The 60,948-nt window shown below is 36.9% G+C and overlaps 2 protein-coding genes across 2 annotated transcripts; one reads left to right on the forward strand and one right to left on the reverse strand.

Moving 5' to 3' along the window:
- The first annotated feature begins 1,382 nt into the window (after positions 1 to 1,382).
- mcph1 (microcephalin 1) lies at positions 1,383 to 54,788 on the forward strand. The gene is made up of 15 exons (XM_088934102.1): positions 1,383 to 1,446; positions 2,444 to 2,520; positions 3,029 to 3,120; positions 4,218 to 4,336; positions 5,678 to 5,750; positions 6,488 to 6,602; positions 6,696 to 6,830; positions 7,226 to 7,315; positions 7,831 to 8,544; positions 10,704 to 10,816; positions 17,240 to 17,277; positions 18,145 to 18,307; positions 21,634 to 21,711; positions 54,057 to 54,294; positions 54,736 to 54,788. Exons 2-15 carry the CDS (start codon positions 2,484 to 2,486, stop codon positions 54,786 to 54,788), a joined length of 2,058 nt encoding a protein of 685 aa, XP_088790228.1. The 5' UTR covers positions 1,383 to 1,446; positions 2,444 to 2,483.
- angpt2a (angiopoietin 2a) lies at positions 22,954 to 41,588 on the reverse strand. Its single transcript, XM_088933926.1, has 9 exons — positions 41,019 to 41,588; positions 32,881 to 33,036; positions 31,346 to 31,467; positions 30,082 to 30,314; positions 29,644 to 29,771; positions 27,585 to 27,686; positions 27,030 to 27,196; positions 25,506 to 25,636; positions 22,954 to 24,434 (listed from the first exon to the last, which is right to left on the reverse strand). The coding sequence occupies exons 1-9, from the start codon at positions 41,292 to 41,294 to the stop codon at positions 24,274 to 24,276; spliced, it is 1,476 nt and encodes a 491-aa protein (XP_088790052.1). The 5' UTR covers positions 41,295 to 41,588; the 3' UTR covers positions 22,954 to 24,273.
- Positions 54,789 to 60,948: the final 6,160 nt, after the last annotated feature.

A 60,948-nucleotide genomic window follows, 5' to 3' on the forward strand; every position in this document is an offset into this window, starting at 1 on the left:
ACTAGTTCTGTGCTTTTGACTAACCTCATTGATATACTATCTATTGCTTGAGATGGCTATATGCACACGCTTCTGATTTAGAAATGTTAACACTCGTGACAAACTGTATATGATTACATAATTAAAAACGTGTCCTTTAAGATGTACAGTTAAGTGATCTCACAATATTACAATTATGGAAATTACGGTTTATTGCATTGAACTAATTTTGAAAATGGCATTACTGCTGCAGCTAAAATTAAATTTGTTCTGCAACTCTGAATGAAGAATGTACATGAGAGGGAAAAAACACAGGAGCACAATTAACAAGGCAGACTAAGTGCGTACTGTGTTCTGACCATAGGATTTTAAATTGCTTCCTAAATATGAGTGGAGCCACTTCATCCAGTACTGAAGTAAAGATCTCGGTTTAGGTGAGACATAGCAGCCATTCTGCACATAACAGATTGGGTAGAGAGTGAGAAACTAGTTCACCAATTGAAATAAAGGGGATCTTGACTTAGGCCAGATTGTGGACACGCAGAATATAATAATATAACAAACACCCCTACTGCTTATTAACAGTGCACTGGGATCTGGGATTTTTCAGGTTTAATGTTTCATCCAAACGACAGCACCCTTACAGAACAGTAATTTCTGTCACTGTACTGGGGCATTGGTTTAACAGTTCTGGTCCAGAGGAAAAATGGTCAAGCAATACCACTAATAGCAGTAGCCATTTATAGCATCTTGTAGCTGCTATTAAAGGTTTCACATTCCAGTATCAACCGGGTCCAGTCTGAGCTACTGAGATCTGATGAGATTAAACTAGAATATTATAACAGTTCTGTCATTTTAGTACAGTAAACCTTCCTGTACCACTGAAAACATCTAAATTAGATTCATGAAAATATTACTTGTTGATGTAATCAAGATCTTATTGAACATTAACAATAACCGAACCACAGAAAGAAGTTGAAAAAGGCACTTAAACAAAAATTTTATTTACTAGATTCCCCAGTTACACACCTTTTCAAATGATGTTTCTGTGTTCATCTGAATAATATTGCTCCCTAACCTGTTAACAGTATTCACCAGGATTCCAAGCAGACTTCTTTGGAAAAGTCATTGCTGAAGGCTGTAATTCATAACTTCTCATTTTGATGCAAATGTAATCCCTCACCTCATTGCAGGCTAAATTGAAGGCAGTCATCTGTTTCGCCTGACATCCTGTTTTCAGGCATTCTCAGCATGGTCTTAATAAAAGAAAAAAAATTGAATTAATGGAAGATTTTTGTTTCTCTCCTGCCTTCATCGCCAGCTGTTTGATGCATTTAGATAGCTCAAAAGCCGGTTCCATGCTTAAGTTCTTTAATATTTCATTTTTGTTCTTGTCTTTTGCAGATCAAATGTTAGCATCACCAGGAAACATCAGCATGCCTTTGTTGTGAAAGGACCAGCTGAACAGTTAGGCTTTTGTTTTCTTACACATATGCCATCTTCTGACATAGTGCCACTTAAAAATCAAAAGCCATTTTTTCAAACTGGAGCACATATCCCTTGGATCTGCCCCTTTTACCTGGGCTGCTAGGTTGGATTTTCAGTTGCACAAGCAGCTGGTGTTATTTAGCATTGAATTTTGTCCATGTGGTGAATAGATACAACTGAATAACACGAAGGTCAAATCAACAAATACTGCTAAGAGCGACTATTGACGTACCTCCCCTTTATTTATATTTTCATTTTTATTTTTGTTTATTCATTATACCTCCATTTTAACATCTTTTGTAAGGGACATTGAAACACAGAAGACACCCATAGTGAGTTAGTTTGATTAAAGGTTTTCTAAACTTGAAGTTTTCCAGACAGAGTAGGTAGGCAATCAGTGTAGTATTGTAATTCCTCATACTGTACCTGCATGTACAAATCTGATGTACCCGGAGGCTGTGGATGTCTTGCAGACTGTGAGACCTGATATGAATGTTGAGGGCATCTGATCTGATGCCCTGCGGGATGTGTAGAAACGTTACAAGATACTTAGTGCGGGTATTATACGAGTATTTTTAGACCTGTAGTTCCCTTCTGAAGATTTAAACTGAAGAGTACAAATGCGCTTAAAATGGTGTTTATTGCAGCAGAGTACAGGTTAGGAATGGTCAAGAGACATAATTGCCTCGAGTTTGACCCCTGCCTTCCATGAGAGCAGAGTTACACATGATGTTCAAGTCTGGTACATGCCACTGTACCTTTCAGTTAGAGGACACACCAGGCTCTTGTAGACTAAACACTGCGATTGTTTTTTCTTCATCGTTTTTTTTTCCTTTCTGAGAGCCACTGTCTTAAACTGGCTGATGGTGTTTATACACCCTCAGTTACATCTGTTGTTTTTTGTTTTTAGAAATATTACCTGTACAGCAATTTGTCTTTACATAGCAGTCTGACAATAACAAAAATCATTTTGCAGGTTTTAAAACTGTTTTTGAGAGTCTTGCCTTCACTGAACAATGACTGGAAACCACAATGGTGCTGCTATCCTCAAAGGTACAGTTTTAATTTGATGCTGCCTGCACCCTGGAATGTGTCAGAAACATTTACATTTCTGAAACTGGAGGGTTTATAAGTATTAGCATTTTAGATTTGATGGACATTTTCAACGAGTAGAGAAAAACATTTATAATTAGGCTGTTGAAATGCTCCACAGTGTAAAAAAAAAAGGTTAAGCATGTTTAATTTAATTTATTTTAGAAATTAAATGTGAACTTGTCATATGTTCATGGGTCACTTGAGTATGTATGCAACAGTACAGCAAACAAACTACATTATTTATTCATTAACCAGATTTAATAGCCAAACATATTTAGTGTTTATAGCTCCACACAGAGTAATCTTTCAGCTCAAACAGCTTAGCTTGTTAGTGCAATAAGCTTACTGACTATGACGTTCACTTTAAAAATGTTAATTTAGAGTAGTTTTAGCAGGAAGCATTTTTGACATTTTATTTATTTCATGCAGTGTGCCTGCCTGACAGTGCTTAATGCTATTTTTTTAGATGTTGTTGCCTTTGTTGACGTATGGTCGTCCAGTAAGAATGAAAATTATTCCAAAACGTTTGCTCTGCAGTTAATGGATATGGGAGCAGTGGTAAGTGATTTTTTTGCTTTAGTTAAAGGATTTTTACAGTATTTTTGTTACCATTTTTAAAGTAAGAAAAAATAAGGATTCAAGTCAATATTAATTTGATTTAAACTTTAGTTCAATATTTATAATAATGGAAACATTAAAATTCACACACCAGTTATGTCCCAGTGTACCTTAAAGGAAGGCTCATTTTGATATTTATATATTAGATACCCTTAAAGTAGTGGAGCAAAACACTTTTAGTCTGAAGGAGTTATTGTTCCTGTCAATTTCTTTATTTCACTGAACCCTTAATTGAACTAACACGTTGCTTGATTGAAAAACTCGCTCAAAAAGACGATCTCCACCTGAAAAAGGTCACTTTTCTATGTGAAACCTTGGCCAACACTTGGCCAGTTCTGTCCTGCTACAGTATATAGGGATTCCCAGTCACCGTGTGCAGTGAGGTCTGTATGGCTAGACCTGCTTTCTGAAAGATGGCAAAAATGAATTCTGTTCTGAAGTCATTTAAGGGTTCAGTTGTATAAAAGCCTCTGGGCCTCCAGGGGCAGGCTAGGGAACTCCTGGTCGAAAGAATGTGCCTTAAATTGCCTGTTGAAACCTCTTATCCAGCATCTTGTCTCCTTTTGCAATAGTGTAAGAAAGCCCTGCAAAGGCATCTATCCTGATTTGCTTAAATATTATTATTATTCAGGGTTATAGGGTTATTGTGGATTTTAGGATTTTATCAAATGAATTGCATTCAACTAAAGTTTTTTGCTCACTGGCCACACGAAGAATTCATTACAGTCCCCAAGTTTAGCTTAACCATTGACTTTAATAGCTGAATGTTTTCTTAAGGTAATTAGCTTGCACATTTCATCATGCCCTATAAAAACTTTGATGTTTTTGTTTTTTAATCATATGTTTATAAAATGATGTGAAATCGCCCTGACTTATGCTTATGACCAATGTATTTTGTGAAATTAAATTTCACTTTAATTCATATTTAGATGTTTTTTTTCAATACTTTGTCACTTGAGTTTCAGAATGTCAAAATAATGTATTTCCTTGCCATGATACTATTTAAATTTCCTAACCATATTGTTTTGCTGTTACAGGTAACAAAAACCTTTAACAAACAAGTAACGCATGTAGTTTTCAAAGATGGTCATCAGAAGACATGGCAAAAAGCGAAAAAGACTGGTGTGAAGCTTGTTTCAGTTCTTTGGGTGGAGAGGTAAATCTGGCAAAATATTAATGGCACAATTATTTTTTTTTTACTAGTCTTTTACCCTGAGTTGATGTGATTTTAATTTTAATTTTTCACATAGTCAAAGAGAGAAGGTGATGTGACAGCTCCAGCTCGAGGCTAGTGTCCTGTCAGCAGCCAAAAATCACATTAATTTTGTACTAAGAATGCCAGTAATTGGCACAGAAGAACTTCAGAAAAGTTATTAAAAGAAGAAGCTAAGATCAAAAGCTTGTCTTTTGTTTTTAAATGTTGAAGCATAAAGCAAAAGAAGATCAACAAATCCACTTGCAAAGCACACATGCATATGCACAGGTTATTGGGTACCTGTGTCTTTTTGGGTTATAGTTGATCATTAATAGTAAATAATATTTTGAGTTGTAACGATACATTTACTCCCTTCAGACCTGTAAAATGAAAGTGTGCGAGTGTATGAGTGACGATTTTTCGAACTGGTTAATTTTTGTACATGGCTCTTGGGTTGTCACAATGCACCAGTCGCAATACGTCAATGCAATGAAAATAATATTTAAAAAAAATTGATGTCTTTAATCTTTTTGGTAAAAAAAAAAATCTGTAAAGTGACTAGATTAAGCATTATTTTAATTGGCTTTAAATGCCTTTGTGACCTGAGGCAGAAACTCACTCCTACAATTACAGTTTTTGAAACAGTTCTCAAGTAGATCATCATTACCCAGGTGGTGAGAAGAGAACTGGGTTAGAAGATTCAAATCTCAAACGATACCTGGATTTTCACTACTTACCCAATTTAAATGGAAGAAACACAAGGAATGTACATGCATAAAGTACTGTATATTTACACTTGTAACTTGCAAAGTCAGATATGTACCATTTCATAAGTGCTTTATAAATGTGAAATTCATTGCAGGTGATTTACAGCTTTACTAAATGCTGTGCAAAATGAAGGACATGTGACAGTTAGTAGCAGTTTCCATGCATTTCCACCTGTAAACACAAGGTGGCCCTGATTGCATAATAATATTAGGCTTCAAATGAGACGAGGTTTTTGGCCCTTTTGAGCCAGTTTTGTAGTAACTAATAGATCCAAAGATCTTATGCCACTGTTTCTTGAAAGAAGCCAGGGTTTTGCCTTCATCCTTGGATACGTAGCTTGTTCCACACACCCATAATCCTTTGACAAAAGGTTATTTTTTATATGGAAGAAATTAATGTATTTTATTGTGCTTGTGATACATTTAGGTAAATATCTAAAAAAGCCAATTATTTTTAAGTTCCGACAGGAAAAATCCTACACATTTTTACAGCTTTAAAATACTTTACATTTAATTAAAGGTCTTTTTTTTGCAGCTGTAAAGAAAGTGGTCAACGTGCTGATGAGAGTTTGTACCCTGCTGTGTGGGATGAGTTCAACAAAAGAACGGTAAGTATGCTGCATAGAAAAACACGTTAATATCCTGTAATAAATATGAGTATTATTTTAATATTCTGCATTATTTTTCTTGTAGTTCAAGCCTTTTTTGGTACACTTATAAATATGCCCAAATTAAATTATCTAATGAAAAAATTAGATAATTTTGACCCATTTTTAATTTGCCTTGTGCTGCCAAGAACTCGTGTTAGCAGTGCAGAAAGACTGGAGTTTGAAATATAAAAAGACTGTGTATTGTCATCAAGCACTTGCAGGAGTCAACAGCAAGACAAGCAGAGTGCCATAAGATATATTATCCAGGGCTTTTAAGGGAAGTATAAGACGTTTTGTGCTCTGAATTATTCTGCAGAACATTGTTGGAATTTCTAAAGTGACCTCTACATGGGGAAAAAAAGTTTTGAACAGATCTCTTTGAGCAAGACAAAATATTGAGATAAATGATGAGATTGTGCCAGAAGAACTTGCACAAATTGATTTGCATCTTAAGAACTAAATTTCTTTGCAAAATGTTTTTCTCTGCTTAAAATCTAGGTAGCACTAAATAAGAATATGCTTTTTTTCCTAACATACTTCCGTCTCTACTGCTTCACTGAAAATATATTTTTGTTATACAAATGTTCAACCAGTGTGGAAATAAGAAAACAAGTTGCATGCAAAGCTGACTATACTGTATGAGGGACATTCTTCATTTCTCAAGATTGCAATGTTTCTCTTTTTTGCTTTTGAAGCATCGATGCATGCAACCGACGGACAAAAAAGTCAGGACCCCTCAAAATGACAAGCGAATGCAGAGGAAGCTCGACAGAATGATAAAAGACCTGAATCTTCCTAAATCGCCTATTGGTAATGCACTAATCTGTCAGAAACCAGCCTAACCATGGAGTGGTTGTGCATCTTTAATAAAGCTTTTTTGTGTTTAACTTGTGTGTGTTGCAGCCACTAGTTTTCCGTCCGTGATCTTTGATGAAGAAGGCACGCTTGTGTACAACCCTACACTTGTAAAGAGGGCAGATTCCATGGCAAAACGGCTAGACGAGATGAAACAAAAAAGAGAGAACCTATCCCCCACTGGTAATTTTCACGTTTAGATGTTCAATATTGGACATCGCCATATTAGACCAAGATGATGCAATCAGTTTTTACTAAAGCTGTGAAAAGGATGCTATGTTTCCATCTTTGTTTCAGTGTTACCTATATGAGACTGATGAACCCAGTATTAAATCCTACCCGTTTCGGCTGTTTTCGTTTCTGGATTGTAATACTATTGATCAATTGTTAAATTTGTTTTACTACACTTTTCATGTGTGTGCATAATGTCTATATATAAATTTTGAATCTAAGCTTGGGGCAAGGAGTTTTGCTTGTTTGTATCTATGTGAGTGTTTTTCCACATGTTTATCATTCCTTGACTTTGTGTTTCTCCACACCCATGTTCTGCAGCACAACTAACCACAGTGTTCTCTTAGCCTCACAGATGATCGAGTCAGGCTCATCACAGTCTTCCCATAGACCATCCATTGGAAATTCTCCATCAAGTTCTTTTTTCCAAAACCTAGGTAATTATAAAAGATTAAGTGTTTTCTTTGCTACTGTTTTATTTATGCTGCACTATTGTTAGGTTGTGAGGGTTTGATGTCAAGGTGATGTATTGTAGTGGTCATTTTCCATTATCATTTATATTATTGGATAATATATTTCTATATATCCTAACATATAATTACCCATACATGCTACCGCAAACTTTTTAAACATCTGAAGCAGGATTACGTGCAAGCATTACAATAATTGTTGACATCTTGACGATTGTGTGTGAATCAGTAAGCTGGTAGCCACTTCTTTATGAAAACAAACTAACAAAGGTCATTTCAAATTCACTTAACTGAGTATTATATAGCCTGTGATGAACATAATCACATTTTACAGTGGTATATAAATGTAATCCATTTAAGTTACTTTCTGGATTCATCAGATTAAGAAAAATAATTAAAAGTTGCTTATGCAAAATGTCTAGGTTTGTAAATATGAGACTCATCGATTGATTACCTATATTCTTTTCCCTGTTTGTTTACAGAGGAAGAAAGTGCTGATCTGAACTCTTCTTTTGGTGACCTGTTTGGTGGTTCTTTAAAAAAGAATGAGAAAGAATTGCCAAAAGAGACATCCTCTTCTAATGTGCGCATTGATAAAAGTAATGATGAGTCACAGGAGAGAAATATTACTTGTTCTCCTCCAATAAAGAAGCCTAAAAGACACTCGGCCAGAGTAAAGTCACAGCAAAAAAGTACAGCCTTTTCAAACAAGGATACATGTGATGGAAAGCCCAATGAAGAAGACAAAAGGCAGAAATCGATTGAAGAAAGCAACAGTAGAGTATCTTTGAACATGGAAGAAAATGACAATGGTAGCAAATTGAACTCTGTAGTGAATTGTTCTACTGCTGTAGATGTTTGCACAAATAAGCTTACATGCAAAAAAGAAACAACAGATAATATATCTGTAGTATCACCCCAGGAATATTCTACATTTGTGAAAACCTCTGGCCCACAAAAAAAGGGATCTGTCAATTCTGTCATGAAGACTCCAAGCAAATCTTTAGGTTGCTCACCATCCAAGGATGAATTGGAGTATGAGGACTATTTCTATTCTGCTAATGTTTGGAAACATGATCCCTGCATAAGACGGTCTTCCTTAGGAAATTTGTCATCTCAGTCGATTTCTTTTCCTCAGTTTGTACTGGAGCAGCCCCCGGGGAAGAGAAAGAGATCAGACGAGGAAAATACAACAGGTACAATAAACAGCAAGAAAAGGTGTAGTCTCAGCAGTGATTAAGGTTCCAACAAAAGAGTTCTTGTGGAAACCTTCAGAATCCCACTGTGAGCAGAAAATACCCACCTTCTAACAGAGATCACTTGAGAGATTATTGAATGCCTTTGTAATGTGTCTAGTCCTCAAGAGCAACAATCTGTAAGGTTTTGTAAATCTCTTTAATTCATCAACAGCTTCAGACTTGACAGGTAGGTTAGACTGGTTGACTCAGGCTTTAATGAAACTAAATTAACCTGTTCCTGAGGTCTTGTGCTGCTGAAGATTTAAGGTGATTTATTAACCTATTAGATTGTCGCTCTCAAAGAACAGTAATGCTCACTGTTGAAGCACTGTTTGCTTCTTTGAAGTATGTCCCCACTGCCAATTACGCCAGCTGTTGTCAGTATCCACAAATTGACAGTGGTTTTCAGAACACACGCATATAAAAGTAATTAAGAATATAAACTGAAATAACAATAAGGAATTTATGGGAAAAGTGTTCTGTACAATGGAATAAGAAGATGAAAAAAGTAGTAAATGAAGATGTAAGTTAACAGTAATATTGAGCCATGTACAGCACTAATTATGTTTTGCGTGCTATATCGCTGTTTTTTGTTATATATAGATATGTTTGAATTGCCAGTTGTTTAATCATTACTCCACTCTCTCTGGTGAATTTGGGACACAGAAGTGCTCATTCAGCTCTCCCACCTCCTGAGACATCTGTAATTAGACATGCTGTGAGCTCCACAGTGCCTGATAGGAGAGTTGGTGCTGATTGGAGGAGGTACAAGTCTGTTGCCCATGTCACTGCAGTTGTATCCAATCCCATCCAGTCTGAAGGCCACTGGAGTCCCCCCTGTGTGACTAATTCCAGCCCTATGTCAGGCACTACTGTCTCGCTTGTGCACCACTGCTTGGGGAATAGTTGGTCTAATTTCTTAATTTATACTCATACAGTTAGAATAAGATAAGATCACTTTATTAGCCATATACAATTTCATGCATCAGAATTTGTCTCATAATTGCCAGGGCTATATGCTTGTGTAGCCTGCATAGCTTGGTGGAAGTTTCTTTTATAACTTCTCAGAATTAGTTATGCCATTATTACTTGAATAAATTTGTGAGTTTTTTTTATTCATCCAGTTTTTAACTTTGTAGTTCAGGAATTTTCTTTTCTAATGAACTTTCCTATTATAGTGAGCAAACCTGTTTGTGAAAAAGACAGTAATCCAGAAATACTTCTCAGGAAACTTGTATAAATTCATGCTTTTATTTTTTTTATCATAGATTAGCTGTGAAAGATTTGTAAAAACGCACATTTATTTGACAATTCCCTTTTAATCTTGATGTTTACTTTTAAATATATTGCTAATAAATTTTTTTTCTTTGTGAATGTTTATTGTCTTTTGCATCCCTCAGAAAAAAATCAAAAAAGAAATATTGATTTAAGTCTCCTGAGATTGCACATGAATCAAAAGGGAAAAATGAAAAAGTAGCAAACAGATAGTGGTACAATATTTTAGTTAAGTTTGAGGGAGTTGAGATCCCTGGTGACAGTCTCGCATTTCCAGTGAAGGAGAAATCACAGGAGGACTGCATCACAGAACAAATTCAATCATTGGAAACTTGATTTAAAAAGCTGGTTACTCCTTTGAATTGGTCCTGCTGACATTGTTGAAGGTTCTGTTTTGTAACTTCTGAACAAAAGAGTAACAGAAGACCGGCTGGAATCAAAAAAGCACTTAGTGTGTTAATTCTGACATTGGCACCACTGTCCGCTGGTTAGAGAAATGTATAGTAGTACAAATCTGGGCTTATTGCCAATTTTAAACATTAAACAGTTTCTGCTTTTTATCAAAATTTTATATATGTATATGTTTTAATGATTCTCTGGTATTGGAAGTATGCTGTTCTTATCAGTGAGATCTGCCATGTAAAAATGTATGTTTCAAGTATTATAACTCAAATGTACCAAAATACAGTTAAAACGTGCACTGGAGAGTGAGCTGAGTGTCTGCAGGATGGTGTATGCATGTATGCCACAGTTCCAGTGCACCTGTTATTTTTAGTCGTTAGGTTTTGGGGTAACATGTTTTTTTCCACTAATGCACTTTTTTTAAATGGCCTTGGTTTTAGGGTGTGGAAGTAAAAGTTCAGCTGGTGATCAAAGTGTCAACAGTTCTGAAATGTATAAGAACCAGACACACAGATGCAATGAGAAGAAATTGAAAATGGAACAAAAGATGAAGGTAACCATTTTAAGTCCTATGTTCGTTGATACAGTTGGGTGTTGCTCTTATTATCGATAGATACTGTGTTTTTTTTTCCCCCCAAGTCTTTTTTACTAACTTTTTGTGTCACAGTTAAATTTGGAGAAGTGCTCTTCAAGAATGGAATTTTTCAGTATAATTTGGTTTTACAAATGTGTAAGCCTGCCTGCAATGCCATTTGCGAGTTTGAGGTTTCATGGCTTTTCCTTCAGGTAATTCAATCTCTTGTGTATTTTTTTAGTTTGATTGTTACATGACAAATTATGTAGCTAAAATGTACTGTAGAAAGACTAAGAAAAATAACCGAATGACTCACAGCTCAGGCTTGTTTATATACATGCATGTTTTTTATCTAAATGAAACCAATGCTGACTGTAGTTTGGAATGTGTAAACATAAAATGGCATGAAAATATCTACACAGGGAATATGAATCAGAATAAAAGTGATAGCCTAACCGGAAAACATGATCTTTTACTCGCAGTAAAAATTGAAATAGGTTTCATTACATTTCCGATTCCTCTTGCCTGCCTTTTTTTCCTCTTCATAAGTGGTCAATAAATAAAAGTTAACAACCAGTAGATGTGTCCTGCCGTTTCTCATGGATATTATAAAGCTTCAAAGGAAGTGAAAAAACTTAAACGGCTCAGACTACAGACAAATAGACTGTTGCCTTGAGAGTGCACACCTGCCTTAGTTAGTGCTACATTAGTGCTGTGATTTATTGTTTTGGAAGCTGTACTCATGTGAATCACTATTATGGCAATGAATTGTATACTATTATTTAAAGTTTGAAAATCATTCTACATTTATCATAAATGTTGAACATCTCTGACCACACTTTCAATGACAATCCATTTTCTGTTAAATGCACAAGAGGTTTTGGGTTATGGCTACTCCTATGAGACAGCTTGCTCTCCCAAGTCATCACATATTGGGAAGTTGCCTATTGATATTGGGAAGTTTTATTTTAATTGTTGTATGCTGTTTAACAGATTATCTATGAAAACAAGATACAAAATGCAAATGTTAAATGTTGACTAGATGATGTTGACTGCAAAACAAGTGCAAATTGCAAAACATATTTTTGTTTAATTTTGTTGTTTGAATAATTTGTAGTTTGTCATTTTGCAGTTGTCATTTCTTGCTTCAATTAAAGCCTCAAATGGCCATATAGTGTGTGAAGTGTGATGCACATTAGCTGACTAGAAAGTGCAGTCTGTCTTCCTTTCTGTGAGCTGTAGGCGACGTTAAGCAGCTGCATTGTTCTGCTATTTAACCACTAAAGTGCACCTGGCCGTGTAGCAGAAGCTGTGCCCTCTTTGGTGTTCTGTCAGCCTGAACAGAACTTGAGCTCCTTCTTTGCCGCAATTGGCTTTCATCAGTCTCTGACCGTTGTTCAGGAAGTCACTTTCATTTTCATATCTCATAACAAAATATGCTTATTTGAAGCACATGAAAAAACAAGACCTCTGAAAAAGTGTTGCATTATCAGCCTTACAACAGCAGCTGAAAATAACCGGCACAGATACAGTATATGCATGAACAGATGTCCCAAGAGTGATAAAACAACGATTAAATCTAAAGTTTGGATTTGAAATGCGATGAATGAGAAGTGAGAGAAACTCCAGTGGCGTCAGTCAGCCATGGGATTATCAAGGATGAGTGCAAAGCCTCACATGGCGGTAGGGTGCAGTTTTATTGGAAACAGGAACGAAGAAGCAAACTAGCTTGGCTTTTAATTGTTGCTTCTTGTTAACAAAATCACAGCGAAACATGAGACATATAAATGTCTGAGGATGATGCAGATAAATATACACATACGTAGGCAGAAGTTATGCAAAACGTTCCCATGTGCAATGAAGAAAAAAGCCTTAGGTGCACTCTGAAGATTTACTGTTCAGAATTCTCAGGTTCCAAGTGTTCACAGTGTCATTATTATAATCCACTAGTTATAGTATTCAAAGTGCTTCAAATGAACTCAGACATGGGCATTATCCAGCAGTGTTTGTGTTATTTTATTGTTCATTTAATTATATATTTTTATTAAAGCATTAGGTTCTAATGTTTGGTGGCGGATGTGGTTCTGAAGAAGAACTAGTAGGTGATACAGTGCAATGGAAGCCTATTTATTTTTCTATACAATATGGCACATTGGGATTGTGGAGCTTTGTTTTTACAGTTCAGAGGTTAGGTTACATTCAGTTGGGTCAATTAACATTAACGAACCAGTACAGTTCTTGATAAAAGGCTGAGCTGGAGGATTTTATCTGATTAGCAATGGAAACATTTTCACAATTATTTCAGATTGAGCGTTATACCAATTCCATCTTTTCCTAGAAGTTCAGTCTTCTTTTTAATTTTTTTTGTAATTAAGATAATTGCTGTTCATTTCCCTTGAAAATGTAATTGCATCTATCTCCTCTCCCCCCCTGGTATGGGGGGAAACTCTGGTATGTTCTATGTCATTCTCGATCACAGCAGTCAGATTCCTTTAAACCACTTATGAGCATGTCTGTGTGCAGCACCACTTACAAAGTGGGCCCTGGAGCTGAAGTTATAACATGACAGGGCCTAACAGAAGTGGCATCATTAAGTGTGATCACATGGAAGGAGGTGATAATGAAAATAAGTTGGTTTTGCTTAAAAGACAGAAAACAAAAATCACAGCAGTTTAAGATGGTTAACATTAGAAAGTTAGTCTGTAATCAGCGTTAGATGTAAACTTTTAATGTATTCATTGGAATTAGAAAATAATAGTTAAGAACCCTTTAGCATGATATTTGTAAAAGGGAAATTAAATTATTTTTTTCTTTTGTTAATCCCTTTTCTTTTGTTTTAAAAGTCAATGCCAGTTTAATATATACTATATACTGTTTTAATTATGAAAAAGATGTTGGATCAGTGAATTCCTGTATTTCGTTGTTCAGCAAGATTAATTTTCTTATTGCCCATTTTTGTTACCATATAATACAGTAATATTACTTATGATTTTTAAAATTATGAATGTGTTAAAACAGAATGTTGTATATTGAACGAAGAAGGTATTTCTGTAAAATAATGGAATTGGGTTTAAAAAATCTTTTCCACATTTTTAGTGTTCAAACTGAGAGATAATGCAGTGATTTCAAAATGATTATTCATTTAACCACAGCATTTTTCTCTAGATTGAACCGTTATGATCTCTTTTGACATACTGTGTCCGATATTCATGAAAAACTGACATCTGGAATGCTGTTTAGACTTAGTCATCTTTACTTTCACCCAGGACATCCTGAGTTAAAATTCCATCAGGTCAAAGTGCAAAATGAAGTCATAAGTAAACGGATTTGAACTTTATTTATTAAGCAAATTACATTTTCATAGTCTTTCATGATTTGTAACTGCAACTTTCCCAGTTCCTTCTACAATTCCCACAGACTATAGTACTACTTTATATCTGGTGCATTAACAAAATATCCAACAAATTTCTTTACTCGCGTTGGTTGTAAAAACCAAACTGAAAAATTGATTTTCTGATTCATATTAAATATACTGTTACATTTGTTTTTTTATTATATTTTTGGGTATTGTATAACAAATTGTTTCTTTTATCTTTTATGACCATTTTGCTTTGGTTTACTGGGGAAATTAGATATTGTTTATGCTGAAAATAACGTTTATTCAAACCATTGTTTAGTTAAAAACTTTACCAGGTGGATCTTTTTATTTGAATTTTACTGTTACAGTTGATGAAGCATACAGATTGATTTAAAATAAACATTTTTTGGCCTTCTGACACTTAATGGTTTGTCTTTAATTTCATGTTTTTTTTTCTGATGAAAAAATGTTGTGAATATGAATCTCTCCCAGCAGAAAGAGGAAGTTTTCCAGATACTGGTCCAAGTGTGATTGAAGACTGTACTGTAAAGTAGGTTATGTGAAAAACATATATTTCCTGTGTCCACAGGGAATCAAAAAGACAGCCTCCTTGTCTGTAAGACTGGGAAAATTAAGGAAATTTAACAGTTCAGTGATAATCAAGGCATGTCATAATTTCCTTTACATTTTATACCAGTAATTCAGTTTGACTTTGCTTTACTTTGTTCATAATGGATTGAAGACATGGTAAAATCAAATGCTAACAGCAGATTAATGTGACTTTGAATTTCCTGATAAGATGATGCTTACGTGTTACCAGTGAGATCAGATCCACCAATAAGAAATTCTTGATACAAGTGCATTATTGGAAATGGCCCTGCATTGGTCTCAAATAGTGGCCTGAGTCATCTTGCTCTGCGTGACTTAGCTTCCAAGAGAGTGTGTCATACACCCAAGAATTTCCTTCATTTGTATTAAGACATTGTTGGAAGCAAATCATGCAACAGTTCACACAAATTCTCCGTTTCGGGTTCACTTAATACTTTTGTGTTTTTTTCCATGGACAGCAGTCTGTGCTTGTCTGTCCTTGCAAGCTAAGCCATTACAGCACCAAAAGAAAAGTCCTATTTTCAATGCTGCAAAAAAGTGCACCACTACATTTTTTTGCTTTTGATTATTTTTACAAAAGCTAGTCTGATTGTGAAGATTGTTTACAAATACTTTTGCAAAGCAGGCACTTTTTAGGACACGTGTCTAATAATAGGGCAGGCTTTTTTTGAAAGCATTCCTTCAAGCCCAAATTGGAAAGAGAATTCTTGGAGGTTTACCACAGTAACCCACAACTGCCTGGCAGTGTTAATTTTATTATTCTTCTTTGATTAAATTAAGATGGGTTTTTTTCCTACATTTAATGTAACAATACTAATTTTTAGCGTCTTCTTTTTGTTTTCACTGTGATGAGTGATTTGTCAGTCTATGGCTTAACAGCTAAAGAAAGACTCGTGTTGTGGCAGAGAATCGGTTCCGGTTTTCAAAGGAGACATAGATAAACATTTCACCAACTTAGAGCTTTTTAGAAAAGAAGAATTAGCAAATACTACATTTTAAGATTCTTGGTTGAAAGGCTAATTTGGGCAAAAAAGAATGCTTTTGTACGGTTTGCTGGCATCTTGGTATGAAGTTTGAGGTTTTAAGCAATGCTTTGCAGAGGCACATTTTTTCTTCCCATAAATATTTTGCACACTGAAATGTTATGGGTTTAAGGTTAAGTTTTTCGTCCAGAAAACCTGTTTAAAGCAGTCTGTAACACTGAGTTGGTGTACAGAGAACCAAAGGACTGTGATTCGCACTGATGGAGTCTGTAATGTTATTGGGATGGAGTCTCTGTTGAGGCATAAGGGTAAACTGTCCCTCCATCCATTTTATAACCTCTTTATCCACTACAGTGTAATTATTGACAGTTGCTCTATATATTTATAACAGGACATGTAACGTTTGGTTGCAGTGTGATTAACTTCATAACAATGTGTTGTTCTCAGTCACTTACGTGAGTCCTTTGCCTCAGTATCCTGTGGGGAGACAGGAGGCTCTCACTGTTTCTCAAAGAGGAAAAGCTCTGTGTGTGTCTCAGGAACAGTCTCTGAGAAATGTTGCTAATGATCATGGGTTGTGTAATTAGGGAGGTGTCCTGCACGTACCCATTTACAGTGAAATTTAAGCATTTCGGAGGATATTAGTGCTCTTAACTGTTCTACTCTTAAGACAAGCTTGCAATACTTCAGGCAGAATGCAGCTTTTCTGCTGAGACTTTATACAGTATACTCATATGCTTAATGACATAATGGTATCTCTATTTTCACCTAACATATTTTAGTTTGTACAACTTTTTAGCATTTATATAACACTTTTCAGCCGAAAGGATCTCAAAGTGTCTTTCTTTCTCTCTGCCTTTTGTTTTGGTGAATATAGTTATAGTTCAACATATAATGTAAAAAGTAAAACAAGCAGCTTTCTGGTAATGGAAGTGTGGATGTTCTGAAATATCTCAGCTGACAATCGCACCTCGGAAATAGACATCCAGTACACCATCAGGAGTTAAAGAATTTCCACAGTTCGTGAAATCCATAGTTACATTCACGGCAGGTCGGTTTGCTGTTGGGCTCACCCATAGCAAAGTCACCGGAAAATCAGCGTCTGTGGAGTAGTAATGAGGTGATCACTCCCACCAGTGTTGCACAGCTAGCTGAGGACACCTGGACACCTGGGCACCTCGAGGGCGATCAACCCAAGTGGTACTCAGCCGGGTGTGCACCAATACTTGGGTAATCCTACTGTCAGTGACTTATTGACAAAGTGTTGCCATAAATATATATATATAAATGTATCAGTGATGTTTAGGACTTAGACATTTGAAAGGGAATATAATTGCAGTGCTATTGCTGTAGTATATTCCTATGTTCATTTAATTTTTTCATTATTCTGCAGATTTATTTAACATAAGTTATGTTTTTCTGTGAACAAACTGCATTTCCTTGGTCTTTCAGGTGACAAGAACATTAGTGATGACAAGCATGCCTAGTGAGTAAGTATTGTATTATCCACTTTTGTATTGATACTATAAGAAAAACTTTTAAGATAACTCTTTACATAATGTCTGCTTAACAGGCTTCATTTTATTTTGCAGGAGTTTAGAAGTGGTTTTACTTCTTTAATTGTAGGAAAAAAAGAGATGGCTCTTTTTAGGCAACATCTCTTTTTCCTCCGATCTCTGATTTGTATAAAAATATAAAGGGATTTTACGTATATTACACTGTGGTAGTCAACTGCCTTTAGACTTGGGGAGCTGTGCTTGAGCATTGTGTCCTTGCTGTGTATTTGGTGGAGACTGGCACAGAACAAGTTGCCAGTAGGAAGTGATTGTGGTAACAGACACATTAAAGTCTTCGTTTATTATATGTGACTCGGATTGCTCATATTGAGCGTTTAAAATATATAAGTGTATAAACAGACAATGTGAGCATACACTAAAAATGTGAGCTCAATGCACTTGAGGATTCTCCTACACTGGAGCAAAAATTCAACAAAGAACTACTGACAGATTTATGTTTGAATAATCAGTGTCTGCGACGGAGCTCTATAATTTCTTGTACAGGCCTTTGTAATGTGCAAGTTCAGTTTATTAAGAAATTCTACACGGAGACAATCCGGAAGGACATATATTAAGGGAAGTATTGCTTTGACAACTAAAAAGATTTTTCATTCTCAAAAGCTGGTTGAAACTAGAAATCTGTATTAGGTCTGTTACAGCTCTCTCAGTCTCTGAAGCCAAAATGTTGACCAGAAATAAAGCTGACTGGACAAATAATATAATATATTGTGTATCAGTATGATTTAATAACCCTGCCTATGGCTGAAACTGTAACGGCTGTTGTGAATTTGTGTGTTACAGCAAGCAGAATGTAGTCATTCAAGTCGTGAACAAGCTGGGAGGCTTCTCTTTCGCGGACACTGTGTGTGAAAGCACTACTCATGTGGTGACTGGCCATCCCCGGCGTACTTTGAATGTTTTGCTTGGGATAGCCAGAGGCTGCTGGATCCTGTCTTTTGAATGGGTATGTACACTGAGAAAGGTTACTGGTTATTCAAAAGGATTTAGACTGTGGGGAAAATATCCATAGTAGCACACTGGTATTTTATGACAGGGCTGTCCTATACTGGTCCTGCGGGAACCTGTCTCTCTGCTGGTGTTCATTCCAACTCGGCACTCAACAAGCTAAACCAGTTCGTTGCTGGCTTAGCAGGGCACTAAGATGGAACTCTACAGGTTCTGCTGCATTAAAGAGACGTACTGTAGAAAACCTGCAGACAGCACCAGTCCTCCAGCACCAGGAACTGGATACCCCTGCTTTAGGACGTAGTATTTGTGAAATGTGTAACTACTTCAGTACACTGTTACGTCACTTTAATAAAATCACATCAAATAAGTTAATTTTATTTCACTTTATGAATTCGGCATTTAAAACTAGATTTACAGTGGTTAGAGAAAGCTTGCATTTTGTGGTACAGGTGAGATTATTCAGTGCACAGGGAATCACAGAGGCCATTGACTTTAAAGTTTTGCTTCCTACAGATTAAATATAGAATTATTTTTTTTTAAATGAGATTGATTTAGATAACCGAACGAGTAAACACTTGAGGCTGATATAATCTTTTTTTTTAACAGTAATTTCAGGGCAAAGTACATTGGTTTCCTGATTTAAGAGACTGTGCAGTTTACAAAAAACGTAAATACAGTGTACTTTACTTCAAAGGGCTTTTTTACTGCACAGCTTGTAAGATTAAAAAGAATAAAAGACCATGGAAAATTCTGAGCAAAATTGTCTTTAATTACTATCTTACAAGGACAACTTGGTTTGTGGTAGGTCGTGCTTAATGAGTCTTTAAGATTATAATGTTTGCCAACTGCATTTGTATTCTGATGTAATCGTTTTCCAGCATTATCAGAAATGTGTCCTCCAGCAGGCTCTCTAAGTCTTCCATACTGTGCGTTGTCTCTCGTGTTCAGCAAAAGGCATAAGTAAAGCTAATGCCTCCCTTGAAATGCCACAAGGTAGATAGTTTTCGTCTTAAACTAAGCTGACAGCTTTGCTAGGATGTGCTAATAAGTTGTGTTATTAGTTTGGTGGGTCAGTATGTGGAGCTCACTCTTTTGAACTAGAATTTCCAAAACCAGACACTGCACTGTGTGAGATGTCAATAATAAATCTACAAGAAACATGCCATACTCAAAGGCTAGTGACTAAGTATTGCTAAACTGTCATCTAGTGAAGACACAATGACTATTAATTGCAATTCAGAGGGAGGTATTTTTTTGTAAAATACCAAAAAACACAAAATACCCCAAATAAATAATGCTATGCGATAGCTGTTCCTAGTATTTTGATATTTTGACATATTTTGGTCAATCAAATCTAAAATGTTATAGCAAAGGACTTTAGTACCTCTGCTATGTTACTTGTGGTGAATGAAATTCCACATGAGGTAAAAGAAAAGTTTGGATTGGCTCTCTGTGGAATTGGCCACTCCTTTGAGGATAATTAGGAAGTGAAACGTCCAGCTGAGACAGAAAAGGATTCAGTCTGCATCTAAGCTCTAGGAGGGAAGAAGAGTGGGTGCGAACTCTAACTGGGAGTTCATGTTACAGATGGCTAACAGGCCTGTGGGACTCTGCAGGCTACAGGGTAGTTCCAGGTAGCGGACAGGCCTGTTGTCAAGATGACTGTTTAGCAGGCCAAGTCGTATAGGGGCACACTGCTTGTGGCTCACTTTAACAAGGCTGACAGGAAGTGTTGGCACAAGTAGAAGTAGGGCATTGCCTGGCAAGTAGTGGTGCACCTTCTTGCCATGGAAGTCTAGACAGCACAGCACTTGAATCGTAAGATCTCACTGTGGCCCAAGAGCTGCAAACAGACAGGTAGACTGAGGCAAAGGGAACATGGTATCGAGCCTGACTGCTGCCATGTCAGGAACACCAGGGTTGACTGTGGAGCAGCATACCTGGCCAAACAGGATCAGCTGGAAGAAGCCTGAGGTAGAGAGAGAACTGCAGAGGGGGAGGAATTTGAAAATGATATTCTGTTATCTAGTCTGTGATGTGAGAATGTGTGCATTGGGGTGAAGATCACACTGTCTAAGGTATTTTGGTTTTTAGAGTGTGATAAATGGAGGTGTATGTCAAAATTAATATTCCATTGTTTAAGGTACCTAAGTGTCTAGATGAGAGAAGAGGTGTGTTGGAGCAACTACTGCTTGATCTGGTATACCTAATGCCTAGGTGTGTGAGTTAAGAGGATCAGAGTTTTGGTGCTTGTATGAAAATAGACCTGGGAGGACCAGCAAGAAAGATGTCTGATCATTCATTCCTGGAAGGGAAAAAACGTAAGAGATTTAGGATCCTAGAGAGGGTTGGAACCATGCGATAGAGTGAAGACAGACCTCTTAAAACACCTAAAATAACAGAGAGCATATGCTACTGGCCGTGATAGGTGTATAGCCCAGGCCAGCAGTGTGACACTTTATATGAATGTACGTAATTGATTATTATGTTACTGTTAAATTGCATTGAATGGATTCATGTAGAAATCAAACTTTCAGAACTTAAAAGTCACAGGTGTCCAATCCCCATATTTCACTAGCATGCTTGGTCATTGGTAGTATACATTTTCCTCATCCAACATCAATTCCCAGCAGTTTCACAATTCACTGTACCGTTCAGGGTGAACAGTAAGAACACATTATGACTCCTATATAGATACCGCATATACCACAAAAGTTAAATAAGTTTGCACTGAAATGATGTTCCTGTTTGAGGCTATGCGCAATATCATTATACTGCAAATTCATCATCAAGCCTGCAATTATCTTTGTGGGGTAAGTAAGCGTGGACAATTTTTTATAAAGAACTGAGGACTCGGTGTTTGAGATATGATTACTTTTAGATGAGGATGCATATACTTTCGAAGTAGATAATCTGGTGACGTTTAGCTGTGGCATGGTGCATGTCTCTAAACCCAGCTTGGGCAACAGGGGAAGCAGTGGAACTGCTGAGGGAGTCTGTCAGCAGTCTGGAGATAATGTTACAGTGTTTTTTAGACTTGAGAATATTTCATTTCACCCTGTACAGTTTTGTCCAGTGCTCTGGTGGCTTTTTATTTGACCTCTCTGCTTTCTGGTTGGATCTTCAGCTGCCTTGTGCTTTATGTTACCTTTCTATGTGGATCCTTTCACTCTGCAAGAGCCTGGTAAAGACTCCTAGAAGTGTTTCTTTTACCCAAGCAGCGTCTTCCATCCAAGTCCATCATCCTGGTGTGCTGCAAATGTTTGACTTCTTTCCTTATCATTCCCCAAAAGCTAAGTACATTATTGTTGTCTCTGATAGATCCTGTGGTGTCTGGAACGTGGACAGTGGATACCAGAGGAACCATATGAGCTGTCAGATCAGTTCCCTGCTGCTCCAGTAAGTATGCCTTTGTCAGAAAAGCCATCTCCCTGCATTGGAATGGGAGCATTTTCCTTCTGTTATCATGCCCACGGTTAATGGAAGAAAACACATTGCGATGCACAACAATATTTTTCATGCAGTCTTTTTTCAGAATATATTATTTTTTCAGAATATAATATTATATATTATAAATATAATAATATAATTTTTTCATTTTTTCAGAATATAATATAATTTCCTTCACGGGATCAATAAAGTATCTATCTATCTATTACAATCTTTCTGAACAAGCATAATGCACAAAATGGGTGCAGTTGGTGGTTGTTTTTTCATATACATATTTTAATATGTCAATATAGCTATACTCTAAAAAGTTAAGTTATTAAACCGCAAAAATACTGTCTCCAGTTTTTCTTGATGTACTGTATGTATTTCTTATTAATGATCAGACCAAGGGGAATGGAAGTTGTAATATTGAGTGATTTGAAAACATGCTTTTTCAGATTTTTAAAGCTAATTGGTGATACTAGGTCATCATTACATACTTCCTGTAATTTGTTTGCATCTCATGCCTCAGATGTTATTTTTAAAAGCTAGCTTAATGAATTGAAGAGGAAGCCAGTTACATTTATTGCTATTCATTAATTTTCTATGTATTTATTCACCGGTGTCCTCTGTCATATCTGGAAGTTACCTTTTCCTGCCTTCCTTCATTCATGAGTCATCGTCTCCCTGCATCTGTTCTCCTCAGTCAGCAATACAGCCCATTTTAAAAACCTCTTGTCATGTTTCTTCTAAAATAAATGAATGAGGACAGGAATAAAAAGCACCCATTTTCTGATGTGGAACCCACTAATGATCACCTTTACTGTAATTATGGTAGTCGGAACAGAATCCAGCATTGAGCAGGGCATTCACTTAGAAAGCAGGCTGTAGGAACGCTCTTTGTTGCTTAATTTGGTACAGGATTCATACGTCAATAAAAGCAGGACTCTCAGCTTTACAAATCCGTTATTGAGAGCGAGCTTTTGTGTGACTTCCTGCAGAAAAAGAGGATGATGAGCAGCCAGCGGGTTCCTGTTTTTTGCATTTAACAGCAGGCAATGTGCCGAATGTCATTCAGTGTTTCACTCCCAGGACACTTTTCAAAGCAATTTATTTCTTTTCATGTTTAGCAGTGTGGGATCATGCATGGACACAGCATAAGATACTAATTGGAGTCCACATGAAGCTTTTCTGTTAGTGAGAGACGCATGAGAAAGAAAGGTTTCATTGTATATTTTTCAAATCCTTTAAAACAGTGCATCTTTCATTATTGACATTTTAATATAAATGTTTTATTTACATTATTCCATACTGCTTCTAAATGATCAGCCAAAAACATTGTAAATATTGCTGGTACTTGTTTCTGTTGTTTTGTGCGTGTTACATTGCAATGGAAATATGTTATACTATGTATAATATATATTCATAAATATCAAAATAGGTATTTATTACTATCGTTTGTTGGGATCATTTGAATGAAGACACAGTTTAAGATATTCTAGTTAAATACTGTTAATTTACTGGTTATATATTAGAATAGTCAGAAATTTCTTGATCCCACTGTACTTTTCTTCCCAATATAATGGTGATAGCTTTCTTTTTAAAAAAATGTCCATTAAAATTAAAGGTAGCACTTCAATACATACAAAAATAATTGGTGTGGAGAAGCCGGAAACAAGCTCACCATCATCACCCCTCCCGTTATTCTATTATGAAATGCCAAGCAGAACTGGAAATGAGCTATTCTGCTAAAATGGTGTCTGTAAGAAACACTGAAGTCTCCCACGTTACTACTTTGCAAATGTGAAAATTTGTTTACAAGCAACTCTTATCAGCTTTGCATTGTGAGGTCAAAGGTGCATCGATCAACAAGGATTTTGTTTTAAACAATAGAATATGAACTAGGTCTGCAGTTTATAACTTGTGCTTGACATCCCATCCAGAACAACACTTTGCAGTATTTAACTATTTCCCTGTAATTAAATAATAACAAACAGCAAGGACTTTTTTTTCTAAAAGATGTTTCTATCTGGTTTTCAACACCATAGCAGGGCCACAAGCCCCTCTCACAGCTGATCACTTCTGTTACAGTATCTAATAACTGGGTTAAAGTCAGGCAGTGAAAACTCTTGACAGTTTCCCAAACTTTAGTTATCAAGTTGTTAGAAAATATATATATATATGTTAAAGAGTCTCTCACAGTTCCAGTTATCTATAAATAAAAAGGAGATTTATAGTCGAACCCATTGTAGTCCTTTGGCTGAGTTGGATTCCAAAGTATGTACAGCCATAGTCCAGAGTTCAATGTTTGTGAGGGAAACGTTGAAAATGTTTCCATCTTCTGGGTGTACATAGCATTTTCCTTAAGCAAAGCAAACGTTTTTTTTTGTGGATACAAATGAAAAATGTAAACTGTTTAAATATGAAGATCTGAAAAAAATGTTTAGAAGTTAAAATGCTGAAGTCATATCTTGACATGGGGAAAAAAGTATTTACATCAAGCTGTATCAAATGTCAGTAGTGGAACAACCATTAAAAATTTGCTGGTCTGATCATCATTGTGGTGGATTTCAGTGAGTAGCCTGAGCCTTTCCAGTAGTACCATTTGATTCCGTTAAACTTATTTGTGTTCTGTCCCAGATGATAATATATTCCATTCAAATTTGAAGGGCCACACGCATCGAACCACCAGCCTAAGGAGAAAAGAAAATAAAGGATATGTTGAGAAGTAGTGGCAGAAAACCAATTTTAAGTATTACAAGTGAACTTTTGTGTAGTGTATACAATACAAGAAGTGAGTATGTGTCATAAACTCAGGAAGAAGCACGCTTTCACTTGCTTCTTGCAGACAAATGTTTGTTTAGAGCAGGAGAACCAACCACACTCCTGCCCAGTTATCAGTTTCCTAATGATACATTTTACTGTTCGTTTGCTCAGTTGGTCATGACTCCTCTGCAGCTGTAGTCTCTGAGGTTTTTCAGTTTAAATTCAAGAGGCAGAAATGTCTAATTCATGATAAGTGATATATATACGCAAGGTGAGGCAAGCTGTTTTTGTTGGCTCACACTCAGCCCTCAGCCTCTAATAATTCATCAAAGTCCATTTCAAAAGATATTAGCAATACTGTCGCATTGAAGGAACTGTTTTCCCCAGAAATGCTTGAGTACTTTTTTTTATTGTAGCAAAAAATGAAGGCCCTCCCATATTGTCTCAATCATTGTTATCAAAATATGCCTTTGGTAATCCCTGTTAATTCCCATTGTGTGGGTTTTTTTTCTGGAATAACCCTTCAGTGGGTTAAATTCCAAACTGTTGACCCTACTTAGCTCAGCTGCGGACGTGTGGGGCTCTCCTGCTGGAAAGAGGACTGAGAGCAGGTTGTAATGTAGAATATTTTCAATGAGGCTCGGTTGAAGGAGGACCCCTGCTAGTTTAGCAAAACTCTGTCGTTCCCAGACTATTAATGTCAGGCTTTGGAAAGCCTGAAATTCCCAAAAGAGGGGATCAGTGATTAACTTGAAGCTAATTTTGCTCAAGAGTCCTGACCCAACTGCAAAAAATGTTATATTCTTTTCAACTGCTGCAGATTCTGGGGGGATTGCCAAGTGTGGAAACGCAACATTCGGAGTTAACTGTTCAGTGAGTACAGTAACTCCGCATGAAACAGAATTTGCATCGTCTCTTCAAAACAAGCTGCAGATATTGACAGCGGCAGGCGGGGGGGAGGGGAGAGCAGCGCGATGAGGTAATGAAACCGCTCATACCTCCTGTCGTTAGTTGTGAACATTTGCAAATGCATTTGTCATTGTCTGCATCCTTTGTACTGAAATCACTTCCTGGCTGACCAAGGCTACTGATTTTGCCTGCTGTTCCACTGTAGCCTTTAAGGTGTATCCTGTATTATTGAAAAGAGAAAAAAACAATGTGAGGCGGAAATCCACTGTTTCAAATGCTGCAGAAATTGATGCAAAAATGTCAAAACGCTTAAGGCTTGCTCACATGTTTACATCACATATCATAAACTTTTACAATAAACGTTTCGCAGTGTCAATAAAGAACTGCACAGAGAAAAGCTTGTTTTACTGACAGCATTTAATGAAATCGAATCAGCAAGAAGACTCTGTTAAGCAGCTTTGTCTCTATGCGCTCGCTCCCAGTGAGAATTTTTCAGCTTCAATGAGGTCAGCGGGTTTTTTTGTTTGTTTTTGGTGATTTTAGCTCCACAAGTTTTTTTTGTTCTGGTCATTCTTGTGTACTTTGGAAGATTAAAGCACACTTTGTCCACACAAGCCATTGACTGCTAGGTGAGGCATGAAAGCTGCTCATTGCTTATGAAGGTTGGCTTCTGTTTTGTAAACTTTAGTCTGTGATGTACTTTAAAGGAGGTGATTAGGTAAAGATATCATCTTAAACGATATTCATCATCTCTATCCACAATACAGCTTAAACACAGGCAAAAGAAGAGGGAAGTAATTTTGAATAATTGTTTTAAATTACACTTTCAATGTCACCACAAGTTAATTATTTAAAGCCCACTACAATCAAGAGTGTGCACAAATGTAATATATTCAAATTTTAGCAAAGTTAGCCAATCCTTAGGTCATAATATCTGTAGGTTTTCATGAAAAATAGTGTATAAGAAATAAAGAACATACATAGCATCTTTTCCAATACATGGCCCTGATATCTTTTAAGACCTTCACTTTGTCATAGAAGGGACAACAATTCTATGTTCTTTTTTTCTGTGTTAAAGATCCTAAACATTTCCAGATGGCAAAATATTTGTTTTGGATCCTTGACAACTGTGTACCACATTTAGATTGATATTAGTTTTCATAGTCAACATAAAAGGTTGCATACTAGTTTTTTAAAATTGTACCAACATGAAGTCTAAGTCAGATGATCAATCACTTTAACGTTTCCAAAGACTTATAGGCACAGATGAGGTTTAGGTCTGAAGCTTAATCATTTAAATCTAGCATTGAAGTCGTACAGGTAATGATCTTAATGAGTTAAATCTACTCTTGAAGTCATGTGAGTAATGGTACAGAGAACTTTTCTCGGTTTCTCGTGCTTCTTGTTTTAAAGTTTGACCTTTAGCAATACCTGTTTTTTTTTCTTTATTGCTTTTTATTAAAATGTGAGAGAAATTGGGAATGCTGCAGCATCTGTTTTTATTTTTCAGACAGCAGCAATAAATACAGTACTTGCACTACTGTCAACCATGGATAAACCCGAGAGAGAGAATTTGCTCAAGCATAAGAGAGCAGAAGAATTTCAGTGCTGACCTGTAGTTCTGGGCCTCAGGGCTGAGATAGAATTGGTCATACTGTGAATATCCCTCATTCCCTTCCCAGTCCTTTAGCTGAATCCTGAGGATGTAGGGCTGTTGATTGGTGAGTCGCGACACAAACTCGTTTCCCAGCCAGTGCTCCCCAGTAAGGTCTCCAAACCCCTAATTAAAACAAAGATCTGCTATTAACGGACTTCATTGTCAGTACAATATCAAGTTTTAATATTATAATTCAGTAAGTAAGGAATTAGTTTGTGTAGTGTTATTTAATGACAAGAACGTTCATAATGCATTTGATGAGTGTTTACCATAACATGAACTAGGGTAAAGCACATTTTTTCTTATTTTGCATGACCGCGGGACTCTTCATTTTGGAGTGCAAAGCCCTAAGCGCTGGTCCACTTGGCCACCTCGTATCGTATTAAATCTCTGTCAGGCTACTGACAGCTGAACAGGGGTTTGGCGCATAACAGCAGGACGTTTCAGGGCTCAGTTGTGGTACATGTCCACACTCGGGAATCTATGTACTGTCTGTATAATCGTGCGTTACCAGTTTGTACTCTTTCCACGTGCGGTGAAAATCAATGCGGCCGTCAGCGCGACGCTGGAATACGGTCCAGCCTCCTCCACTGGATTCCATATCGCAGTATGCCTGAAGGAGACAAGAGTTTACAGAAACATCATCCCAATACAGCACTTTTTTAAAATAATGGAATTACAGGAATGCAATAGGCTGTGCATTCCTGATTTGCTTTTATTGTAACTTTACAATAGATTTTTTTTCTACTTTGATTTTTTCAAGTTTTTTTTTTCCTAAAGCTAAAAGCAAATTAATTACTTCTGAAAGGTATCCAAGGAGATGGGTTTCTGGGCCGAGGCATGTGTGAAAATGACCCCAGGGTGTGAAAAACTAATTTATTCCCTCTAAGATGGTTTGAAACCCTCTACCTTCATGTTGGCAGAAACTTTGCTGAGAATGCAAGATTAATTTGTCACTCCTGTTTGATAAACTAGAATAGGAGCTAATGTTGCTTATAAAGGAGAGAACATAATGGTCATACAAGTTGTTCAGCTTGGGTGGTGACTGCATGTTGGAAAATAGCTAGCAGGTGCCACAGGTGCAGCTCTCTTAACTTTCCTAGCGTGTCTTAGACCAGGGGCTCACTGCCAGAGCGTTTTGTAGTGTTTCGTATAGCTGTAGTATTGTCACTTGGAAGCCTTGTAAACCATCCTAGTGAAAAGGGTCTCCAGTAGAGGTCCGTATGTTATGTGCAAACTGATGTCCTAAGTACAGAATGTTGTTTTTGTCATTTGCAAAATGAGGTTACTGTTAAAAAAGTGTGTTTTTATTGTCTTTATCGAGGGCATTTACCAAGTTAGATTTTACCGAACAGTTGCCAGAGAAAACTGATCATTCTTTTTAATAAGGACTCCTCAATTTCCCCTAAGATGTAAATGGCTAAAAGCTCAGGTTCCAGTAATTGTGGGCATCTCCCAGCAAGGTGTCAAGTTTACAGCTGCACACATCCTCCGACACAATTTGACAGACAGGCCGACAAGTAGCCGAGGTTCATGGGAAAGAGCAGCGCGTCTATTATATTGTAAATTCCTTACCCCTAAGTAATAACAAACATAAATCAAGAAATTGCTGAGAAAGCATCTTTTTTTCCTCTTTAACAAATACTTGGTTTAAAAATTAGAATTAAAGACTAACAGTTACTGTTTCATTGCCCATAGTTTTTAACTGATTATTATCAGCTCACTTAATTGATACCAGATAATACAGGACAGGCTGCATTTAAAAGGCAGTTTCATTATAAAGCGCTGACTGCATTTGAGTACTTGCTTTAAGATGTACAGAAAGTTAGTCCGTGTGTTTGATTATAATAGATCTACAACTGCATTTTTACTGGCTTTACCCTGTTTTTTGTCTTTGAAATCACAGAGTTCCTGATGTTCTTTTTAGATATCTTTTTCTTAAGTGTTTAAGAATGAAATAATAATTCTTGCATTAGAGGACAAAATTAATGTTTTTATTAATAACCTTTGCAGCATGCCTATCATTGCAGTTTGATTTAGGGTAACATGATATGCACTAATCTAAACCGCCTTTCATGAGAGTAAGCTGTGCTGTTTAGAAAGAATGCTTTATCTGAAAACTGTAATTCTGATTCAGGAGGCAAATCAGCCTCAGTAACAGAGTAAGAACATTTAACAGGCCTCATCATTAATTAGGCCTCATCTTATTTCTAGAATCCGGACTCCGTAAGTGCCATAATTATTCAATAGGTTTAGCGGGAAAACTGCTATAGGTGTATGACTGGAAATGTTTCAGCTGTGCCAAAAAGCAGACACAGGTTGTTTTTCTTCTTTCTACTTCTCAGCGTGAAATTAATCTTTACTTGTTTCATAATTACTAAATACCTTAAACATGAGTACTTTTCCCTTAACTGGTCTTACTGACCTCAGTGTGTTCAGCCATTTCTTTCAACATCTTAAACCTAGTTAGATTATCACTAGTGAAGGATCACCAGAGGACATGCATCACCAGTTTTAACGTTGAACAGAATGGCAGTACTATTGGAGAGAAATGTCAAAGCCTACAGTACCTTTACAGACTCGGTGGTGTTGGGGAGAGTCAGTGAATAGACACCGCTGTTTGTCTTTCCAGACTTGAAGACAGCAGCGCAGTCTTTATAGAGAGGTTGAACCTCTGGCACGGCAGCAATCTTTTTGACTGTAAAGGAGAAATATGCTATTAACGGTCGTTTCCTGTCCACTACTGCTATTGTTTTGAATTCCATTAAAAGTATTATAGTACCTTATAAATCCCATGGTTTTCATAATAATAAATCAAGTCTTGATATATGTAAAAGCAGAAGGAACCTCAATATACAGCATTGCTCTGCTGTCTGTGGGGATGTTTTTAGGAATTTCTACTTGGGTTTCAACTTTCAAACAGCTGTCCGACATGCTTCCGAGTCGGTTGTGAGCTGGGAATACAAAGCCAGAACAGGATTGAGGAGTGGCACCGGACAGGCTCTTACTGCGTGGGGCCGCCATGGTGGAGACGAGGCTGTTCACGGTCTCCATCAGCTCCTGCTGCTGCTTCTGCAGGGCTGTGTTGTTGGAGGTGGCCGTCAGCAGCTGCTGCTCCAGGTCCCGTATGAGCGCGCCCTGGCGCTGCACCAGCTGCTGGAGCAGCTCCTTCTCTTCCTGCAGGGACGCCAGCTCGGCCCCGCGCTTGCCCTCCATCTCCTCCACCTTCTTCTCCAGGGCACTAGAGTAGAGCAGGTAGAGCAGGGGCCGTAAGTACGAGGAGTCTGGCCCCTTCTCTCTGGGCATTAATTGATTTAAAACAAGCTGAGCGTTCCTGTCAGCCCCTTGCTAAACTCGCTTCAGAAGCTCTCTGTAGTCGGATTTGGAAAACATTAGAAAAGAAAATATTTTTAATGGGGGGGGCACTGCAGCTACTCATAGAAAAATAAAAAAAAAACTTTCCCCCATTTTGACCTTAAAGCTTGTGTTCTGCAACTGGAAGACTTTGATTTATTCCCTGTAGATTTAAACAATTCAGCCTCCCACCTTCTTCTGAAATCCGGACTCAGTGTCATGAATGCCTTTAAAAACGGATCTCCAGAGGTGAAAGAAAATTCCATCAGGGAAACCACATTTAATTTTAAAATAAAATCTCTCAGCAGACGTTCCCAGTTTTTTCTTAGGAGCTTGACTTTGTCAGTCAGAACCCCTTTGATCTTGCCACCATGATGCGTGTTAAGCAAGTGCTTTTCTTTTCAAGAATGCAAAATAAAGGAAAAGTTGGAGGTGTAGCCTATTTTGTTGTACTATTAACACATTTTCCTAAAAAACAACTTTGTGAAAGGATAGAATTACACACTGAGCTACAGTACACACAGGAGCTTTGATACTACCAGAGGGAAATATGGTAATTAAACTGATAAAATGATTCCAGCTTATATGGGCATTAAATGATTCTGGCATGAATAGAGTAATTTAGTCAAAATGGAAGGGAAATGGGAAGCTACTACTGAGACAAGACTATCTTAGCTTAAAATTTCGACAGAAATAAAGTCAATGTGCACTCTCCACTATTTATTACGCTCGCATATACTGTATAATATACCATATCAGAAGGTTGATTCAACCTTAAATATAGTACTTTCTTGTATGTACTTTATTTTAAAAGTTAATAGTAGAAAACTTCTTGTAAAAAATAAAAACGGGGTAGATTCCTGAAAATGTGAAATTGCGACCTTTCGCCTCAGGCTTGATGGCTTTGAATTTGCCTACCTGTTTTTCTCGTGCAGGCTGCTGATTTCGTTCGTCTGGACTAGGATCTGATTCTCCAGTTTGCTTGTGGAGAGGGAGTTTTCAAGGAGCTGACGTTCAAGTCTTGTTGTCTGATTTATAACCTAAAGAGAAGAAGAGAACAAGTTGTGCTGTTTTTATTTTCAAAAAAACTTTTCAGTTTAGATTTCTCTTGTTCTAGAACAAGATCAAAAGTGTTTTGTTTCGATCTTTATTTTTTCCAATGTCGTCATTTGTTATTTCAAAATTTGAAAATAATGTAATATTTCAATTGTGGATGTAGTCTGATTAAACAAAACATCCTTAATCACAAATTAAATTACTCTGAAGCTCAATTTATGTAATACCTTCTGACATCTGCCTGTTTTTCCCTTCATACCGACAGTTTCGGAAACACTCGTACAGTCACCAGGCACTGTAGTCCTTCTGGATCTGCTGGAGCTCTTGGAAGGAAAAGGCAGTGCAAGTGCCTGGCAGAGCTCTCTAGTTTGATTTACATCAAGAAAGCAGTGAGGAAAGGTGCCAAATATTATTGCCCATCAGAGAGCTGTAATTCAGTCATTCTCCTTATGTTATCAATTAAGCCTTAAGCTGGCTTTCACGATTTGGGAAATGTGGTGTCATGTGAAAATTTCAGTGCAGCATCACTAACATTGACCAAGAATAGGGATACGGTTGTACTTACAGTAAGTCTTGGGATATTTTTGAATCATTTTATATATGTAGACTAGTTTGTTCTGAAACGAACAGTTGTTAGGTTAATATGTACTGTACCTATGAGTATCCGGAATTGGTGGTTTACTTGCTACAGTATGTCAGCTATTTTAATTACAAAACCATAGCAAAATAGAAGTATTAAATTACATGAGTGTCACTTTTTATACAGGGTAAAAGTTTTGTTGTAATTTCATGTTAAGAAAAAACCAGCTTGTCGGCAAAGAAAATTAAAACCGATTCTTAGTGTGGAGTCCTCTTAAGAAAACAGTGCTCCTCTGCACCATCATCTAGATTTATTGTTCATTGGAAACATTTTGTTTTTATATTATTTTTAAGTTGAGATATAGATACTGTACTTCAAGGAGAGTAAGACTTGGATATGTTTCAAGGCCGTTCTACTAAGCTGGATAAAGTGCAAATGAAATAGGATGGTGAGGTGAAAACATCACAGACACAGTTGCATATAAAAAATAAAAGCTCAGGATATGAGAGATGATCGGGCTTCACAGAGCTCTGAAACAGGTGAGGCAATGTGTCCTTAAATTACTTTTCTCAGTTCCTGGTTTGAGAAACGTTTCTGCATTTCAGTCCAAGGATACTTCTTGATAGTATTTCTGAACAAAAACTGAAAAGATAGGAACGTGGCCCAAAGGACTAAGCGAGTCTGCATTTAAGGCATTGGAAACTGTTAAAAAGTGCATCTGAAGTTCTTTATTGCATCTGAATAAACATGTAGCTTGAGAAGGTTCTGCTGTACTGTGTGAAAAGAAGACATCACGTATGGTCTCCATCCGTCTTACCTGGGCCTCCACGCTGGTTAGCTTGCGGGTCTGCTCTGCCGTCTGGCTCAACAGGTGTGTTCCAATTTCAATCATGGTGGCTGTGTGGTTGTGCACTGCGTTCTGCTGAATTTGGACCATCTCGTGCTTCATGTTTTCTTGAATATAATTTTCAAGCTGCAGCAAATCAACATAAAAATCATACGTATAATGAATTTGGGGAAACAGTTAAATCATACAGTGCCTGGGGAATTAGGTTAAGATGCCTGAAATACAGCTGGAAAACTTGAGTTTTGCTGTTGATAGCTTTCAGGATGGTGTGCTGCCTGTCATTGCTCTTTTATTGCGCTTTATTGTTCTGTTATGAAATCTGGGACTACATTAAGTGTCTTCTTGTCCCAGAAGGAGCTGGTATTGTATTTATAGACGCAAGTGCAATTCTACAGATGGGCTTCCAGCTCTCAGAGGGGATGCTAAAAGTTTGAAACCCTAAAAATACCGCCTGTGCTCCATCAAATCTATGTCAAGTTCAAATGTAGAGTGAAAAATTTCACCAGCATGTGTTATTGAATAAGAAAAATTAATTCCCTAAAGCTTTAAGTAAATGTATGAATAGCCGAAGAAGGTAAAACACTAGACACTTAAGGTCTTGAATTCTCCCCCATAATACTGGTATTTAATGAAAGAACTCTTTTCCAGACGTCTGTGTCTGTTTGGAAGAGACTTGTCAAAGTGGGTGGCTCCTAAGATTCGTCTGAAGCCTCCCAAAGTTTCCAGAACTAGTCCAGTTAGTTAAAAAAAAGATGCATAGATATGTCTTTTAATATTGTAACTGTGTTGGATTTTAACATTTCTATTTCCTATTTAAAAATTGGACAGTTACATATGCTGTTACAAAATTGTTACTGCTGGTATTCTCTTGAAAGGCTGAGATACAGTACATGAAAATAACTAAGTAACTACATTTTAAAGTAGAAGAATGTCATAGATACAATAGAAATTATTTATTTGATTAAATACTATTTTATATGTTGTGTAAATTTAATGCAAACTGTATAACTTTAGCATTTAGTACTTTTTAAATACTAGTGGTGCAGTGGTTAGCATTGCTGCTAGGCAGCACTGTGGCCCTGGGTTCAATTCTGCACCTGGGGTGCTGTCTGTGAGGAGTTCGTATGTTATGAGGATTACTTATAAATTGTTCCAGACTGCAACATGTCCTTTTATGACCAGAAAACTAATCTAAGTCTAAAATAGTATTAAATACAGGATATTTGGAAACAAGATCTCGTACTAGAAGGTCATAGCCCTGAAGAGAGACAGAAGGGGTTATACTTGTCATGTTCAATAAGGACCTAAGCTGTTTAAAACAGATTCTTTTGGCAGGAAATTAAATTCCTGAATAAAACTGTTCAAATTTATGTGTTCATATGCATGTTATTTTTAATTATAAATCATGTAAATGTGAACACAGGTGGTTGAGGAATTCTCAGAAGATTACCTTTATTTCATCTTACTAATATGGTGGTTAGCCATAAGTATCTTGGCTATTTTTATTTCTTTTTCCAAAGTTTAAATGTAAAGGAAGTATGTATGATCCAGGCCTTTCTCACATATCATGTCATTTCACCCAGATTAACCTTGTATTAGCAGATCCACTGGTATTCTTGTATTACCCAGTAAATAGGAAGGTGTTGTATGTGTGCTATTCACCATACTGCATGAATAAATTGTGGGTTCATCGCAATGTTGTAATGAACAGGAAAAAATGACATTACTTGAAAATCAAAAGTAATGCACTTCTGTATTTTATCCAGATTTATATTCAGAAGAAAAAACAGTCTCTGTTGACATTTTAAAGGAATGCACTTGGAACGTTTGTTCTACTAAGAAAAGCATTCATGAGTTTTCTTTCGGTATAGATTTTTTTTTTATTCTGATGGCATTAAACTTTGCCTCAAAGTATTCAAATACTTTCATGAAAGTTATTTAATCAAATTTCTATTTTTAAAATTAAAAAGAGAACCCAAATTCAGTGCTGTATAAGTGGACAGGGATGGTGATGATAACTCTCAGTATAATATCCAATGAAAGATCTGTTTCCCCAAGAAAGGCACATTCTAAGAAAATCTAGTCTAATTATACCTGAAATTCAAAGAAAACCCTTAGCTTATATGAAATATATATTTACAATCTGTTTTTAGGAAAGGTGGTGCCAAAACCAACATTCAACTTCTGTTTTTAATTTCCTCTGTACTTAGAAAGTCTTGAACCGATCACTGAAACATGACTAATTGATTTAGTATTGTCAACAGGGTTGTAGAAGAAGTGGTATTATGAAATCGCTGTCAATTTCAGGAATACTTATGAAAGGCTTTTTTGGTACATTTCTGAGTACATGCAGTGAAGTGATAAAAAGAACCTTCTAGAATGGATGTTATACTTGTCATGTTCAATAAGGACCTAAGCTGCAACATTATGCAACATTACACAGAATATTAGCTTAGAATGTTTCATGTGCAGAAGTGTGTATAACCAACGTAAACTTTAAATGGGCTTTATCTTCAATCTTCAATCGTCTGGGATGTAATGGCAGCTGTAGCACAAGCACACGGCACAACACAGTTGTATTTCGCTCTGCTCAATGTGGAATTTCTCATGAGAGATAGGCGACAGGAGAATTAGCCTGTCACAGTCCATGCTGCTTGAAAATTAAGTTTACATTTTGTTGCCTCTGAAGATTGAAACAGGAAGTCCCAACTGGCTTCTGCTGTTTGTCAGGGAAAAAAAAAAAGAAAAAAAACATTCAGTGCTGATGAGAATGTTTGAGAAGCCTGTGACATCAGTCCTTACGTACAGTACTCTGCAGTCTTGACTTCACACAATATGATCCCTTAGCTAAGCTTTGCTGTATTCCTACTCCTTTTAGATCATCCAACAGTAAGGGAGAGGTATAACTGCTGTCTGAATTTTATCCTAAAAACAGCTGCCTCTGTCCAAGGCAAATTGTGTAGCAAAATACATCCTGATTGTGGTTTCTGTAGTTGTGTGTGGAGAGAGGCTGCAGTGTGTATCAGATCATCAAAGCCTGAGTGTGTTGTGCTTTACATCCAGGGTTAAACAATGCCAATTGGACCAAAAGACTAACAAACAGGATGAGGCTGATGAGTGACATGTTGCATCCTTTATGTGAAAAGTTTTCAATGCTGTCGATTTAAAGAGGAAATACAGCACAGACATGTTTTAAGTACAGTATGCCTTTTAATATCGGGAAGGTATAGCTATGATTCAGTTTTATAGAAAAATATCAAATTCACTACCTGCAAATGTGACAGAAGTTGTAATTAGGCTTATTGTTGTTTGCCTTAGATGTTTTATTTTCTTAGTTCTGAAGACTAAAGGAAGAAGGAAGGGGGAAGGAAGATTTGTATTGGGATCTGTGAGCAGGACATTCCTTTGAGTGCTAATGTTCTAATCAGTTGTTTACAGACTCCACATTTCAGAGGCTGCTTCTTAAAATGCCTTGTTTATCTCCCAGATTCTCTGAAAAGAATGCAGGCAGACTGACATTTCAGTTCACTGGCACATTCATGAATTGCTACAGCAGTTTTGCACTAGTGTCACCTAGAGGGTTTAATCTCAGGGTCAGCAAATCAGTTGTTTTTGCAGTACAGTTTGTCAATGGGTGGCAGTAATTTTCTCTGCACTGTTACAGTATTGAAATGGCCCATTTAAAACTACAGCCTTTGTCCTGTTCACTCAGATAATGAGGGTGGTAATATGCCAGAGAGCTGACAAGTGCATGCCTCTTTCTTTGAACCAAACAGCATTAGTAAATACATCATGGTTCAAAGACATCATTATAAATCACAGTTAATGTCACAAATCGTTATTTCTAACACAGCCGTTTTTTCTCCATGAAACAGATGTTTTCAGCCTAAGAAAATAGCCCCCTCATTACAAGTAATGCAGAGTTTTTCCTTTTTGTTTAAAATATGCCCTGCCATTTTTAGTAATTAATATGAATAGTTGTATTCTAGTTTTTGTCTTAGAAAGGAAATGAAGAATGTTAGTTGAAAAGGGTCATATCGATAAAAGGTTTAATCCCACAGTGGCAGTTGGCATGCTTTAGTTGTAGCATAGATACAGTGAAGTATTGAGGACTACCAGACCTTATAGTTGGGCCATTGTATAGAGAGAAGCAAGGTTTTAGACTTGGTTGTCTGAAGAACAACTTTTTGTTGTCTCTCCTTTTTGTTTTTATAACTTTTTAGCAATGCCATCAGTGACTCAAAGTGAAGAAGCATGATTGTGAGATCGAACGTAAACGGTATGAAGGTGTTAAATTAATTGCTGAATAGCAACTGTAGACTTGTAAAACCTTTTGCTAGTAAAGTAGGTGTTAAGATTTTTTGGTGAAGGTGCGATCCATGTCAAAGCAAATCAGTGGTATTTAAAAGTTGTATTCAGTTTGGTGGAATTATTTCATGTCTAAATTCTACAATATTTGTGTTGTTGCACTAAGTTATGATAGAAACCAGCATGAAGCACACAGCATAAATAAATTACTGCTGAATGTGCATTGAATTCTAGATTAGTTCTGACTAACAAAAATATAGCCTTAAAGGCTAAGTCATAGAGAATATGTAATATCAATATTTGTCTTTGAAATAATCTGATAGATGCACTTAAAATATAGTGCTCTGAAAAACCTATTGGATGTAACCGAAGCTACGAGTGTATTTCCTGGACAGTGATTAATTACATTTCAGTTATTCTCTTCAGTCACCCTTGTTTAAAGTGAATTCAGCTTCAGAGCTGTAGGTTGTGAAGCAATAAAGGCTTAATTTACTGAACAGAGGACCATTATACTGGTCCAAAGAAGCAATATAGTTGACTTTTTCTCAGCATTTTATTAGCCGAAAGCCATAGAGCATGAATGACTCACAACAAAACTTGAAAAAAAGGAAGCCGTATAGGAGACATTTCCATGCATTAGCTTTTATTTGTAAATTATTTTAAAGATAATAAATGTTCATTGTTAGTTCTTCTAAAATGTTCAGTTCTTGTGTGATTAACAAAATCCCAAGAGCGAGGGAAAAATATTTACAAGATTTTCTTTTTCTAAGTTATATTTCATGTTGTACAGAGGAAAAGACCTCAGTATGTTCCATTTTTTAAGTCTCAAGAGTAATCTCATGAACTGAACATAGTGGTGTATTCTATTTTTTGTCTGATATAGGATGTAGAATGTTCTTTTGTACTTGTTTTTTTATGATAAAGAAGAAGACAAAAAGAACAGTACATTTTGCAATTTCGTAAAATAAAGAATTGGAAGTTTCTAGAACCTCAGAGGGAGTAAGTGTCATAATGAACTTGCAGACCTGAGAAGCTGTTATTGATGTTATTAATAATGCTGTATTACAGTTAACTGTATGTGCTGGGATAGACGGTCAGTTTCCAGTCTTGGTTGTGAAGTTGATGCTCTAAGCTTTGGACAAGGTGTGACCTGCTGAACCGAAATGGGTTCTGCCTGTAAACTGAGGATTAGTTTGGGTTTTAGCAATACTCTCATTGTCAATCTGGATGTGGTGGTTCCCTTTGCCTGGGTTCAGTGAAGAAAAAGGTTTGGCTTTAGAACACCCTCACCACACCACTTGTGACAATTTTCTGTATTATAGATCATGGTGACTCCAAACATTCCACAGTAAGGAGAAAAACAGTAAATAAAAAAAACTACTGTCTTTTACTTGTTTGATTGAAGATAAAGTCCATTGCTGTCCTGTTCTCTACTTACAGATCTTCTGAAATCATCTTTGATGTGACATAAATCTAAATGACATTCCAATAGCTTTCTGGTTGTGTATTATAAAAAGCTTGAGTCACAAGCTAATATAGATGCACTTTGTTCTCTTGCAATGTGAAACACCAGCAGGGTGAATGAGTTAAATCTGTATTAAAGGAATTTCTTCTCAAAAGAAATGGTTTCAGATTGTGTCCAGATCCGAATTTTAAAAAGTGGAAGTTGTCTGATCTTTATAAAGATTTATAATCCTCATGACTCTTTTGTGTAGCTCTAGTCATCAATCTAATGCTTAGAAAAAAAGGTTGCCCTGCATCCACATTATACTTTGACAATTCAGAACTGAAAGATGCCTTCACACATTTCTCCTTCAAATACCTGTATGGAGGCTTTGTTCCTCAATGGCACTCCTCAAGCACTTGTAGGGTGTCTGTATCCTTAAAGCTCAGATGTATCTTTGTTCACTATACATTCTTACTCATTCAAATTTAACACTTAGATGTTTCCCTATTGCCCACCAGCCAAGACATCTTTAAAGGTTCCCTTTAAATAAAGGAATAATGAGCTAGTTCATTCAGAACTACTTCAAATACTTCTGTCACCGTTTTGAGCAAGTCATGTGAGACCAGACCATGGAAATCAAACCTTTTTTCTGTATTGTTTTATAGAAATGTTCTCCCATATTAATGATTCACTGATTTTAGTTTAATGTAAGTTTAAAGGATTAATAAAGGTATTGTCAGAACTTCTTAAATCGGTGAAAGAAAAGCATCTCAGCTCAGTACAGTGTTGGACAGTTCAGAAATCTTAAGACTTTCAGGAACTCTTAAATCACACGCTCCCAAAGATTTGAAGCTTATTGAGGCCACTTTCCCCTAAGCTTAGTAATGAGTAATGAGGTCTTTAGTTTATCCTTAGGACAGATTCTAAAGAGTCAAAATCAAGCATGACATCTTTTGAGAATGATCTGTAATAGATTACATGCCAGCTGATAACAGAAATGCCGGGATTTTTTCTGCTGCTTGGAATGAGCTGTGCTTGATTTTCTACTTGTGCCATGGGTCAAGTAAAAGAAACAGTCATAACGATCCAGAAGAACAATGCCTTTTTCAGTTTTCTTTTTCACAGCCTAGATGCTACAGATAGGATAGGAGCAGGTGGGAAGCAGGCATCAAACTAATCTTTTCGCTCTTCAGTCATTGTGCCATGGTCATGGCCAAAAAATGTGTTGCTTCAAAACTGCACATTAAGATGATCAAAGTGACAGTTCATTCAAGTACCCGTAACTTCACTCAAATGCACAAGATGGTTTGTACTTTTTTAACCATTGCATTGCAACTGTATATAGAATTAGAGAGATTTGTGATGTTTCTGTGTCTACACAAACAAAAATTAAAATAAAAATTACTTATTTTATGTATTTTAATAACTGCTCTTTTATGATCAATTAAGAATCAATTAGTTGATCTTGGGTCTTCTATATTTTTTTTTCTTTTGCACTGAAACACTGCAGTAACAGTAAACTGAAACTTTTTTCTCCTTAACCTCTCTCATACAAATAATAGAAAACATACAAACTTCCACAACATGACAATTTTCTATTTCTTTGGAAACTAAACTGTTCCATATACATATAATACCAGTGTGGCTCTGTTACTGATTTTTTAAAGTTAAAAAGTTATGAAAAATGTTGCTCAGAAGCTTCTAAAATGTCAGTATTCAGAATTTACACATACACTTGTAGGTTCAGCTGCTGTACAAATACAGGGGTCATTCAGGGTAGTTTTTCTTTCTCTGGATCTTAACAGCATCTGTTTTTTCATTTTTGTTACAGACATTCCTTTGTGTTTTCATTTTATAAATGAAATACTGCTCTAACATGGACAGATGAGTGAGATTTTTATCTGTAAGAACCTGAAATAGTTTGCTTGCTGTTTAGGCTCTGAATCAGCAGGTTTCAAAATGCTAAGTTTATTATAGTCAGCCATGGGAGGATGACTTTAAGGCTAAAAATTAAACATGGGACAGGAATTCTGTGTCTTGTCTAAAATACTGAACACAATTTTAAAAACTCCACGTACTTTCTTGGGTAACTATGGTTTTATAAAACATTTCTTTAAAAGACAAATCAATAGAAATTCCATTCAGATGGTTATATGCTATAAAATAAAGAAAAACACATGCTCAAGTGCAGTACACCTCAAAACCCAGAGGAATATATTAAATCTGTATCTCCCAGAAACTGCTACTGCTGATGTATACCAACTGTCTGCTCCACACCTGCTTTTCTGTCATTCTTGCATGCTACACTTGTGCAAAGGAGACATGTAGTGGTTTGCAGGTAGCCCTGCCTTACCCTCAAGAGCCACTGTGTGTTGTTTTCCATGCTGTTCTCAAGCTGCTCCAGCCTCTGCACTGACTCATATTCTGCTGGCTCATCTTTTTGCAGCGAGTTGCCTGTGTAGGTGTTAGCCGAGGTCCTGCAGTTGTCCTGTTCAGGTAGCAGAAACGTGTAGCTGCACGGGCCATTCTGAATCTGGTATTGTTTCTTGCCCGTGCTGTCTGCGTTTTTCTTGTACCCTGTCCCCAGAGCAAGACTGTAACTCAAAAGCAACAAACAGGTATTCCACATTTTTTTTAATTTCTGGGTTGAAATTTACCACAGAACAAGACACAAGTCACTAAATATTGACTTTTTTAATGCGGCGCTTCTTTCACTTCAAGTTTAAAGTCCTTCAGTTAAATATTACACAGATCTTCCTTCTGAAGCCAGCCTTTTGTACTTGTTTCCCGTAGTCAGTGTCTTTCTACTCACACAAGAACAGAAAAAAACCCTCCTTGTTCTGGCAGAAATGTCTTGCTCTCTGATTAAAAGTTGCCTGCTGCTGTTGCTTTTAGCAACCCCTGGTATCTTGATTCAACTGCAATTTCTTATATGATTAGCTGAGAGGAGATGGAATTGTGTGTAGCTCTAACCCCTCCCACAGCCTTGTCACTTCTCATTCTAAAGGAGGGGGTCACCAACAGACAACAGTTATGTCGGAGTAGTGTCGTCTCCCTCATGCTGCGAAGAGCAGACCAGTCGTTTGGGAGTAAATAGACCAATTAGAGGCTTCCCGTTGCAACCCCTGAATGCCAGTTCTGTTGGAGATTGAATCCTAGACATAAGGAAGAAAAAACTAACAAGCATTTTCCTGGGGACTGGTATCCAGAGTACATCCTGGTTGTGTCTGCATATTTCCAACACACCCTGCAGTCGCAGATATCTGTGTATCTCTTGCCGTGAACTGTGAGCGGGAAGCTTTTTTTCACTTAACCACAAAAGCAGAGGCATTTGTTTAAGTGGGGGGGGTCTCTGAGCTGTCACTCACTCTATTCAGAGTTCTACAGCTGAATTCTTCGGTCGCATTAGCTCCGATTTCCTGCTTTTTCAGTGCCGGTCTGTGGTGGCTGTTTCTGGAATTTGTTATAGAAAATAGTCTGTTTACAGAAGGAGAGAGTAGCCAGCTCAGGAATCAGAAGGCATTAAAAAAGCTTGCCTCTTTGCCTTATGTCGTTTTACTTGATGCCAAGCCTCTCAATAGCCTAAAATAGCCGTTTCTAATCCGTTCACATGGACCTCTGTGGTCATAGTAGGTTTGCCCCTCTCCTCTGGGATAGCTGCTTTTTTAACATCAGACACTAATTATTTACATTTAGGGATTTGTATGGGCTTCCTGTGGAGATTGATTTCTCAATCAGGGAATTCTACGGATTTTCTCGGATTGCAAGGGGAGAACCAAGCAGCTGACGATGGACCTTAAAGGAATCCAGTCAGCACGTAGAAAACATGACCTGCATGCAGTTCTAGTGCGGGGAACAGTCCGCAGTGTTCCTGGTGAAGGAGCGTGCTGTGTATGTCTGGTCTTGTGTATTAAAATGTAGGGCAATTTGCTGGCAGATAATGTTGTTTCCTCTACTTCCCACCTTATATTTTGGAGGATGTTCCTCAGGTCAAGGCCTTGTTCCTTACATCCTGTAGGGTTGCCATTTGGTGCTGCTTGGTTTGCTGTCAAAATCAGTTTACAAATTACGGTTAGAAGCACATCAATATATTACTAGCACACATAAACAGCCTTTTTTATTCATTACCCATTTACCTAAACAATGGAGATTATTCCGTTAATGTTCATGATCATTTTAATTCCATTTTATTTTTTCTTCTTTATGATAAAGCTGCTCTTCATCCTGAATCTGAGGTATTTATTGAGGTATATGTCAAACCTACCGACAAAAAGATCTTAACGTTCTTTGACAGGAAAGCTGGTTTCCTCTTCACCTGATAATGGTGTCATTTGCTGTAATAGCAGGCTTCTGCGTGTCTGAAACCTGAAATACACCATAAAGAAAGTCCATGTGTTCACTGCTGTACAGCTGCTTTCCATTACTACTGAAAGATTAAGAGCTTCCTCTTTATTCACTTGTTCAGAGCCTTTTGGTTTGTGACAACTACAGACAATGAACTCACTACCATTGATAAGAAATACGAAGTCAAGCTTTCTTTAATCAATTTGTGTAAAATTTACAGGTCTATTTGCAATGGCTTACACTTAACTTTTCTCAACATGCACTTGCTAAGTCTGTGAATTTCTTTGCCTGTTTTAGAAGGCAACTAAAACTGTTAGCAGCTGTTTTGCAAAATTATTATTACCTTTGTTCACCTATCCTCATTTGTGTTCATTTCGTTTTATAGATGTTGCATTAATAACTGGCATAGCCTTATACTCTCACAGCCTGTCATAAAGCATGACTGCTGTGATACATTAACGTACTTCTACATGGGATTAGAAAAATACTATCACCTCATGTGCAGTGCTGAATCAGAAAGTACCAGGCACCCCCTGCTATTACACTGAGGTGCTGTATCTTGCTTACTCATGGTCCCTGTTAAAGGGCTACAGATATGTATGTGATGCAGCCTTGGTCATTTTACTGCAGATAAGTCAAGAATTTTGATCTGTGTAACAAGTCAGTCTATATAAAATTAGAAATGCACTGCATATCCTCCTTCTGACATCTGTGAGGAATAGGAAAAGCATTTCCTCTAAAAAGGGAATAATAGTTTGGGATTTTATGCAGTCGTAAAGAGGCAATAGTTACTGGTACAGCACACTCAAATGTTTGTTGTGTCAATAGAAAAGTTATGCATTCAATAATGTCAATCTTTTCAAGTGTATGCAGAATTGCAGAAATTTGACTGATATTGAAAAAGTTGAATACAAAGTCATGTTTATTTTTGTAAGCCCCAGCAGTGGTCCTCTGCTTTTCTGCTCTGGGGGGTTCATGTTATAAATGTCCTGTGCACAAAATCTGGTTTCTTAAGACATGTCTCAAGAATACATAATGTTCCCTTTATCTTTCTTAGAAGAGTATGACTCTTGCTGTATTCTGTATATAAAACTGAAGGGTTCAGGGATAAGATGAGGCTCAAGTTCTCTGAAGTAAGTAGAAAAGTCACAAACGTTGCTAGGAAACATGTGCAGAAAGCCATATTTGTAGTACATGGAGGAGATTTTCTTCTTGGCTTCTGTACAAGGGCTCAATTTTTTTCAGCAAGCCCCTAGACTTTGTGCTTGACCTGTATCATACAGATTGCCAACTCAAATCACTTGAAGTCCATTTAGCAACTGGTTGTTTTCCACTCCCACATGAAGGAAAGCCCTCTGTATGTTACTTTTTGGTTCTTTAATGGTCCGATTGGTGCCAAGCTACGTTCAGAAGGAAACGAAAAGCTTTGGGGAGCAAAGAAAGCCGAGCCACAGAAAGCAAGTACTAAACCAAGAAATCAGTAAAAGCTCCAAATGAATTAGAAAAAAACGCTTTCTGAAAAGCTAAATGTATACTACTGTATGATGTTGCAAACTTTAGGCTTGAGACATACTTTGTAACTTGTGAACAGCTCAAATTGTATTTCCCTTTTTTCCAACAATCACACTGTTTAAAAGCGAAATAGATGTTTTAATATGAAATAAATGTATATGAAAATGTTAAATTTGTATATATGTGCTGCCTTTACATGCTTTTTAGTGCATAGCATAACTGTTGTACTTTAAACCCTTTTGTTTTATATTTGATGCTGTGTGGAATGATGACTTTATATCAGTAATTGGGTGATTATAGTAAAATTATTCTTAATATGCTTACAATGGTAAATAATTGTTGATTTAAGCAGTACTTTCATTAAGTGTTTTCTATGCATGGCTGGTATATATTAACCTTTTGGGCTAATGTATGAAAGGCTGTGTCTGGTTTCTGATGTAGAGGCAAAGGTCATACATTATACAGCCTGACGAGACAATGGTCCCATTTGTGTAAGTTTAATTTTTTTATTCTCTGGTGAAGAAAACATTGTAATTGAAAGAGATAAGTTAGACACAGACATTTTTATGCTCAGCATATGTAAAAAGCAGTACACCCAGTGTCTGGAAATATATTTGTCATACTTGTAATTCAAGTTTCATTATTGGCAATAACTCTGGTTAACTTGAGTGTTATAGAGCTGCTTTCAGAAAACTCAGCTATTATGTTGCTTTTAAACAATTATTAAACAATTAAATAGTTTCAAAACAGTTTCACTTGCTAAACATTTGCAACATAAGAAACACTTGAATTCTGGTGCACATTTAATACTTATTTTTGAGGTGACTGGTATCCAGTTACTTTAGGACTCTCCTGACAAAACTATTATGAAACATTTTTACTGACCCTCTAAAAACCTTCATCTCGGGTTTTACTTTTGATGTCAGAACTGGTAGCCTATTACTCAGGCTGTTTTCAGATATTGGAACTGAAATAGTCTATCAAAGAGTAGACTTCAGAGAGAAAACATTTGTTTGCAGGGAAATAAATGTGCTAGGAGGATGTTTTGTCACAATCCCTAAGGATCTTTCATATTTTTCACAACCATGAATCTTCCTATAGTTTCGACCTCTGATTTCAAACTTCCCCCTGAGCACCTGAGAACACACATTACACACAGTTTTGTCTAAGTGTAGTTTTGTTTATTTATTCTTTTCTTTTTAGTTGTTTTGCATATGAAATGAATTGCATCAGTAAAGTGAACTGTGTCTTTCCTTCCTGTACAATTACACAAATTGAGCACCTGATTGCAACAGAAAGTTTTTGTATTTAATTATTACTGTTGAGAGGAAATTATTTCAGTACAACCAGAACATTGATTCGAATTACAGTATAACAGAAAATAATTGTGAATTGTGTTTTTGTGACTTTCCAACCTACATACTAGTTTCACATAATACATTTAAACTCTAAAACAAGTCAAGAAAATGCAGAAATTAAAATGTCTTTTTTTAAATCTACTTTGGTCTGGCGCCTTTGGTACTAATTCAGCTATCTATTTTGATAATCTCAATCATGTTGTGTGTAGTTAATTGAAGCATTGTGTTTAAGAATTGTATGTTACTCACAGAAAAACACTGAATTGGAATAATTAATGGAAACACCTGAGAAGAATTACACCATATAATTCAATATAGTATCACCTGAGTGCCTTTAAATTTGTTTTCTACTTGCTTCTTTAAAACAAAATCATATGTTCAACATCCTGCATATGATAAATTGTATTGGTGTGTCAAATGCACCAGCCAGCATACCTTTAGAAAAAGGCACTGAAATTTTCAAAAATATGTTGATTCCTTCCCAGAATCATCAGTTGTTTGAAGTAGACAAATGGTTTCTCAAACACTACAAAGCACCCCTTGCATGTGGAAAAAAGAAACAAACCTGGTAACAATCTAAAACACTCTGCCTCAAACTGTCATCATGTTAAATGTGATTTGTGTTCTCAAACAAACTTGGTGGCATTTTTCAAATCCATCTCGCATCCAGTTAAACATTTTATAATGCCTGTCTGCATATGATTTGGTGAAGGGAGAATTTTTCATTAGTGATACTTGAAGTTGCTATTCTACATCAATATTATATACAGTAAATCTTTGTACATTTCTGCACATACATTTATAACACAATAAAAGTAAACACTTTCACAACTTCCTTTTTACTGCTTTTTCAATTTAAAGAAGAGAAAACTAGAGATCGATCCCAGTATTTTAAGTTGTGCATTTTTCTAGATATAATTTCTAAACAAGTAAAATTTATATTCTACAAGACGTTTATATTTTAGAATATCACTGATTAAAGTTCCACAAGTACTGGAGCTACAGGAAGTGATGCAATAAGTTATTTGTGAAGAAAATGTAACTTGCTTGGCACTGACGAAGAGAGGAAAATCATGTAATTGCAAAGAACAACATGCAAAATCTAGCACTAGCTCAGGTGCTTGTTGAATCATCCTGTGTTCGATGTGCTCCAGTTGTTTGCACATGAGCCTGTTCGAGCTTATTGGAGAGTAGGAGAAGGAAGGAAATTACACACTGATCTATTTTAAGTGGAATGAATAACATCCAGAGCTGTCTTTTTAATGTCCCATCGTGGCTAATTATTAAACTGTTTGTCAAAGCAGGTGTTCAAGAGAGATTCATCCTGTTTGACGTTTTATGAACTCTGGGTGTCTCTGATAGCTGTTCACCCCAGGCAGAGAAACATCCGTTAATGCTGATTCAATAACTGATAGCACAGTTTTGTCATATATAAATGCACATGCACACAAGCAAATGTTTCCACCGCTTTTCTCAATATGTTTGGGCGTATTTTTCAGAACACAAAATTGTTTTTTCCAGCATAACGTTTGCCTTTATAACACAATATGGTTATACATGGTGTATGCACATTTTAAAGGGAATATTGGAATCAGAACTTGAATTCTCAAACAGAGCACTTTTATGGGACATATAAGTCAAATGTCTGCAAAGACTGCAAGAACAATAAATAAAACGTTTAATTCAAGCCCCCCCCAGAAGCTTCCTCTCGGTGGACTGTATCTTTACGAATACATCCTTGCTGACTTCACCAGCCAACTTACCAGTTCAGGGCCGTGAGGGAGCCGGAGCCTGTCCCGGCAAGGCAGGGTGCACACCAGTCACACACACAGAACAGCTGTTTTAAATTTGTCACCCACTAGAAGAATTGCAGTCACTATGTGTTATATTTCCCTTCTGTTTGAATGTTATGTATTTTAAGTCTTAATGGCTCCTGTAATTATTCATATCGCTACAATATAAAAAAAAAACATGCCATTGCAGCTCCACAGATTGTTTGCTAAGCATTAAGAGTGTCATTTTATACTAAAATGAATAGTTGTTCACCAGGGTATAAAGTGGAATTTTTGCCTTAAAGAATATAGACATTTTGTAAAGAAATTAGAAGTGTGGCACTTTTTCTCCAAAATTCAGAACACTAACAAATCCAAGGAAAAATTAAAATGAGATGTGATAGAAAAGATACAGTAGTAAAAGTTATTCTACATTGTAATGTACATAAGTTGGAAATAAATCTTAGGGCCCAGTGGTATTCTATCAGTTGTACTGAAGGAAACAAGGATTCGTAATTCATTAATCCTGAATTAATGAATTAGGGAAACTCTTTCAGAAATTTCTCAAGATAGTGCTAATACCCATTGACTTGAATATTGCTATTCCATCTCTAAAAGGAATGACGATACTGAGTAAAGCAATTACAGACCAAAAAATCCTACTTCTATTACTTGCAAGGTTATGAAAATAAGAACTAGAGGATCATCGATATGGCAGTAAGATTCTAAAGGATAATCAACCTTGCCTTACTAATTTGTTAGAGTTCTTTGAATAAACAACACAAATAACTGATATAAATAAGGCATATGATATGGTATATTTAGATTTTCATAAATCATTTAATAAAGCTCCTCATAAAGTAATTCAAAATAATGTAGGCAAGAATAAGATATGGTTAATAGACAGGAAACAGAAAGTAAAGCAAATTGGGGTGATATGATTTCTGGAGTTCCACAGGGATATTTATAAGAGCTCTTACACTGCTTTTCTTCATTTATATCAGTGACCTAGATCCTAGTATAGTTATATTATAGATTAGTGATGTTAACAGATTATACCAAAACAGGAGTGTTGGATTAAGGAAATGCAGAGAGATTTAGAGACACTAAGTTACTAATAACAGGAGGTATTTCTTTACATAGGGGGTTGTGGGAGCAGGGAACAAGCTACCCAGCCATGTTGTTGATATCCTGTTTTTGCTCCATGGAAGAGCTGGATTAGCTCCTAAATTAGCTAGTCGCACTTAGCTACTAAAAGTATTAGCTATTGAAAAGCAGATAATGTATAAAATGTGTTTTGGGGGTTTTGCAGAAATAGTCCAAACCAAAAGATCACTGCACATTGATTCTCATTCCCCTTCTCTCTGTTAGCTACAACAGCTTTAACACTGGCAGTTTCTGACTCTGTTACAGTGCTGAGTAAATGAGTGTGAAAAAAGGATTGTTTGACGAGAATATTAATTCCTATCTACAGCTTTGTTAGCATAAGCAAACAAGCTGCATAGAAATGTTGGAATGTTTGCATTTGCCTCCTCTGTCAGTCACTCTGCAGACAAAGAGGTACATAAGACGGTGTATACCATTATCAAGCACAGTTTGAATACATTTTTACAGCTGGTATTTCCACAGAAAAACGGTTTGAAAGTACCCTGGATCAGAATGAGATTAACATCTCATCTGATTGCCTATCAAGTAGTTTTACACAGCCAAGTTATAACTATTCTGAAGACAGGTAGGCAAGACATGGCTACCAGTAATCTGTTTGCACTGTTATACAAGCAGCCCATTACTGCATGACACATAGGCCAAGATCCATAGCATCCTTATGTTTGCAAGATGCTAGCATGGCATAAGATAAAGAACAACGCAGACATACCACACTCTTCTACTACTCTGTAAAGAGGTTTATATATGTAATGCGGTTATTTGAGTCCTTTTCAATTAAACAAATGGGTTACGATTTTTCTTCTCTGCTCCATTTTAAAATTATTTAAATTAAACAGTAGCCTTGGGGTTCCTATTTTTCAACAAAGACCCCAAGAACTAGAAAATATACCATAGAAGACCATCTGTAATCTTGGAGTAGCTGTTTTGTTACAATGAAGTATAAATGGCTTGAGATACCTCAGCTTTATTTATCTACAGGCTCAGAATGTAGTATATAGAGATCTTTCATATTAGTATATTATAATGTACCTTGATTTCTCTGACTTTCACAGCCTTTTAAACAATTTACCAGAAATGTTTAATATTTGAATATTTGATTAGATTTCCAAGGTTAAAACATCAAGGGCATGTACAGTACCTAAAATTACAGTCTGATGCTGTAAGCTATTTTATCAACTGGAAAATTCAATAGCTTCTGTTCTATTGAGCAAGAAAACAAGTTAGCAGCTCTGTTTAGTGCCTGATATGGATATTTCTAAAACATTTAGAATGTATTCATATTACATAACAGTTCCTGAATAGTATAAACAAATCTGACAAAATAATACTGGAGGTGAATTGCATGCATTTGCATGAAAGGATGTACATGTAAAATCAGTACGTGCCAAGCTATGCTAAAAGCAGAAATCCTTGGCAGACTGGGCTAATTTCCTGTCATTGCCTTTGTCGTCAAATGTGTGGATCAAGACCCATACTGCCACAGTATTTTTTAAAATATTTCTGGAACAGCGGTTCATTGTGACATGGCATAACTAATGTGAACTTCTGTGACATCAAATAAAAACTTATTTTCACAGCTGTGTGTCTCACAAATGTTGCACTTATATAAAAAAGCAACATTCTCAACATTCTCACCGCTTTAATATAAGGGAGCAGGCACAGGGCTTGATTCTGGAATTGTTTTCAGTACAATTCACCCAGAATGTATTGACATCTTTTTAGTTATTGTACACTATTTTAGGGTTTTTTTCCAGTGGTGTATCTTGTTCACTCACTGGTCGAAATATTTGGAGACCTCATCAAATACCGTCTTGAGTGTCTTCATACGGCACGGACAATTGGAGCAGGATGTGGCCTGTGTTGCAGAAGGCAGTGGAACATCCATCCACCCATATTGTAACTGTTTCATCCAGAATGATGGGGGAGCCAGAGCCTCTCACGGCAAGCAATGGGTGCAAGGCGGGGCACATTCTAGACAGGACGCCAGCCCATCGCAGGGCAGACAGACACATACACACACTTTCCTCAGACGTCAATTAACCTACAGTACCAGTATGTTTTTGGACGGTGGGAGGAAACCCAAGCAAACATGCAGAGAACATACAGTCCAAACTCCACGCACATACAGTAGCACCCCAGGTCCATGTTAAAGTCAGGGCCCAAGTGCTGTGAGGCAGCAAAACTGACCACCGCTCCACCAGGCTGGCTTCCAGTGGAACATTTACAGCCCAATCCTGTGCCATTCTGCTTTCAGGACTGTCCTCAGCTGAGGTTGTGATGAGAATAAAGGCATACAGGATCCCCAGTAGGATTGAGATCTGGAATTGTTCTGGCCAATGAAGGCGAGGGAAGGCTTTATCATGGCCCTAAAGCCAGCTATACATTGCCGGCGCCGAGAAAACCAATATGTTAGCTGGTTCCTAATATTTTGACCTTCTTGCAATACTTCATGGCACAGTGTTTATTGCGTGTTTTTAAGCCTTTTATGTCCACTCTTGTTTTGTCCTTCTGAACCTTAATTATTCCTTTTCAAAGAGCTTTGCCAGGAAAGGAAGCCATACATTTTTAAAGCAAGTTTTCTGGCATCCGTTCAAGACAAAGCAGATTGTCCCTTTCAGGCTTGCTGCTGACCCACAACGGACACTGATTTGTTTTCCAAGTTTTTATGGAGTCTAGCGCTAAACACAGCAGTCGAAGATGGAGCACAATGCCAGAAAGAAGAACGCACTGAACCCCCAGCTAACACTGAAAGCAATCATGCATGGAAAGAAATTTGGTGCTCTACAGTTTCAGGAGCTTTAACAAGGAGAAAAGAAAGTTATTGTGCTTAATCTTTGATGTATTGCTAAGAGCAGCCACAAACTGTGAGCATGTCAGCCAGTGTTCATAAGCCTTCTGTCATTTTATAATTCCCAGGACAATTAAGTTCCCATCGCTCACTTTGCATGGAAAGCCAGAAGAAGTCTTATGTAAATGGGAAACTGGCACAGTAATACTATTGGGCTTCCTGGAGCTCTTCAGTTCAAACTGTTATTTCTGTTTACAATAAATGTGCTATATTTGCACAGGTGAGTTCTGATACGTTTAAAATAAGGCTTATTTAAGTTTCATTCTTTGGGTGAATATATTTAAATTAAAATATTATCAATTTCCCTCATAGGATGATGGAACTTGAATTGAATAGTGAATTGGGCTTATATAGCACAACTATTTTTTCAACGCCTCCTTTTTTGATTTGATATGCAGAATATATCCTCATGTTTTTCAGTATTTTACAAGATATTGACTCTACTACATCTTTGTATTTACTTCAGTCCCATATCCCGTCACTCTGTAGAGTGTGTAGAGTTCTTCATGAGAGATGGTGGTGTATAGTGAAGTCTAGCACTGTTTTAGTCTTGGCTAATAAGACACAGGTTATAAAAATGATAAATCTCTTTTTTCCTTTCATTTTAGAAACAAGATAGCTTAAAATGGGTAGGCAAAAAATTTCCGTTTCACTTAAAAGCTTTGGATTTTGTTGTGAACTTGGCTTTCATGTTCAGAAGGGTGGGTCACGGACAGTCCTAGTTAATCAAAACAAACTTAAACAAAAACGTGATACACAGCTGTGTGTACTTTCCAAAAGTGCGATTCCAGCTGATAACTCAAGGAAGGAGGCCTTCAATATATTTAGTTAAATATCCTTCATGGGTTGGATTAAACAGCTACAGCGACTTGCAAGTACAGTAGTTCTCAAATAAAGGCCCCCCTTCAGAGTGAAGGTTGGACAGTATTATCCCGAAATGACCAGTAAAGGTATGGCCTTAGTTCTGAGGCAGTTGAGACCGCAGCTGGCCAGTGGTCTGGTGGACTTTAGTCAGCGAGGGTATCCTTGGCCCGACCCCTGTGGCCTGGCAGTTACGAGCTGCTCCTGTTCTCCAGTCCACAAGACAAAGGCTGTGTGCACTGTGGGGCTCCCAGAGTGGTAAAACACAGACAAGTCTATACTGCACATTTCACAGAAAAACACATCTGCTTTTTCTTTTAGCCTACCTGTGCAGGTAAAACTGCAATTACAATTTGAAAAGATATGAAAACAAAACTTTTTCATATCTGCATGAAAATTTCTGCATGCACACATCCAAGGATAAGCTTAGAAGGGCGCTCAGATCTTCAGTGATGCGATGTGGCTCAAGAGGTTTTGCTTGAATGGCCTTGGAGGCACCTAATGTCATGGTATTGCCATTGTGGAAGGCATCCATAACCTGATGAAGCCTTGACAAGTGTAAGGAAGTACACGGGACTATGATAAAAAATAAAATACCCACCCGCCACCAACTGTGAAGCTTAATCGCTGAAAAAGTTGCATATTTACTTACTGACTTACCTTTTTGTGTAATACAGTTACAAGGTTTCAGGATTTAAAAAATACAGGAAAGATGCACCTCCATCCACTGTTATGATATTATACTATTAGACTTGTGATACAAATGGATGAAAGTGATATTTACAGATCACAGTGGGATCTTTAATGAATACAAGTAGTCAATTTAGCATCTTTTGTGAAGGACAGCACCTCCTACGGTACAGAATACCACTTTGTGGTGTGGCTGGGAATTTCTGGTCAAGAGGAAAGTGTGCCACCTACTGGTCTGCTAACAGCACTAACAACAGGGGCTAATTGGGATTCTGAATGTTTCTGTCACTTTTTCCACCCTGGCCTGAATTGGAGTTATTGTTTTTGTCTAAGAATATTTGAAAAGCAATGAAGTATTTCCCATAAAGCAGTGGAAATGTCAAGACCAACACAGTTGTATATTTCTGTAAATCCTTTAGAATTTATATTTAATATATTTATATTTAATATTCTTGTCCCTCTTTGTTTCTTTATTTTCATTGACCGAGGGACAGAGAGATGACTCTTTTAAAAAAATGTTTTTTTGTTTGTGTTTTTCAGCCATAACTGTAATACTGCTTACAAGTTACATTTTCAATGTTGTGACTGGGTAATTCTGTTCTCTCAGAGCTTAAGCCCAGACTCAATTACAGTCCTCCTGATGCATAAGATAAACCTATACAACACGTCTTCACCAAGAGCGTTAGTGTCCTGGAAAAAGAGGTTCAGAGGTTCAGTGACAGCTAGTGACACCTAATTTCACACTTTCTTTTCTCTCGCTGGTATTTGCTTTTCCATTGGAGGAAAGTATATAGCCTGCAAGCCTGAAAGGTCCCTTCCTTTCTCTCTTTGGCACCCAGATCTGCAGATTGCAACAGCACCTGTCAGCGGGCGAGCATCAGCAGGACCTGTTCGCGAGGCAGCCAGTGATGTTCGTCTCCCCGCTGAGTCAGCCGCCCTGCGGGAGACTGGCTGAGCTCATCCTGCTGTGTGGAGGGAAGGTGTGCAAAACGGTCCGGCAGGCTGGAATCTGCATCGGCCACCACAAGGGCAAGACGGCTCCCGGGACCCACTGTTTGTCTGAGCAGTGGGTACTAGGTAAGGCACTTCCACAAAGAGCTATATACTTGAACTGTTGCTAAAACTTCCGTTTGGAGGACCGGGTTGTGGAGCACACTTTCAGAAAGGAGAATATTCTGGATAAATGAGCAGTATGTCCACTAGGGGCACTGTTGCAAAGGCTATCTAATATTCTGGCACGTGGACTAAAGTTTTAAGCTATTTGCTTTGAGGTCTAGAATTGCTTTAGCAGTATGAAATCCTGCATTGTCCATTATCTGTACTGTGCAGGAACGAAGGTGCTGTTCCTGAACTCACTGCCATTTTATCTTGCATTTAAATCCTGCAGTACATAACATGTTCTTTAGGATAACTCAAGCAAAGAGTATCCCAGTAATAGTATAGTATTATTCACTTATATCTCATGTATGCAATATTTGACTAAATGTTGTTGCTCAAAACATATTTTTCCACTTTCAGACTGTATAACACATCTCAAGCAGTTTCCATATGAAAACTATCTCCTGGAATAGAAGGACCATTTCTTCAGTACATGATTGTAGATTTCTTTGTCCTCTGGAACATTCTGTTTTGCTTTTGAAACTTTTTAATTTTATAATAGCACAATAAACAGTTTTTAATTATTGTTAGGAAATTTAAATTAATATTTTCAGCACTGGAAAAACATTTGGTGTGTATATTTTCAATAAAATGTTTTACAAAAAAAGTTCAGTTTCTGTATGTTTGTTATATAGCACTTTGTTGACAGTGGTCAGAGCTGTAATAATACATTTCCACACGAAAGCTTCTACCCACAGTCATCACTCTTTCATTCTGTTTACTAGTTTGCCTTAAACGCACAATACTTAATCACAAGAGGTGTTCAGTAGAGTATTAGTTTAAATAAGTGAACAATCTCCATATTGTCACATACACTACATCACGAAATAGTGATTTAAAGTAGTAATAATGGATACATCACAAAAAAGGGTACTTTTGTAATTAATCACTAAAGATAAGCAACTGTTTTTAAGCATTTGATGAATGGGTATATAGTGGTTCAAAGAAAAATGTCTCCTTTTGATGACATTATTAGCACAATCAATGAAAATATAAAACCCATTATCATCACATGATGAATATGCAAAGGAAAGGATGTTTTTGTACACATGAAAATGCATCATGAATTGATCAATTTCTGAAAAGTGAATCAAAACTCCAAAATCTAAGTCGAACAATCCAAGACAAGTCAGATGGCAAAAATTACAATTGAAAAAAAAATTAAATAGATTCCTAACATTGTGCTGTAAGGTGTGGGATCATTCAAACGAGACATTAATCCAGCTTCCTGACAAAAGTCTGCTTCCATGTTTTCCGAGTTCAGCTTAGCAGTAAATATATGAGGGGCTTCACACTTTTTTCATTTCACCAAATGAGGGCTATTGGGCAAATTAGCCCTTACTGTGTTCTAAAATATTAATATTGTTATAGAAACATTAGTCACCAGTTTCAAATTTTGTTAAACGTTTTTGAATTCCAGTATCCAACTGGTCAATAAATACAAATATTTTTTATGTACAGTAATCCACAGTTTGGGCCATTATAACTACATGGGAATGCTCCACAAAGTCAGCTAATAATGGTTATGTATAGATGTTAATGAAATCTACAAAAATCAAGCAAAAAAGTTCAGTTTTTGGCAGATTTTTGAGTTTGAAAAAATGTCAAGCATTGAACTTTTGCTTATGTCCCATTTGGTTAGGCTAAAGTACGTAAAGCATGTCCAGGGATTCACAATCATGAACCTGGGGTGAAATTTGGATTTCATTAAGGTAGTGACACATTTGAGACTACTTAAACCTTACTTAGCAGCATTATTTACAGACAAAAGGTGCCAGCATTGTGGAATTAGATACTTTTTTCAGCATGGAATTAGCCTGCCTGTTGCTTTGCAGCTCACACACTGACACGGCTCCTTTCTCCTAACCGAGTGAGGAAGGTGAGATGGTACATCTGTGGTGTTATACTGTAAGTATGAAATGACCAAAAGTGTGAGAGATGTTAAATGGAATGTATGCCTGTGGGCTTGCGTGTACAAAGTTGAATAATGCAGGAATAAAATGCACAAAAACCTGTTCGTTCAGTCACACGGCGGCAGTGTTCTGGCTCACAGGAAGGGGCTGTACGCTGGGTATTTTGCTGGCTTGAATCCAACATGAAGTCACATGCTCATTCAGAGCCCATCCAGCCCCCTTCACCAGACGACAGTGGTCCTACTAACTAGGCAACCACAAGCAACAACCGGCCCAAGGGACTGGAGAGTTTAAGGGATCACTACCAACAGCTACGACTGCTATATAGTATAATTCAGCCTGAACCCTATTACCATCACCAACATCTCCAGTACAATGGTAACATCCTGACACAGAGGCTGTGCAACTGCTTTTTGTAAACCAGTATGAGTGACAACCTCAGTGGGTAACAGCAAAGTATGCTTATATAAAATAAATCATAACAGGGTTGCTGAGGTATTTGTAAGGGGATGGCTATTTTGGTGGCAGTAGTGACATGGTCTAAACAGGCCATTAAAGCTTTTTAATACAAATCAGGTTATTGGCACTGGTGGTAATCGTACCACACTGTTACACTGACTACATCTCAAGATCTGTACTGCACCCACTGTTCTAGCTGCACAGAGGGTGTCGTCCCTTGACTCTCCAGCATGAGAGTGTTTATTCCCACGTGTGGCCAGCTGTACGCCTGGAGTTCAACCCAGGCAACGAGCTATGTGATGAATTAGGAAGTCCAACACTGCCAAAGACTACTCATCTGGTGTTTGCCTAGCCGACTGGATGGAGGAACGTGCAGGTGAGCTGTGTGCACTGTCTCTGCCGCTCCATGCTACAGATAGGTTACAGACAAAAGGAGGCCAAATCAGCCCATTTAGTTGCTTACTGCTAGTAGCTACCTGATCCTAAGATATTATGCAGCTGTTTCTTGAAATAACTACTTTAATACTTTGCCAAAGATTCAAAGATAATTTGACTTGAAAGACGCTTGAACCAAGTGGCTAGTTTGTCCCACAATGCCACAACGCTGTGTTTGTAAAACTCCGTCTGTTTCCAATTTTAAAAGTACTTCTCCAAAGTTTCCACGTGTGCTCCCTGGTTTGTGTTCTACTGCTGATATTGATAAAGTCCTTTGAGTTGACTTTGTCAATGAGGATTTTAAATCACCTAAAATGAATACATTATTTTACCCTCTCACTCTAGCACCCAAGAATGTATTTCTTGTTCTTCTCTGCACAGATATTAGAGCAACTATATCTTTTTTGGATATGTGGTGACCAAAATTTTATCATGGTGCCACAGTGGCCAGGTACTCCAGTTTCAGCCCACACTTCAAAGACATACAGGTGGGTTAGGTGGTCGGTCCCTTTTCAGGCCATAAAGGCCGATGGGGAATGGGGGGCAAGGGCCACCATTTTTCTCAACCATCCAACACTGGAGGTGGAGATGATGTGGTCAGCATCACGCTCCAGCTGGCCTGTTACCCCCAGAAGGATTAACCCCCGGTACTCACTGGGAAAGCAGGCTGAGTGGACCTGGGAGCTGTCTGAAAGGAATTAAGAGTAGTGCTTGCCCCTGCCTGGGATTGAACCCAGGACCTTCCAGTCAGGAGCTAGACGCCCTTGCCATCTGAACTACCACAGCTCCATGGGTTAGTAGGCTTCTGGAAAGAAAGGCCTTGTGTGTGTGTGTGTGCGAGCGTGTGTGTGTCCAGCAATGGACTGGGACCCCATCGAGGGTGTGTCCTGCCTCTCACCCACTGCTCACCGAGGTATATAAATGTATATGTCTCAAACAATGAACACCACTGAAAAAAAGCTCATGGAAATGTATCTTCTTCAGTAATGTATCCTCTTTAGAAACATCTTCAATCTGCTGAACCATGTTGAATGAATGATATTTACATGAGCTTGCATGTCAGGCCAGAGTAGGGTTTGGGTAACAAGAACCATTAGATATTGACTCCAGCTATACATGAATTTGATGAAATGAGAAAATTAAGAGAGATAACCCAGTAGAATCGGTTTTCTTACAACTTTTGTTCTGACTCAGTTTTGGAACACAACTACTGAACAGTGCAATATACAGTATTCAGTTTTGGAATACAATTACTTAATGGTACAATATGCCATACATTATCTACACAGGAGTTCCTGACCTTAATGCACAATATAACATACTGTATAATGTGATTTTCTTGCTCTCCATTCAGAAATAGTTCATAACTGATCACCTGTTTTTAATTAATAAGACCTTTACTGTAGCACAGACTCCCTCCTCTTCATCTTCAGGACCTTCATCATGAATCTTCAGTTTGTTCTGTCATTTTAATAATACATTTAGCAGTTTAAAGGTGATGAAAATGATTCTGTGCCAGTATACATTGTCTTAGATTGAACAGAATTTGTGTTTTTACATGGTCAAGAAATTGTTATTTTCCCTGAAGAATGACAAATATGGGGAAAGATTGAAACAGCTTAATTCACACAAATGGGTGGCTGTTGACTGTCCTAAACCAGTACATCATCCAAGAGCCTTGAACTTTGATCAAATACATTCCTGAAGGATAATGCATAATATAAATATGACCTAGGTTTATTCGTTTTAAATAGGATATATTAAGACAGTGAACTTACATAATACAAATATTTTCATCACATCACTTGCATAAGAAATTTTTAATGATATTTGACTATACTGGATTTATACCTCTTAAAAAACTTGATCATCATATCATGCTTAAGATCTTTAAATACCCATGTTCCATAAGTTTCAAAACAAAAATGTAAACCTGACAGAAATAAAGCCACTTGGGAACATTAAAGTGCTTAAAATGTGAATTTATTTAAATATTTAGTCGTAATCTGATTTCTAAAAAAGAGGTTTGTTTTACATTAAGTCAGCCTATTGACTTATTTTATGGCAAGTTCCATTCTAAGTGTTTTGTAATTCGTCCTGAATTTGTTTGAAATTTAACACTATAGACTGGGATTACATAAATTAATTTTGACAGCTTTTTTTTTCTTTTGTAGAATGAATGAATTTTTGAATGAAGTGATGCACATCAGAAATGATTAAAAAACAAACTTCAAGATTGTGATATCCCAAACCAAACAACAGATGTCATAACATAATTTTCGTATTTATGAAAAAACACATGTTCGTTATATCAACATGGATTCATTCAAAAACAATGACAGAACTATTTAAGATGCTGGCAAAATGACTTTCAGCAGAGAAATCTAAAAAATACATTAGAAGCACAGAAAATAAACATAAATCCAGTCCCTAAGACCTACACCAAAATTTTTCCTTTAAAAAAAGGAAAGTAAATGTACATATCTATTAATATTTTGTACACTTAATTTTTTACAGTTCATTGGCTTTTTTGAACTGGATAAAAGCAAAAGAAAACAATTATGTAAAACTTTACAAATATTGATACACAAAATGTAGAGTAGAAACATATGAATGTTCTGTTTCTTTTACCTTTTGATCTGAGGAATTCTAAAAAGTCTCCAAGTCTTGTACAGTATATTGTTTCAGTCTTTTCTGTCCTAAATTAAACATTGTAAATAGATGTTCAAGTCATCTTAAATGAGATGTTTATATATGTTCACACCATCTCCCAAGATGCACTCTACTTAAATTACCCCTCTTTCTTGTAAATATCGAATCTCTGTTAGTCAAATTCAGTCTTGTGCAGTAAAGTTGTTGCTTACTGAAGATTTAAAAAAATTCCAGGAACAAAGAATATTATAATTTTCTAAGAAAGTGCTCTGTTTAAGAGGCTAAAAGGTTAAACATGAGAAAAGTGAGTGCAAACTTTTTGAAGACATACACTATGACTAACACTATGAATAAAACTGGCATCAGGCTAAATTGCATTAATCTTTTCTCAGCTGTGAAAACAAGCTACAGTCATATTCAGCATAATTCATCATAACATGTCATTTTCAGTACACTACATTCTGGGTAGCTGTTTTACTTCTGCAGACTTTTTACTACTGTCAAAATCATTATGCTTCAGCTAATTCTCCCTGGCCTGTAGTCTTTTAAAACTTACAGTAAATCATAATGGTGATAAAACAGAAATGGTTTAATTAAACCAGGAATAGTTTAATTGTCTCAGGGAATTTGCATGACAGGAGATGGGAAATGATTAATTGTATTGTGTCTGTTTCTAAATTTTGTAAATACATATACATAAAAGAAAAACACTAAGTTATTAATTAGGCATTTATTAGACATACTCCATAAAAAACTCAGAACGTGATAGAGTGACTTGTTGAAAGTGTGTTTTGTGCTGCTGATTTTAAGATATGTAAAAACCGCTGTATTTTATACCAAAAATAGTTTTTCACAAAAAAATTAATCAAGTTTAAGCCTTTCAATAAAAGGTAAATCCCGGAAATCCAGTAGACAATGGTTTCCAGTGTATTCTTTTTACTCATTTTTATGTTGGATCATGTTACACAAGCTGCTGTTTTGACTTTATGGAAGATGGGGCGCTCTGACATTAGAAATCATTTTCCCACAGATTGTTATCTCCAAATGGAACTCATGTTTAGTAAATTAAGCAATGCAGAAAATTTTCAATCTGTGTTATTTCACTTTAAAGTGT

Source organism: Atractosteus spatula, chromosome 15 (assembly GCF_055471065.1).
Source record: "Atractosteus spatula isolate fAtrSpa1 chromosome 15, fAtrSpa1.hap1, whole genome shotgun sequence".
Taxonomy (NCBI): Eukaryota; Metazoa; Chordata; class Actinopteri; order Semionotiformes; family Lepisosteidae; genus Atractosteus; species Atractosteus spatula.

Excerpts from the sequence above, each read along its gene's own strand:
- mcph1 (XM_088934102.1), top strand. The coding sequence starts at position 2,484 with ATGACTGGAAACCACAATGGTGCTGCTATCCTCAAAG. Across the intron at positions 4,337-5,677 it reads TCAGTTCTTTGGGTGGAGAG|CTGTAAAGAAAGTGGTCAAC; the intron begins GTAAATCTGGCA and ends TTTTTTTTGCAG. Across the intron at positions 18,308-21,633 it reads GGATCCTGTCTTTTGAATGG|ATCCTGTGGTGTCTGGAACG; the intron begins GTATGTACACTG and ends TGTCTCTGATAG.
- angpt2a (XM_088933926.1), bottom strand. The coding sequence starts at position 41,294 with ATGTGGAATACCTGTTTGTTGCTTTTGAGTTACAGTCTTGCTCTGGGG. Across the intron at positions 27,197-27,584 it reads CGTGGAAAGAGTACAAACTG|GGGTTTGGAGACCTTACTGG; the intron begins GTAACGCACGAT and ends TGTTTTAATTAG. Across the intron at positions 24,435-25,505 it reads TTCACAACTAACGACAGGAG|GCTGGTGGTTCGATGCGTGT; the intron begins GTATGAGCGGTT and ends TTTTCTCCTTAG.